The 72,089-nt window shown below is 47.0% G+C and overlaps 1 protein-coding gene across 1 annotated transcript; it reads right to left on the bottom strand.

Annotated features, from left to right (window-relative positions):
- Positions 1-34,304: 34,304 nt before the first annotated feature.
- Positions 34,305-36,885, bottom strand: LOC119271961. The gene is made up of 3 exons (XM_037553588.1): positions 36,840-36,885; positions 34,650-35,232; positions 34,305-34,484 (listed from the first exon to the last, which is right to left on the bottom strand). The coding sequence occupies exons 1-3, from the start codon at positions 36,883-36,885 to the stop codon at positions 34,376-34,378; spliced, it is 738 nt and encodes a 245-aa protein (XP_037409485.1). The 3' UTR covers positions 34,305-34,375.
- Positions 36,886-72,089: the final 35,204 nt, after the last annotated feature.

Below are 72,089 nucleotides of genomic sequence, written 5' to 3' on the forward strand. Positions count from 1 at the left end.
GACTAAGTCCTTCCGCTAGGACACTGTCGTGTCAAGTCCACGACAGCAGGTACTGACACATTGACCTTGCCAACCTCCCGTCAATGCCACCACAGTGCTAGACAATGCCACCTCCCTATGTGTGTCCATCATCATACATCCGCGCCGAGACCCTGCTGCGCCACGCTGCCGAGTCTCCACATTGTCGATGCGTGACATGAATCGCCGCTCCACTGCTAAAACCGTCTACCGGTCCCTCGGGCCAATGCACACCTCCAAGAATGACGCCCCCAAGGGGGGAACGACACAAGAGTGCCGTCATCATCCGATCAACTGATCAAGGGTTTCTCCCGGAGGTAGCGGGAGGAGTTGGGAGCTGCACCTCGATGATGCCTTCATGAAGGAAATGACGCCAAGGGCGTCACCATCACCGACTCCGGCCACCGTCTGAACATCAGGTTTTCACCCAAATCTGTCCCAAGAAAATCCAACTAACAACCTGTGCACCGTTCAGACCGCCTTCAAAGCCCCAGATCTAGCCGCTCAGATCCCGCGACCATCCACAGCAGCACTACCACTGTGGGAGCCCTGGCACACCGGCCACTGCCTGTGTGTGCTACCACTGGAGCCTGGAGGGAGGGCTGCCACCCCACCTCGCCAAATCACGAGATCCACTGAGATGGATCCCGCGTGCTCGTCTCCGTCTCTGATCTGAACCTATCCGGAGCAAAAGCCACTAGATCGCCGACACAGATCCGCCTTGGACAAGGACAGCACCACGCCATGCCACCGCAAGAGGTCCGAGCTTCACCTGCCGCCAGCTTCCAGGGCCACCGCCCCAGGATCCGGGTCGAACGTCGCCACTGCCACTGGCCACATCACGCTGCTGCTGAGCCGTCGGCCACTGTACTTGTGGCCGCGCGGACATGTCGTCGGCCAGCACCACCGCTCTTCCACGTCGCCATGCAATGCCGCCGCCTCCGCCCACCACCACGCCATCGCCTTGCGCCGTGACCCAGACCCCGGAGAAGCGCCCCGCGTCGTTGGGTTGCCCGCCTCACCCGATCCGGCGCGGGAGGAAGAGGACCTCCGCCACCACCGTCGGCTGTCCGGGGCTTTGCCTGGCGGCTTCCTCCAGTGGCGACGAAGGAGAGGAAGGGAATAGAGGTTGCCCGGTGGCTAGGTTTTTTGGGTCTCTGCCCGAGACGCCCGACGGGGGCGACGTGAGGGCCATGGTATTTGAAATCGCATCTAACAATACACCTTTTAAAATGGGAGAGATTTGATTTTCACCTCCCAGCCTCTAGACCAACTAGGGATTCATACGACCATTTTATTATGAGTACCAAGATAAACATGATTCTCAATTTTTTTTAAATGAGTATCAGGATATTTCTTCATGAGTGGTTCCACCACACACACCAAGCTTGATTCTCAATAAATGGGAGAAAACCCCCTCTCCATGACCGATCAATTCTAGAAATTGAACTCGGGTCGTTAGGCTGCATAACGCATGACCAACCACTGAGACAAGACTCTCTTTGCAAGCGTATTTCCGGTTCATCCGATCACTTGATCAACACTTTTGTCATCCCACTCTGCTAAATCAATGAATAGCCAGTGAATACTCGATCTGTCAAACAAAAAAAAAACATTGGTACAGATTAATTAGGCGCGCTAAAATCCAGTAAAACATTTTATTCGCAAGACTGATAGTCGTGGGAATACACAATCGTGCGCACACGGATTGGTATGTTAGCGTTAAGCCATTCATAGAGCGTCAAGAAGTTTTTTCTTATCTTTTTTGCGGGTGTGCAAGATAGTTTTTTTTTGGACGGGAGGTGTACAAGATAGGTTATAAAAGGGGTGGAGTTCTGCGGGTGCAAGCATTCGATGCTAACCGGTTACGCTGAGCGCGATGGGTGGTGCTCAGGGAATGGCTGGCTGGCCTAATCTCCGCCACGAAATGGCTGGCTGGCTATGCACAATTGAAGCGGCAATAGGTTCATCATCTGACTATGCAGCTCGGATGCACCCACACGCTTTAATTTACAGTACTGGAAATTAGGAATGGCCCGCCAGTAATAGGTTCTGAAACATACGCGCGTGATTCTACAGCTTTTGACGCATGATTAGATCCACAGTCTCTAAACTACATGCCCAAAAATAGTCATTTCACTACTAACGATCAAGGCTGCAACGGGTTTGGGAAGCGATAGCACACCATTATCCAGATGTTTTGTGCATTTAAGCTGCGAAAGTGAACCCTCCGATGACAACAGAGCAGATCATTGTTTAGGCCGTGATGACTCGATGCCTCGGCGAAATTGGCTCTCAAATTCCAGCACCATTTCTGCGTTGTAGCAGGGCGTAGGGCTGACGGGCGGGGAGAACAACCAAACCAAAGAGTCAACCAGTCGCGACGCACAGACAGCGACCCTGCTGCGTCTCACACGGAGCAGCGGCCATGCGCGCGGCTATATCTCGCACTAAGCGAGGGCCCCTCCTATTTGGCAAGTAGGTCCCCGAATTTCTTCCCAACCACTCTTGAGAACGTTATAGTGAACAGGGTTTTTCGTTTTTCCTTTTTCTTTTATGTTTTTCCTTGTTATTTTACACATACATATTCTTTTTTATTTTTTTCTTACTTTTACTTTTATTTTGACTTTTCATTTTGTGAACATATTTAAAATTTATCAACATTTTTCAACTCATCATAATTGTTGTGATTATGACATTTTTCGAATTCACAAATAATTTTCGAAATAATGAACATTATCCGAATTCGCAAACATTTTTTGAAACCATGCACACAGATTCACATGCATTTATAAAAATCATGAATATTTTTTGAGTTCAATTTTTTTGAAAAATTTGCAAACATAACTTATAAATTCTTCATTGTTTTCAAACAGGCAAACTTTTTGAATCGACTAACAATTTTCGAAATTTGGGAACAATTTTTTGAGTCAGCAAACTTTTTATGAAGGAATGAACTTTTTTGATTTTTCTAAAATTCAAAAACATTTGTGAACATTTTCCCAAAATACATGATTTTTTTGATTCATGATTTTTTTTTCAGATTCATGATTTTTTTTAAAAGCTAGCCTTTTCAAAATCTTGGTCATTATTTCATTTTCGATTATGTTTTGCAAAATTTTGAACATTTTTTAATAAGTGGAATTTTTAATGTCCCAAACAATATTAAAAATCATGAACAGTTTTTTAAATTCACGAAAACAATTATGGTTTCTTGAAATGTTTTCTCAAAATTCGCATTATATTTGTAGTCCCGAATTTTTTCTAGAAAAGAAATAAACGACATGGAAAAATCTCTAAGCGACCAGCCCCACACGTGGGCCGGCCTAAAAGGGGCACGGCGGAGCGGAGGCTTCCCGTTCTTCGTCATCGCAGCGCTCACTGCGCGGAATAGGAGGTCTTAAGCTAGAGCGAGAAAGCTCTCGCGTCGGACGCGCTAGTGGCCTGGCCGAGTAGCGGAATAGGAGGTCTTAAGCTAGAGCGATCCACAGTTTTTCAATCGCTGGTTCATTATTTTAAAAAAAATATTTCTAAGTATTCTAAATACATATATTTCTGAAATTAATTTACTTAGATTATCAAATGTGTTTATTTAAGAATGATTCTAAATACATGCTCCCTTCATTTCTAAATATTTATCTTTTTTGAAGCACTGACCGTAGAACAATTGTTCTACGGTATTTTCATTAATAATTTATATACAAAATACAAGAGCAAAAGTCTTACATGGACCAACACCAGTTTTATGAAACATGGAAATTAACAATGTGAAACTATCCAGTCCCTAATCCTTTGCGCCTTTGCTTGTTTAGCTCTTATTTTGCACTGTTGTGAGCCCTTCTTGGAGATAATAAATTCAACTTTGCACATGTGAAGCAGCATGTTTGAAAATTTTATCATTTCTGACAGACAAAATACCCCAACAGCCCATGATGTTAATTTCTAAGGAAATGCTGTCAGGCAGATGCTGCAGAGCCAACTGTATATCATCAATAACTGAAATGCCTCTGTTCCTATTCGGGATGATCCTGTCCCAACAAAGCAAAGCAAAAGGACAATCCCAGAATAAATGCAAGTTTGTTTCCTCAGTATGGTCTGCACAGAGCACACAGTTGTAGCTATCCAAGGCCATTGATTTTCTATGAAGAAGATTTCTGGAATTAACTCTATCATGAAGAAGTAGCCAAAAGAAAATCTGGTGCCTCAAACGACATGCTGTTTTCCAAATATCCTGGAACAAAGAGTGAACTTTAGAGGGTCTCATCATGTGTGCATACATTTGGATAGAAGAATATCCTTTGAGACAGCCATTAATAGTCCATCTATCATTTTCTTGCATGTCATTTCTTCCTTGAAGACATTCTTGCAGAGCAGTGAACTGACTAAAAGCCTGATGGGATAAAGGTGTATGAAAATGGGAAGCCAAATCTTCAGTGATCAGAATTTGCTGCAAGGAAACATTACCGTTGTTTCTGAAGGAGCTGAGTTCAGGGAATTTGTTGAGGAGTGGCTGGCCCCACCAGCAGTCTGACCAGAATAGAGTTGAGTTACCAGAATGACCTGAGGAAACAGCAGAAGCTTTGTACCGAGGCATCAGTTTGAGCAGAGTTTTCCACCAAAAGGATCCCACCAATCGATCTCCAGGCAATGAGTTATGGTAGTATGTTTCCCAAATGATATTCACCCACGGAATATTCTCTCTGTTAAGAAATTTGTGCACTTGTTTCATGAGCAGCGCCTGGTTATGCACCTCAATATTTACGATACCCAGACCCCCATTAGACTTGGGTTGGCAAACAGTGCTCCATGCAACCAAAAATGCCCCTCTGTCCTGGGAACCATATTTCCTCCGAAAGCAGTTTCTGAAATAGCTATGAAGTTGATTAACCACTGTAATTGGAATCTGAAGGGAGCACATGAAATAGATGGGCAGACTGGAGAAGACTGATTTAATGAGTGTGAGCTTATCACCAGTAGAAAGCAAAGTTGAGCAGCTCAGAAGCCTAGATTCAACTCTCTTCAGTAAAGGTAGATAGTCTTCCACCCTTGGTTTGTTGAGGCTGAGAGGAAGGCCTAAATACTGAAGTGGTAGGGTACCAATCTGACATCCCAAAAGGTCAGAGAGAAATTGCATCTTGTCCTCAGGAGTATCGATTGAAATCATGGTTGACTTGGAATAATTAACTTTGAGGCCAGTGTATGCAGCAAAGTGAAGCAAAAGGTTCTTGATGTTGTGAAGCTGTGAAGCTTCTGCATTTGCTATCAAAATGGTATCATCAGCATATTGAATAATGGGATAATCCTGGCTGTACTGATGAATCAGTGGTGCTGTGATGAGGTCATTTCTTTTGGCCTCATTCAACATTGTTTGAAGAATATCCGCAGCAATGACAAAGATGAGGGGAGACAGTGGGTCTCCTTGTCTAACACCACATTGCATAAAAATTGTTTGCCTGGAACCCCATTAAGTAGCACAGAAGAAAAGCCAGTACTGTATATCATCTTAACCCACTGAATTCATCTGCTTCCAAAACCTTTAGCTTCAAGAATTTATAAGATAGTATCATGATTGAGCATATCAAATGCCTTCTCAAAGTCCAACTTTAGGAGAATCAGTTCTTTGTTGGACTGCTTGCATTGATGAATATATTCATAAGACCAGGCTAGACAGTCCTGAATGCATCTATTGAAAAGAACACCATACTGATTTTGATGCACTAAGGAGAGGATTACTTTTTGCAGTCTATTAGCCAACAGCTTGGTGATGATCTTCAAGGTGCAATTCAAGAGAGAGATAAGTCTATAATCATTTGGCAGGAGAGCAGCATCTTTCTTGGGAATGAGTGTGGTGAAAGAGTAATTGATGCTTTGAAGGTTGACAGTCCCCTTGTGAAAAATCTTCAATTAATCTGTAGAAGTCTGGTGCAATGATATCCCAGCAAACCTTTAGAAATTTGGCATTAAAACCATCTGGTCCTGGGGACTTATCAGCTGGCATGTGCTTAATCACATCATCAATTTCCTCCTTGGAAAATGGGAGTTCCAAATCAGAGAGATCCAGTGGTTGGTGCAGCAGATTGTGCAGCAATAGAGGGTTTTCTGGTTTGGATGCAGAACCCATCCTGTTTTTAAAAGCTCTGAAAAGAATAGATGCTTTGGCTTGGTGCTCATGATGTTCAAAACCATCCTCATCCCTTAAAACAGCAATGTGGTTATTCATGTGCTTGATGGTGGCTTTAGCTTGGAAATACTTGGTGTTTGCTTCCTCCATTTTAATCTTTCTAATAGTAGCTCTCTGTTTCCAATAAATCCTTTGTTTCTCATTAATATCTCTCAGATGCTCAATTAGGATAAGTCTACCATTTGCTTCCTCGGTAGATAGGTCTCTGTACTCCTCAATCACATCATAACATAGAATCATGAAGTTGGTGTTTTCAATGGTGGCTTTCAAATTTGAAATGGTCCTAGCCCAAATTTTTAGGCCCTTCCTTAGCCTCTTGAATTTAGCAGCAATACATTTGGCACTATCCACTTCCTGAACATCTTGCTCCCAAATTTGCTTCACAACCTCCTTAAATTGTGGATGTTTAGTCCAGTAGTTTTCAAACCTGAATATGTGTGATTTAGGGATTGAAGTATCAATCTTGATAAGAACAGGAGTATGATCAGAAGTTGTTTTAGCAAGGGGAATGGCCAGAGTCGATGGGAAAGAGAGAGACCAAGATTCAGATGTAAAGCACCAATCTAGTTTCTCTAGAAATGGTGCATCCTGCATATTACTCCAAGTGAAGTTTCTACCCTTGTGAGGGATCTCAACCACTGCTTGCCTGCTTATTGCCTCATTGAACAGCAGCATGTCATTAATATTTCCTCCTTCCCTATTTCTATTTTGAGGGTACCTGATATAATTAAAGTCCCCAAGGATCATCCAATTCATCTCATCATCAATTTGGAAATTCTGAAGCCAGTCAAGAAAGGAAGTCCTCTCATCAGGATTACAAGGCCCATAGACATTGATCAAGATCCAAACAGAACCATCAAGTTTACATGTGAAATGGATTGATAAAGAGAAAGCATTTTGGTGGAAGATGTGACCAGAGAAGAGGTTGTCATTCCAAACAGTGAGGATTCCTCCAGAAGCACCAGTGGATGGAAGAAATTCAAACTTTGATAGACTTTTAGGACAAAAGTTTCTGATATATGATTGATCAAACAACTCTCTTTTTGTTTCCTGAATACATAGCACTGAGCAACCTGACTCCTCAATCTTATTGGAAATTGCATCCCATTTTTTTGGATCATTGATGCCCCTAATATTCTAATTTAAAACATTCCAATTTCTAGCCATGACGAAAAAATAGCTGAAATAGAACTGGGATGAAATTAAATATGGTAACTGAACCCTTGGGAAGAAGGTAACACATTGGTCGTACTGGCAACCATATGGCATGTTGCAACTTGGAACAGAACAGCCATTGCAGATAAACAGGGGGCAAGGAGGAATTAAACTTAAGCATAAAACATTCAAGCAAATCTGTTTCAGTCAGATAACCATGCATCTCAGAAGGACTTCTTGCAGACCTGATACTAGTGCCCCAAAAGACTAAAATAAAGACAAATAACTGGTCTATAACATGTCCCATTGGACCAACAGGATTAAGACATGGTCTTGCTGGTGCCTTTTGACACTCTGCTTCCCTCTGTTGGCTTGCTGCCACCCTTAGGAGCCATATTTCCTTCCTTAGACTTGCTAATAGTTTTTGCCTTCTTGGGGATGTTGGAGAGTTTCTCCTCTGAGGTGTTCTGAGCATTCACCTTGCAAAAAGAGGTATTCAAGTTCTTAATCACTTTGGTAGGTAAGGAAGGAGGCAGGGAATGACAAGCTAAACAATCTTTGTCCATACAAACAGATTTCTTAAATCCTTTTTGTAATTGCTGCAGTCTGCAGCTCCTTCTTACCTCAATTTCCATCAGTGGCCCCTTTTCTTTCCTTTTCCTGTTCTGATGCAGAGCGGAAGTTGAGGAAGCAGATAGTTCCTGAAAACCCCCCTTAGAGGAAGGAGTGTAATCCTGATCCTGAGGATGATTCATTAAATAGGACATGCTGTTAGAATTTGGACATGAATCTGGGATGGCAAAAGGCAGGCAGTTCTTAGTCTCCTTATCCTTTGTAATGATCTCCCAAACTTGGGACTTAATAAATTTTTGTGCCCACACAAATTTATCAGGAGTAAGAAAAGTGACAGATAGAAAGTTAACCCACTCCATAGGTACCTGAATGATGAGCTTGCTATGTTCTTTAGGAGCAAAGTGAGATTCCCATGTGATGGCTCCTTCCTTACCAAGCAGTTCATCCAGAGGAAGATCTGAGGAGTTGTGGGTAGAGGAGCTCTCAGCAGGATGCAAATTAGGAAGGTAAATGGGTTGAGAAAAACCAGGGGGTGCAGAGATGTCAGAAAGAGATTCACCTGGATTTTGTGCTTCTGGGATTGGAAGATCTTTGGAGACTTAAGTCTCAGGGTGAATGGGGTCATTGCTTTGATCTATAGCAATCTGAATGTCCTCATTAATATGCTCAACAGCAGGAACAATTCTGCTTACTTCTAAAGTACTCCCTCTATCCTCAATAATGCTCATATCAGTTTCCTTTCCATGGGGAACAACTCTGTCTTCTATGTTGTCAGACCTACCAATGGGTGATATCTGGCTAGATGTTGCAGGAGAAATGAGAATCACCTTGCTAACCAAAACCGCATTGGAAACCTCCAATTGCATTGGATCTACAGCAGAAAAGATGGGTTCAGAATGGTGTTGTAGAATTGCAGCCAGGCTGGGATCTTCATAAAGGGGCCCATTAACATGATGCTCTTGGTCCCTTAGAGGAAGTGGATCATTGTGCTCTTGAGGCCCAACCAGAACATTCAAATCAGGGAGGGCTGGCGCCAAAGGCCCATTAGCAGAAGCAGCAGTCTCAGCACTATCATTTGGGGGTTCCTGTGATAAGGTGATATTACTATTACCATTCCCACCATGTAGATCCTGAACCTCTCCCAAAGGCTCAATGATCTCATTGAGATTCAAAAATTCTCCAGCATGTAACTCCTGGTCCACAAGCTCATTCTCTACAGGCAGGGCCCAATGTCCCCATCCAGGTAAATCATGATCCACTTCTTCCTCTTCCTCCACCACAACATCATTGTTGGGAGCAAGCTGCAGATTGAGATCATGCTGAGGCTGCTGATTATTATCTTCTTGTTCATGATGCTGAAGAGGCCCCAGAAAATGATTATGCTAGTTCTGATGAAAATTAGCTTGCATGGGTACTGGGTGCGGGTTACCAAAAGGAGGGTGAGGGAGTCCTGGATTAGGGAGTGTCTGGATAGCCGGACTATACCTTCGTTCGGACTCCTGGACTATGAAGATACAAGATTGAAGACTTCGTCCGTGTCCGGAAGGGACTTTCCTTGGCGTGGAAGGCAAGCTTGGCGATACAGATATGTAGATCTCCTACCATTGTAACCGACTCTGTGTAACCCTAGCCCTCTCCGGTGTCTATATAAACCGGAGGGTTTTAGTCCGTAGGACGAACAACAATCATACCATAGGCTAGCTTCTAGGGTTTAGCCTCCTTGATCTCGTGGTAGATCTACTCTTATACTACCCATATCATCAATATTAATCAAGCAGGAGTAGGGTTTTACCTCCATCGAGAGGGCTCGAACCTGGGTAAAGACATCGTGTCCCTTGTCTCCTGTTACCATCCGCTTAGACGCACAGTTCGGGACCCCCTACCCGAGATCCGCCAGTTTTGACACCGACATTGGTGCTTGTATTGAGAGTTCCTCTGTGTCGTCATTTTTAGGCCCGATGGCTTCTCCGATCATCAACGACGGTGCAATCCAGGGTGAGACTTTTCTCCCTGGACAAATCTTCGTATTTGGCGGCTTTGCACTATGGGCCTATTCGCTTGGCCATCTGGAGCAGATCGAAAGCTATGCCCCTGGCCATCAGGTTAGATTCGGAAGTTTGAGCTACACGGCCGACCTCTGCGGACACTTGATCTTCGACGGATTCGAGCCGCAGCCGAGCGCGCCGCACTGTCACGATGGGCATGATCTAGCTCTGCCGAACAGTGCCCTGGAGGCCGCACCCGCATCAGCTCCGACCCTTAATTCGGAGCCAACTGCGCCAATCGAGGATGGGTGGTTGGACACCGCCTCGGGGGCTGCAATCTCTACGGCGATTGAGACGAACACCGGCCCTATTCTCTGCGAAGCCCGTGACTCCAAGGAGCCGGACTCCTCTCCAGATTCCAAGCCCTCCGCGCCCCTACCGATCGAACCCGATTGGGCGCCGATCATGGAGTTCACCGCCGCGGACATCTTTCAGCACTCGCCCTTCGGCGATATTCTGAATTCACTAAAGTCTCTCTCTTTATCAGGAGAGCCCTGGCCAGACTATGGTCAGCAAGGTTGGGATGCGGATGATGAAGAAATTCAAAGCCCACCCACCGTCCACTTCGTAGCCACTGTCGATGATTTAACCGACATGCTTGACTTCGACTCCAAAGACATCGACGGTATGGACACCGATGTAGGAGACGATCAAGAACCAGCGCCTATAGGGCACTGGAAAGCCACCTCGTCGTATGATATATACATGGTGGACACCCTAAAAGAAGGCAATGGCGATGGAACAGCGGAGTATGACCCCTCCAAGAAGCAGCCTAAGCGCCGGTGTCAGCGGCGCCACTCTAAATCCCGCCAAAGCAAAAACGGTGATTCCGGCACGGGAGATAATAACACCCCGGACAGTGCCGAAGACAACCACCTCCAACAAGATTCAACACAGGAGGATGGAGAAGCCAGCCCTCATGAGAGAGCGGCAGACAAAGAGGTCGAGGACGATAATTATATGCCTCCCTCCGAAGATGAGGCAAGCCTCGACGACGACGAATTTGTCGTGCCGGAGGATCCCGTCGAATAAGAGCGTTTCAAACGCAGGCTTATGGCCACGGCGAGCAGCCTCAAGAAAAAACAGCAACAGCTTAGAGCTGATCAAGATTTGCTAGCCGACAGATGGACTGAAGTCCTTGCGGCCGAAGAGTATGAACTCGAACGCCCCTCCAAGAGCTACCCAAAGCGTAGGTTGCTACCCCGATTAGAGGAGGAAGCACCTAAACCTACATCACCAGTGCATTATACGGCCGACCGGCCACCCCGTGGCCGCAACAGAGAGGCCTCTTGGCCCTCCACTCAAGCCGCACCCCGGCGCCGCTCAAAAAATACCAAGGCACGGGAAAATGCGCCAGACCTACGAGATATATTGGAGGACAAGGCAAGGCAAACAAGATCGATCTACGGATCGCGTGGGCGCCCCACGGCACGAGACGGTAATCATCACCCGGATACAGTAAATCCGGCCGGGCCGAACACAGTAGACAAAGCTCGTTTGAGCTGCGTCGTGATATAGCCCAATACAGAGGCGCCGCACACCCACTATGCTTCACATATGAAGTAATGGATCATCAAATCCCCGAGGGTTTCAAACCTGTGAACACCGAATCATACGATGGCACAACAGATCCTGCGGTATGGATCGAGGACTATCTCCTTCATATCCACATGGCCCGCGGTGATGACCTACACACCATCAAATACCTCCCACTCAAGCTTAAAGGACCAGCTCGGCATTGGCTTAACAGCTTGCCAGCAGAATCAATTGGTTGTTGGGAGGACCTGGAAATCACATTCATCGACAATTTCCAGGGCACTTATGTGTGACCACCAGACGCCGATGACCTTAGCCACATAATTCAGCAGCCAGAGGAATCAGCCAGACAATTCTGGAAACGGTTCCTAACCAAGAAAAATTAAATCATCGACTGTCCGGACGCAGAGGCCCTAGCAGCCTTCAAGCATAACATCCGCGACGAGTGCCTTGCACGGCACCTAGGACAGGAAAAGCCGAAATCTATGGCAGCCCTCACGACACTTATGACCCGCTTTTGTGCGGGAGAAGACAGCTGGCTAGCTCGCAGCAATAACATGACCAAGAGCCCTGGTAATTCGGATACCAAGGACAGCAGTGGCAGGTCGCGTCGCAACAAGCAAAAGCGTCGCATTAACGGCAACAATACTACGACAATTAATGCCGGATTCAGAGGCTCTAAACCCGGTCAGCGAAAAAACCCATTCAAAAGAAGTACTCCGGGCCCGTCCAGTTTGGACCGAATACTCGAGCGCTCATGCCAGATACATGGCACCCCCGAAAAACCAGCCAATCACACCAACAGGGATTGTTGGGTGTTCAAGCAGGCAGGCAAGTTAAATGCCGAAAGCAGAGACAAGGGGCTGCATAGCGATGACGAGGAGGAGCCCCGGCCACTGAACAACATTGGACAGAAAGGTTTTCCCCCACAAGTGCGGACAGTGAACATGATATACGCAACCCACGTCCCCAAGAGGGAGCGAAAGCGTGCGCTAAGGGACGTATACGCGATGGAGCCAGTCGCCCCAAAGATCAACCCATGGTCTTCCTACCCAATCACTTTTGATCGAAGGGACCACCCCACCAGCATCCGTCATGGCGGATTCGCCGCATTGGTTCTAGACCCAATTATTGACGGATTTCACCTCACTAGAGTCCTTATGGACGGCGGCAGCAACCTGAACCTGCTTTACCAGGATACAGTGCGGAAAATGGGCATCGATCCCTCGAGGATTAAACCCACTAAAACGAACTTTAAAGGCGTCATACCAGGTGTAGAGGCCAACTATACAGGCTCAGTCACACTTGAAATGGTCTTTGGATCTCCAGATAATTTGCGAAATGAGGAGTTAATCTTCGACATAGTCCCGTTCCGCAGTGGCTATCACGCACTGCTCGGGCGAACCGCAATTGCCAAGTTCAATGCGGTGCTGCACTAAGCATACCTCAAGCTCAAGATGCCAGGCCCTCGAGGAGTCATCACGGTCAATGGAAACACCGAACGCTCTCTCCAAACGGATGAGCATACGGCGGCTATCGCAGCGGAAGTACAAAGCAGCCTCTCAAGGCAATTCTCCAGTCCGGCCATTAAACGTCTGGACACCGTCAAGCACACCCGGAGTAACCTACAACAAGACCGACTGGCACGTTCCGAGCAAGCATAGCAATGCGGCCCCAACCCCGGCCCTAGCGAACTTGCGGAACCAGTGTTGCGCGTACATAATTACGCTCTGGAAATACCATGGGCACAGGGGGAGGGGCACCATCACGGCACGCCCGAAATGCGGCTTAAACCGCACTAGGGGCTGCTAATTTCTTAATTTTCTCTTATTTTCAGGACTCCATTCTTCGGAAGGCTTGTCCGGCAGTACAATTGCCGCACAAACGATACAACAAGGGAAGCAGAAAGCTACGCCGCACTGTGGAACTCTAAGGTGGTCTCTATAACAAGCAGTATACCTGTTTCACATACCATTCCGCAGCTCACCCCTGAAAAGGACATGTCAAATAGTCCCATCTTTTGCTTATTGCACTATTTGTATCGTTCTGCTTTGATCGCAGCTTTTTTAAATAAACAATGCATAACTTCCGTCTATTATTGCATTACTCTTTTTTACGAATATATGTTCATTAATGACATATTGCACCCATACACTTTGGTACGGCCAATACGCCAGGGGCTTAAGTACCCCACAATACGGTGTAAGAAGTCCGAACACTTCCAGAAGTGCGGCACCCCGAACTTATAGCATTATATGCATCGGCTCCGAATCATGTCTTGGGTCAATAGTTGGATTTCCCCGGCTCCTATGTTTTGGTACCTTACATTCTGTTATATCGGCTAAGGTAGCACTAGGAGAACTACTGCGATTGTGCCCCAGTTGAGCTGGGCTAAGCACCTCAGTAGAGAAAGCTAAAACTGACCGTCATGATGAGGCAAGAGCCGGTCGCTGTTTGAGAGGTTTTCGAGTCCCTAAAGACTTATGCCGCTTAGAGCGAGGAGTCGGCTTTGTCCGGCCTAGGCATGGATAGCGCCCCGAACTCAGTCTTCCGAACACTAGGGGCTTTGCCGAAATTTAAAATTATAGAATTCTATGGCTAAGTGAGAGTGTTCAAGCACTATAGTCTGATTGCCTTGTTCGTTGTGTTGAGCGCCTCCCTCGAAGGACCCAAGAATGGGAAAAAGAGCGCTCATGTTTATCCCAAACACCCCAGCACTCGTGGCATGGGGGCAGAAGCCAACGACTCGCCATCTCTCAAATTTGATAAACGGACGCACAGAAGGTAATATTTTAAATTCAAAAGCGTTGCTTAGCGCATATGAACAAGTTTTCAACGTACAGGATCACAAATGCGAGTTTACTCAAAAATTACATCTTTGGAGCATTCATCCGCTATAAGGCGGGCACCCTTCAGGACGCCCTCATAATACGCTTCTGGGAGGCGATGCTCCTTGCCCGACGGCGGCCCGTCCTTCACCAGCTTCTCCGCATCCATCTTGCCCCAGTGCACTTTAGCACGGGCAAGCGCCCTATGGGCACCTTCGATGCAGACGGAGTGCTTGATTACTTCAAGCCATGGACAGGCATCCACCAGCCGCCTCACCAACCCGAAGTAGCTCCCAGGCAGAGCCTCTCCAGGCCAAAGCCGAACTATGAGGCCCTTTATGGCCTGTTCGGCCACCTTGTGGAGCTCGACCATTTGCTTCAGCTGGTCGCTCAAAGGCACCAGGTGTCCGGCCTCAGCATACTGAGACCAGAACACCTTCTCCGTCAAGCTCCCCTCCTCGGCTCGATAGTAGGCGGCGGCATCAGACGCACTGCGGGGCAAATCTGCGAATGCTCCTGGAGAGCTCCGGACTCGGGTAAGTAACAAGCATTCACTTTCACGTGCTTGCTTTGCATAATGAATGCCTTACCCGCCGCTATCTTGTTCATCGCTTCAATTTCTTAGAGGGCTTTCTGGGCTTCGGCCTTGGCAAACTTTGCGCTTTCGAGGGCTGCCGCAAGCTCGGATGCTTGCGTCTTTGAGTCAAGCTCCAAACTCTCGTGTTTTTTCACAAGAGCCTCGAGCTCTTTCTGCACCTCCTCCACCCGCGCCTCCTGCTTCCCTCTCTCTGTGCGCTCCGCGGCCGCTCTGTTTTCGGCCTCGGACAGCGCTTTCTTAAGGGTTGCCACCTCGGTCGTGGCCCCTATAATAGCATGTTGATCCTGTCATTTTTTGCAACCACATCTTCTCTATATACTTGCGCAAGGTATTACTTACCTTCCTTCTCCTCAAGTTGCCTCTTGGCATGGCCGAGCTCATTCTCGGACCGCGCGAGGTTTTGCTTCAGCGTATCCACCTCCGCAGTTAGTGCGACGGAGGCCAGCAGCGAAGCCTGCATACGCATGTTGACTTGATTATGTTAGACTCCTGCGAATGTTATTAGATCCTCTATTCGGCTTTTCTTTCCGAACGCCGAATAGAGCATCAGGGGCTACTGTCTATGCGGTAATATTTTTACATATTCTTTACTTACCTCAAAGCCTGTTAGAAGGCTGGCACAGGCTTCAGTCAGTCCGTTCTTGGCGGACTGAACTTTCTGGATCACCGCACTCATAATAGTACGGTGCTCCTCGTCGATGGAGGCGCCGTTAAGCACCCCCAGTAAATTGTCTGGTGCCTCCGGTTGGACGGAGGTCACCGGCTCGGTAGGCTTGCTCCTCTTGGAAAGAGGCTGCCTACCAGAGTCCGGAACTATTGAAGGTTCCAGCGCGGTGTCCGGCTCAAGGCCGGACTTGGAGCCCTTGGGGGTTCTATCCCCTTTACGCCTGGAGTCCGGGAGGTCGCCTTGCGGCGCCTCCAGGACCACCTCCTCCTGGCTTGGAACCTGTTGGGACGCCACCTCGGCGTCGTCCGTAGGATGGGGGGAGGTAGCCGTCAGAAGCAAATTCACATCCGACGAATCCAGGGAGCCGCTCGACGACTCGTCAAGCCCGGCCTTGGGCGGACTGCATAGTCATATTCGGCGTAAGGAGGAGCTATGCAAGAAAGGAACACTATGAATTGCTCTGGTGTCCGAATACTTACGATTTCGCTAGGGGCTTGGCCCTGAGTGGCCACTCCTCTTCGCCATCGTCGGCATTGGTGGAGTAGTCCGGAGGAAGGGTTTTCCCCTTCTTGGACCCTTCGGCCTCCCCAGTTGGGGCGGCCTTCCTTTTCTTCCCTTCCCCCGCTAGAGGGGGAGAGGTCTCTTCTTCCTCCTCCTCGTCTTCACGGGAGGAGTGCGTCTTGGAGTCGTTGGATGATGAAACCGACACCTCCAGGCGCCAGGCACTCTTTCGAGTCCCCGTGGCCTTCTTCTTGGCCTTCTTCTCCGGCACCACATAGGGTGCCGGAACCAGCAGCTTCGCCAAGCGAGCGTCCGCTGGGCCTTCGGGCAAAGGAGCCGGACAGTTGATCTGTCCGGACGTCTCCTGCCAATCCTGTCAAAGGTAAGGGAGCTTAGATCCCGCATGGAGTCAAACTATGAAAAATTAATACCCTGTAAAAGGTAAAAACAGCTTACCGCGCTAGCGTGACGCTGCGTGCTGAATCCATGATCCTCGGTAGCGGATGCGGGGGCCTCGGCGCCCTTGAAAAGCACCTTCCAGGAATCTTCGTATGTCGTGTCGAAGAGCCTACTCAGAGTTCAGTGCTGCGCCGGGTCGAACTCCCACAGGTTGAAAGCCCGTTGTTGGCATGGGAGTATCCGGCGGATGAGCATAACCTGGACTACGTTGACAAGTTTGAGCTTCTTGTCCACCAGGGTTTGGACGCATGTTTGGAGTCTGGTCAGCTCTCCTTTTTTACCCCACGACAGGCCCGTCTCTTTCCAAGAGGTGAGCCGCGTAGGGGGTCCGGATCAGAACTCGGGGGCTGCGACCCATTCAGGGTCGCGCGGCTCGGTGATGTAAAACCACCCCGATTGCCACCCCTTTAGGGTCTCCACGAAGGAGCCCTCGAGCCATAGGACGTTGGGCATCTTGCCCACCATGGCGCCTCCGCACTCCGCCTGGGTGCCGCGCACCACCTTCGGCTTGACATTGAAAGTCCTAAGCCATAGGCCGAAATGGGGGCGGATGCAGAAGAAAGCCTCGCACATGACGATAAACGCCGAGATGTTGAGGACAAAGTTCGGGGCCAAATCGTGGAAATCCAGGCCATAGTAGAACATGAGCCCCCGGAAAAATGGGTGGAGAGGGAAACCCAGTCCGCGGAGGAAATGGGGGAGGAACACCACCCTCTCATGGGGCCCGGGGGTGGGGATGAGCTGCCCCTCTTCGGGAAGTCGGTGCGCAATGTCATTAGACAAGTATCCGACCTTCCTCGGTTTTTTGATGTGTCCCTCCGTGACGGAGGAGACCATCCACTTGCCTCCCGCTCCGGACATGGCTGGAGAAGGTTGAGGTGGGGTGTGCGGACTTGGGCGCTGGAGCTCGAGTGCGCGGAAATGGATAGGCAAAGGAGGAAGAAGGCGTGGATGAAAAGGTGGATCCTTATCCCCTTATATGGGCGGACGCGACTATGCGTCCCCACCAGCCTGGTAAAACTCGCTTATCTCCCCAGCGTCGTAATCAATGGCGTGGTTGGGTTACCCACGCCGTATTGATGAGAATCCCGGAATAAGGGGACACGATCTCTGCTTTGACAAGACGTGCCAAGGAAACCGCCTCGCTAAACGCACTGTGGTGGGACAGTAAAACAATTTGAATAAAGACTTGGCCCTGGGGTGATGTCACGCTACAGAATACATCAGCAGATTAGATTTGTGTAAATATTATTCTCTCTATGGCAATATGTGGAAACTTATTTTGCAGAGCCGGACACTACCTTTGTGTTCAAAATCTTCTATGAAGTACTTGGAGGAAGAACCCGCCTTGCAATGCTGAAGACAATCTGCGCGCCGAACTCGTCGTCATTGAAGCCTGGTTCAGGGGCTACTGAGGGAGTCCTGGATTAGGGGGTGTCCGGATAGCCGGACTATACCTTCGGTTGGACTCCTGGACTATGAAGATACAAGATTGAAGACTTCGTCTCGTGTCCGGAAGGGACTTTCCTTGGCATGGAAGGCAAGCTTGACGATACGGATATGTAGATCTCCTACCATTGTAACCGACTATGTGTAACCCTAGCCCTCTCCGGTGTCTATATAAACCGGAGGGTTTTAGTCCGTAGGACGAAGAACAATCATACCATAGGCTAGCTTCTAGGGTTTAGCCTCCTTGATCTCGTGGTAGATCTACTCTTGTACTACCCATATCATCAATATTAATCAAGCAGGAGTAGGGTTTTACCTCCATCGAGAGGGCCCGAACCTGGGTAAAAACATCGTGTCCCTTGTCTCCTATTACCATCCGCCTAGACGCACAGTTCGGGACCCCCTACCCGAGATCCGCCGGTTTTGACACCGACAGAGGGATTGGGTTCTCATCAGGAGCAACAGTGCCCAACATGGTATCTTGTAACATCACTACTGGAACAAAGAGAGTAGCAGTGTCATCTCCCTCCCCAATCACAATGCTGGCAGGGATGTCTCGGAGCTCTTCTACTTTAACTTTCACCATTTGATTTGCACGGGTACTCTTATTCCTGTCCCACATCACAAATTTGCCAAACTTATTGACAGCATTACTAATCTCATGAATACGCTTCCTATCCAAGGGGAATCCACAAAGTAAGAGCCACACTTCTCTGCTAAGCTCTAACCTCCTCCAATTCATGCCTTGGTTGTGTTTCTCAAAAATCACATGAACATCCGTGTACTGATGCGGGCTGTTTCGTACCAAATCATCTCTATCGAAAACACTGTTGACCCTAATATAGGCTTGACCGAAAGGACAAGGAGAGATCTCTGAGAAATCAATGTGCTTGACATCAGTGAGGAATTCAGATAATACCTCACGGATGGTATTGAACTGAACTTGAAGGTTGGGCATAGGAACAATCGTCGCGATAGCCCATTCCTCATGCAGAGCTGGGACTGGATCCGCCAAGATGCAAACCCTGGCCGGTCGGCCCGCCACATCAATACATTGGTGGCCTTGAGGGATGAAGGGCGTAGGATCAAATGGGAAAGTCGCCATTGTCGAATCACCCCAGCTCAAAGTGTTGCAGAGGGAGAGGTTGGTGGATGGGGAGGGTGCATTGGATTGGGATGCTGCTGCGAGAAGTCTCTGTGTGATGGAAGGGGAGGAGCCGGAGTAATGGCGGATACCAACTGAAGGAGGCAAAATCGAGGTGCCACCGCAATTTCCCTGAAAAGGTTGATGCATGACCGGCTGATTAGTCGTAATCGCGGGAACAGTGGGATTCTGTCTATGGGTGGGTGGGTTGTTGGCTTGGGCCTGGGTGGGTGGGCAGTTGGCTTGGGCCTGAATGCCAAAAGCCGTGGCGGAAGGCCCAACGGAGTAGCAATCGCGTGCGATGTGCCCCCATTTCTTACATGCACGACACTTGATACGATTCTTGCAGCTGGGCCGAAGATGACCCGATAATAAGCACCGGACGCAGAAAAGCCCAGAAACCCCATTTTGAATAGGCGGAGATCCCGCTCGGACCCCAGTGCCAGCCACATTAACTGCGCGGCAATTACGGTCCGCAGATTGAGTCTGATCATGATGAACATGATTTGTCCTAGAATTACCACTAGTACGATCATGGATCGGATATGTGGAAGGAGATCTAAGAGCTTGAAGGTAAGATTTCCTAGGATGATCACGAAAAACATGAGTCCATTCATCTTCCTTTTCTTGAAGATATTGATCAAGCTCCCAAGATGAGTTTGGCCCTCCCGAACCCCAAAGAAGGAAATTGATGTTGAGTTCAGGGAGTGCAATATTACCTCCTTTGATGATCGAGAAGCCCACCTCTTTGGAGGAGACGGAGAAACGAAAGGACCAATTTTGGAGAAGTTGGACCTTGAACAAAGATGCTCGACCTCCAAAGCATGCTAAGAGAATGGTGGCAACCGAGTCCACCGTGAGACGGATCTTGGAGCGGGTAAATTCTACCACCAGAATGAATTCCTGGAGATCTTTACCTTCTTCTTAGTTGATGGGTACACCCCACTTTCTCCATACCTCTTGAGCAAAATCTTGACCTTTGTCAAAGTTCAGATCGGATAACGCCATCAGGATTGATTAGGTGGTGTCCGCCGTGCCCGGAATGGCACACGGCGCCGGTTAGGTGAGATCGGCCACGGCCGGAGGACGGCCGGGAGGCCGTTGGGTGAGGGGGCTAGGCGAGGGGGTGTTCCCTAGGAAAATTTTTACCGGAGCTTGTTTGGTGGCCAGCGTCGTCTAAATATTTATCTTTCTAGATATTTTAACAAATTATTACGTACAGAGCAAAATGAGTGAATCTACACTTTAAAATGTGTGGAACCTTTCCAGAACCGGGAAAACCGGTGAAACGTTTCATGAACCGATGCTCGGAGCTTTCCCAAAACCGCATCACTAGGCCGGCCAACTAAGACTACACAACCGCGAGCGTAAAAGGCGAGACAGAGTTAGATCTTGCAACAAGCGATATATTGCTCCTGCATCAATGTCTTGGCCAACAACCACACTGCTCAGCCATGGCAAACACTGGGTAAAAGACCAGCCAACGCACACAGGCCCAACACAAGAGAAGAGTGAAACACAGTGGTAATAGTTGGGCACTGCTATGCCACGCATTATCACATTCATTAATTTAAGGGCAGTGATCTGCGCCGGTCGACCGGCCAAAGCGTTGCGCCGGTCGTACGAGGACCGATGGATTACTCCATCTGTGGCCGTTAGATTAGAAACCCCCATGTCATCTTTTCCCTTCCCCACCGCTTCGTCTCAGACCGGATGCAGAGAGATCGACATAGCGTTGACCAAGTTGTCTTGTCGGCGGCAACATGTCGTCTTGCCATGGCCATCGATGCCTCATCGGCACCTTCGCGGCCGTCGCCGTCGTCGACCACGCTCACTGTGTCGCCATCCGTTGTGATCTACGCATCCAACCATGTTGTTCGTAGCCCTTGCTGTCGGCGACTGCAACGTATTGTACACTCGCCGTCGCAACCCTCTGCTCCATATCCGGTGCAGCTTGGCCCTCCCAGCAAAAAGATGAGCAGCCATCACCGTCCTAGCAAACAGCTCTTGTTGTGACACTCCAAAATTTTCTTTTGGTTTTTAGCAAAAACTTTGTTGGTTTTTGAAGAGAGGCCATTTAATTTTTTTTCAGAAAACCTCTCTCTTAAAAACTTTCACCTTTGGCAAGGATTTTCATTTACATCCTTTTCAAATTGGGTGTTTGAATTATGGAAACTTTTCTTCTGAATTCTTCTCCTCTCAAATGTATTTTTTTTGAATTTGATTATTTTCATTTAAAAGGAAAACCCTAGGAGTTTTTGGGGCTTCTCTCATTTTGGAACCACCCATGATTTTATTTTGCCTCATGTGGAGAGACCTCCCAAAACCCCTCCCTCCACTTTGGAACAATCTAAATTCTCTGTCCCATCAAGTCCAAACCATTTTTGAATTTTATTTCATTTATTTTATCTCCCAAAACAATTCTGTCTTTCATTATGAGCCTAAGTAATTTTCAAAGCAAGTACCTCATTGCCTTTGAGTTTTATCTCAAACCAACTCCTCTGGATTGTCCTTAGCATCCACAACCCAGAACCATCTTGATCCACTCTCCCTCTTTTCAAATTTTTCAAATTTCAGTCTCTGCAAGGTTGGACCAGATTTGCCAAATTTGCTGAAATTCATAGCTCCTCTTCTCCAAAAATTCTACCAAAATTCAGGCAGCCTCCTGGTGCAATGAGAGGCCACCCCACCAAGTTTCAGCTCAAGGAGAAACCCCTACATACCAAAATCATTCTGTCGAACACCTGGCCGGCACTGTTTCCCTGCATTTTCAGAAAAATTCAGAGTTTCAGAGTTCAGTGTTGTTTCTCTTCGTCAGGGTTCAGTCACGCGTCGACAGTGCGCTGTGGCGCGATGCGCGCAGCCCCTCCTCGCTGTCCAGAGCGCCGCACGCGCACTTGGCTGGTTCCTGGCGTCGGAGGCGGCGAGCATCGCCGGAGCTGGCGGCTTCTGCAGTGGACACGCCACCCGTAGCGGCCAACAGTGGCAGCACCAGCATTGCAACGCCGTTTCGTGCCGCCCTTTGCTCCCTAGCCCTACGTGTGGCTCATGCATGCCAGCGCAGCCCTGCTGCACCGTCGCCGTGGCCCGACAAGCACCGGGCGTGCTCTCTGCCGCCGACGGACCCGCACCGTCCCATTCCGACAAAACCTGCCCTAAGCTTCTAGTCCTAGTCCGTTGAGCGTCGGAGTGGAGCCAGTGGACCTCCACGTTGATGGCCAACCCCCTAAACTTCCCGACCAAGCACTGCACCGCCGTAATCACTCGCCGGACTTATCCCGTTCGCGGCAACCGCCTCGGGCCGGCTATATATAGCACCCCCGAGCTCGCTCTCGACCCCGCACACCTCCACCACCTCACCAGACCCTGCTCAGTCACGAGAAGAGCCTCGAGGGGCCCTTCTTCCCCAACTCCGGCCGCCTCGTTCCGCCTCGGCCACCTACTCGATTCACTACGGTGAGGTTATTCCCGGCGCCCAAACCTCGTCCGTAGCCTCCTAGGGCATCCAGTGAGCTAACCCCCACTTCGATTTGCCCTCCGCAGCACTCTCCGGCGAGCTCGATCCACGCTCGAACCACCGTCCGCCGGAGCAAGGGCCTCTGCCGACGTGGTGTTCGCCAGCGATCACCACCACCACCAACCGACGCGGAATGACGCCCTGAACATGGAGGTACCCTCCGATCCTCCTGCCTCGCCGTGGATCGCCGCCGGCGACCACCGCGGCCCTCGGGCGCCAGAACTCTGTTTCCGTTTTCAAACCCGACGGGTGGGTCCTCCCCGTCAGCTTTTTCTCCTTTTTTGAATCATTTTCTGGAAACGCCTTCGGGCAAAATACGTCTTCCCCGCTGTGCTGACGTATTCGAGACTGAAGCATTTTCTGTTTTTATAAAGAAAACCCTGGAAAGTTTCTGTTTCATTACAGAAAGGTCCCTGGACAAAAACACTAATAACTTTTAAACAGAAGAGTATTTTCGTTTGATTCTTTTCTTGTCCTCTTTGAAATTTTGTCTAGTTTTTTATCAGATTTATTTGAAAAATATTTGGAGAAATTTTTGTGCACCTCACGGTATTCACGATAGCGCGTATATTTTCTTTATACCGTAGATACCGAAGGAGGTGACGGGACCGCGAACTTCACCGAGCTAGGCTCCGACTACTCTGAACCAGGCAAGCATGTTTGAACTTTTGATATGATGATTGTTTTGGCATGTTTGCATTAAGTAGTTTCATGGCATGTTGATGAGCATACCGACGAATGTCATGTTACATGCAACGTTGAGGCAAGTGAGTTTCGAAAATCCATAAGTGGATGGATGTGATTATGCATGGCCATGTGTTGGCATGAGGATGGGTAAGATGGCAGTGTTGTAGCATGCCAGTCTTATGCCAGACTATATGACTTCAGTGTCAACCTGTATCGGTCCAGTTCCTTCCATTTTTCCTTCCCTGTACTACCACATGTTTTCCGCAAGGAATATGGCTTAGTAAGTTGCAAACCGCTTTCTTGGTACACACCAAAAGGAGAGGCCGTGATGATGGTTCCATGGCCCTGTATTAAAGCCAGTCATCCGGTCAGGGGGCATGGGTGTTTCCGGTTGGGACCGAGAGGGGGGCACCCCTTAGAGCGCGCGTATATAAATTTGATCCCATGCTATTCGAGATTGTGATCTCCCCGTCTCAAAAGTTTTTCTTGGACGATGTCTAGGGTGATTCCTGGCATCGAGAGGTAGGATGGGTGTGTACTGGCTAGCTGTGTTTTCTTCCGAAAGACTGTAAACGGAACTAGTCCTTCGTGACTACGGAAATCCGTTGGCTGTGGAAAAAAATTCCGTACAAACTCTACAGAGTCATATATTCCTTTGAATCATCTATTCCATGTCCAAGTTCGGTATTATCTTATCCTGACAAATGTCAGTTTTGATGACAGAGACTCCGGTGAATCACATGAGTGCTAAGTCCGGTTAAATGTTTATTCCTGTGGATGGACTAACCCGTTTATTATCATGAATTGAATATTTATTCTGAGTATTATTTACTTGTGAATAAAAGCCCTTTCTGCGATGTCGCTCAGACGTCCGACTGTGGCATTGTTATTATTTACTTTCAATAAAAGCCCTTTCTGCGATGTCGCTCAGACGTCCGACTGTGGCATTGTTATTATTTACTTTCAATAAAAGCCCTTTCTGCGATGTCGCTCAGACGTCCGACTGCAGCAGTACTGTTATTTACTTTCAATATAAGCCCTTTCTGTGATGTCGCCCTGACGTCCGACCATGGCACGCATGTCTTTTATTTTCAGTTTAAGCCCTTTACGTGGTGTCGCTTAGACGCCCGACTGCGGCATGATCTTTATTTATTTGTTCACCCTTCGAGGCGTCGCTTCAGACACCCGATCGGTTTCCTATTATTTCTTTTTATTGAGTTTTCAGGCGGACTACCGCCGATTCCCTTTTTACTTACCTTGGTTGCTAAATTTTGAATGTGCATTGGTAAATTAATCATGACGCATCCATGCATGCATTTGTTATATCTTACTTCCAAACTGTCTTGCGAGTACTTTCAAAGTACTCGCCTAGCTTGTTGATTTGGCCAGATGCTGACGAAGGCGACCTCATGGATGAAGAATTTGATATCGAGTCTGACGCCTAGAGGAATCCCAGTCAGTCTCGTGCGACCCTGGATTTGGTCACTATATTATATCCGCTTCCGCTACCAAATAAATTCATCGAGCCTCACCTCGACGCTCGATGAGATGCCAGTTTTAGAGTCATGTATCTCACTCCCCACTATGATTTTCCACCACCACCCTATCCTCGAGTCAGTAGTATGCCTCCACACCACTGTGTCATATCTGCCATTATGTATAATTATTGGCGTGCTTGTAATAATTTGGTTGAGCAACCATAGCTCGATCCTGTAATATATTTTATGCTACTGGCTTATTGTATCAAGAATTTGTCTACCAGTGGAGGATTTTTCTCATACTGGACTCAAAAGATCGGTTTCTCAATAAACATTTTTATTGGAAAACCGGTCGTGACAAGCTTGGTACCAGAGCCAGGCTGACTGTAGGAAGCCACTAGATGCGATCGCTAATCGGTTATTAGCATAAGAGCTAATTCGTGTTGCTCCGCCCCAGGCACCCGCTCCATCTACTCGGCGCAACACTACACGTATGGAGCCTATTAGCGAGGAGGAAGTCGAGTCCCCAGCCTCGCTATGCCTCACCCTCGGCAGGGCAAAGGAGATCGTCAACATCTCCGACTGAGTACGCTTAGCCGCCATACAATGTACCGCTTTGTACGATATGTTTATATGTACATAGGTTGTGAGGAGTAGCTTGTTTGCGCATCATGTAGGAACTGGGAGAAGTGCACTAGCCTAAATAACATGTCAGGATTATGTGCGCATATCCTGAGTGATGTGTTGTATAATTACCGCCCGCGTGTAAGATATGCAATGAGCAGTCCTTCTCCGTGCGCAAATCAATTTGTTTTTCTTAAGTAAGCTTGGTTATTTAATTTATTTGCCAGCTTTGTGCATTTATGGAATTGTTTTTGCGACCCTTTTCGCTTTTCTTATGGGTTTTACAAAATATATCCCCAGAGTGAAAAATGTCTCGTCCTTGGACTCGCTCCATGCCAAATCCACCAGAGGAAAATTATAGCACTCGACCGGGCAACAATTTCACACAAGGGCAGTCAAGTCAAAATTATGACACTCAACCAGGCAACAATTTCGCACAAGAGCAGTCAAGTCAACTAGTCAGTGAAACGGCACTTTCCCAAATGTGCCGCCTTTATGAGCAGAGTCAGCAACAACATCGGGAAATGATGAACCGAGTCATCAACATGGGAAATCACCATGGACAGTATCAGCAGCATTCCAAGTTATCTGAGCTACAGAAGACACGTCCCCAAACATTTTCTCATACTGACAAGCCTCTTGAAGCCGAGGATTGGCTTCGAGATATGGAGAGAAAATTAATTATTGCAAAATGTTCAGACCCCAAGAAGGTACTATATGCCCCGCACTATCTCACAGGAGCAGCTGCATCATGGTGGGAGAATTTTCTACACATGCACCCTAACGAAAATGATATAACCTGGGATGATTTCAAGGAAGGTTTTCGTGGTGCACACATTCCTAAGAGTATTATGAAAATCAAGAAGAGAGAGTTCGATGACCTCAAACAAAGGAACATGACAGTGTCAGATTACAACGGTCAATTTACTCTATTGTCTCACTACGCCAATGAAGAGCGTATGACTGAAAGCAAGAAGATGGAGAAATTCCTTGACGGTCTGGCGCCCGCGCTTAAATGCCAACTGGTCGTGCACACTTTTCCAGATTTTAAGACACTAGTGGACAAAGCCATTACTCTGGAAAATGAGAGACGTAGCTTGGAGGATTTCCGCAAGCGAAAAAGAGACCAGACTACTCTTGCGCGCAACCACCGAAGCAAGACAGATTTTCAGAAAGGTGGGACACACAAACCTACGACAAATGTCTCACGCCCAACCAAGAATTTCCACGCAAGGGACAAGGAGTTCACATATCGCCCAGGCGTTACTTGCTACGCTTGTGGAGAGGAAGGGCACTATGCCAAGCAGTGCCCCAAGCCAAGGAACTCGACCCCAAAGCCGAACAACGGTGGCAATAATTCAGCACCCAAGCGAAACAATTTCAACCCCAACAACAACCACAGGAAGGGTCATCTGAACCACGTGACCAAAGAAGAAGCACAGAACACCCCGGATATCGTACTCGGTACGTTTCCTGTCAACACAATACCTGCCATGGTTTTGTTTGATTCTGGAGCTTCTCACTCATTCATCTCGAAAAGTTTTGCTTTGCAAAATAATTTTTCGATGTTTCCCTTGGAAAAATCCATGATCATCAAGTCCCCTGGGATTGAGCAAGTTACTCAGAGTTACTGTCAAGATGTGGTTATTGAGTTTGAAGGATTTAAGTTTCACGCCAATCTTATTGTATTGGAAAATAAAGGACTGGATGTCATCCTAGGGATGGACTGGTTAACCACCATCAAAGGTTTTATTGACTGTTTCAACCGGACCGTAATTCTCATACACCACCACGGGAAGACAATAAGAGTGTCAGCCAAAGAAAGAAAAATACCCCGGCAACCGAGATTGAATAAGGTGGACGTTTCTGAGCTAAACAAGGTTCCAGTAGTGTGTGAATTTCCAGATGTATTCCCCGAAGAACTACCAGGCATGCCACCAGACCGAGAGATAGAATTCAGCATTGAGCTAGCACCAGGAACCACCCCCATATACAAGAAACCATACAGAATGGCACCATCCGAGTTGATTGAGTTGAAGAAACAAATAAAGGAATTGCTGGACAAGGGATACATTCGAGCCAGCTCCTCACCTTGGGGATCACCAATTTTATTTGCAAAAAGAAGGATGGAACACTGAGATTGTGCATAGACTACCGAGCACTTAACATGGTCACAGTCAAGAACAAATACCCGATGCCCCGGATAAACGATTTGTTTGATCAACTCGCTCAGGTCAAGGTATTCTCAAAAATTGACTTAAGGTCAGGATACCATCAATTAAAAGTGCGAACAGAAGATATCCCCAAAACAGCCTTCACCTCCAGATATGGACTATATGAGTTCACAGTAATGCCATTTGGATTAACAAACGCCCCCGCATATTTTGTTCACCTCATGAACAAAGTATTTATGAAGTTTATGGACAAGTTCGTTGTGGTATTCATCGACGATATTCTGGTATACTCCAAGACACCAGAAGAGCACGCGGAACATCTCAGGATTGTGCTAGGAGAACTCAGGAAACATCAATTGTATGCCAAGTTCAGCAAGTGCGAATTTTGGCTAAGACAAGTAGGTTTTCTAGGCCACGTACTGACCCAAGACGGTATCGCAGTGGACCCGGAGAAAGTCAGGGTCGTACTTGGCTGGAAGTCACCAGCCAGCGTAACGGACATACGAAGCTTCTTGGGAATGGCAGGATATTACCGCAGATTTATTGAAGGATTCTCCACCATAGCCAAGCCAATGACGCAGTTACTCAAGAAGGACTAGAAGTTTGAATGGACAGAAGCCTGCGAGAAAAGTTTCCAAGAGCTAAAACAGAAATTAACAACAGCACCGGTATTAATTGTGCCAGACATACACAAGAATTTTGAAGTGTATTGTGATGCATCCCGAAAGGGCCTCGGGTGCGTGTTGATGCAAGAAGGCAAGGTTGTCGCATACGCTTAAAGGCAACTTCGCAAGCATGAGGAAAATTATCCCACTCATGACTTAGAAATGGCAGCAGTCATTCATGCACTCAAGGAATGGAGGCATTTCTTACTTGGAAATCGATGTGAAATATACACGGACCATAAAAGTCTCAAATATATTTTCACACAGCCAGAACTAAACTTACGGCAACGACGCTGGTTGGAATTGGTAAAGGATTATGATGTTGGTATCCACTATCATCCAGGAAAAGCAAATGTAGTGGCCGATGCTCTTAGTCGGAACCCCAGCTCCGACGAAAACAGTCTGCAAAGCTTGAGACCTGAATTCCAACAAGAATTTGCCAAACTCAACTTGTTAATGATCGCGGAAGGCACCATATCAAACTTGGAAATACAGCCCGACCTTGTGGAGAGAATTAAAGAAGCTCAGCCTGGTCACCCCAGCATCAAAGGAATTAGAAGTAAGGTGAGTATGGGCAAGGCCTCGGAGTTCGTCATAGACGATGGAGGAATATTATGGTACGGAGACAGACTCTGCGTGCCAAATATAGAGGACCTCAAACAGCAAATTCTAGCCGAAGCCCACACCGCCCCATATTCGATCCACCCTGGAGGAACCAAAATGTATAAGGATATTCAGGAAAGATTTTGGTGGCACGGTATGAAGAGGGACATAGCCACATTCGTTGCATGTTGCGATTCATGTCAACGCATAAAAGTTGAGCATCAAAGACCAGCCGGACTACTGCAACCAAACAAAATACCTGAGTGGAAATGGGATGAAATAGGGATGGATTTCATTGTCGGACTACCTCGGTCACGACACGGGAATGATGCCATATGGGTCGTCACCGATAGATTAACCAAGGTGGCACATTTCATTCCAGTGAAGACAACCAAAGGCTTGCCAGGATTTATCTCTCCCGTATAGTTTGTCTGCATGGAGTCCCGAAGACTATAATATCCGACAGAGGCACTCAGTTCGTCTCGAGATTCTGGGATCATTTACAACAGGCTCTGGGAACTCAACTGGCCTTCAGTACAGCCTACCATCCCCAGACTGATGGACAGGCTGAATGCGTAAACCAAATTCTAGAAGACATGCTGAGAGCATGTGTCCTCACCTATGGGACCAGTTGGGAAGAAAGCCTGCCATATGCCGAGTTCGCATACAACAACAGTTACCAGGCCAGCCTGCAAATGGCACCTTTTGAAGCCCTATACGGACGGAGATGTCGTACCCCGCTAAATTGGTCAGAAACCGGAGACAGCCGTATCTTCGGCCCAGACATGCTCAAAGAAGCCGAGGAAAAGGTCAAGCTAATCAGGGACCGACTCAAGACCGCTCAAAGCCGACAGAAGAGTTATTACGATCGAAAACATCGTGAGGTCAGATTCGAACCCGGTGAATTTGTATACCTACGAGTATCACCTATGAGGGGCCTGCAACGATTCAAGATTAAGGGAAAGCTAGCACCAAGATTCATCGGACCATTCTGTATAGTGGCACGAAGGGGCACTGTAGCCTACCAGCTAGACTTACCCGAAGAATTATCCGATGTCCACGACGTGTTCCACGTCTCGCAATTGAGGAAGTGCGTAAGCAACCCAGAGAAACAAGTATCCCATGAGAACATTGACGTGTAGCCAGACCTCACCTATCGGGAACGTCCAGTAAAATTATTAGAGGAGTCTGAAAGGAGGACCCGACAGAAAACCATCAAGTTTTTCAAAGTTCAGTGGAGCAATCACACCAAAAGTGAAGCAACTTGGGAAAGAGAGGATTTTCTTCGGGCAGAGCATCCACACTTATTTAAGGATCAGCTGAAATCTCGGGGACGAGATTTTTCCTAAGGGGGTAGGTGTTGTGACACTCCAAAATTTTCTTTTGGTTTTTAGCAAAAACTTTGTTGGTTTTTGAAGAGAGGCCATTTAAATTTTTTTTCCAGAAAACCTCTCTCTTAAAAACTTTCACCTTTGGCAAGGATTTTCATTTACATCCTTTTCAAATTGGGTGTTTGAATTATGGAAACTTTTCTTCTGAATTCTTCTCCTCTCAAATGTATTTTTTTTTGAATTTGATTATTTTCATTTAAAAGGAAAACCCTAGGAGTTTTTGGGGCTTCCCTCATTTTGGAACCACCCATGATTTTATTTTGCCTCATGTGGAGATACCTCCCAAAACCCCTCCCTCCACTTTGGAACAATCTAAATTCTCTATCCCATCAAGTCCAAACCATTTTTGAATTTTATTTCATTTATTTTATCTCCCAAAAAAATTCTGTCTTTCATTATGAGCCTAAGTAATTTTCAAAGCAAGTACCTCATTGCCTTTGAGTTTTATCTCAAACCAACTCCTCTGGATTGTCCTTAGCATCCACAACCCAGAACCATCTTGATCCACTCTCCCTCTTTTCAAATTTTTCAAATTTCAGTCTCTGCAAGTTTGGACCAGATTTGCCAAATTTGGTGAAATTCATATCTCCTCTTCTCCAAAAATTCTACCAAAATTCAGGCAGCCTCCTGGTGCAATGAGAGGCCACCCCACCAAGTTTCAGCTCAAGGAGAAACCCCTACATACCAAAATCATTCTGTCGAACACCTGGCCGGCACTGTTTCCCTGCATTTTCAGAAAAATTCAGAGTTTCAGAGTTCAGTGTCGTTTCTCTTCGTCAGGGTTCAGTCACGCGTCGACAGTGCGCTGTGGCGCGATGCGCGCAGCCCCTCCTCGCTGTCCAGAGCGCCGCACGTGCACTTGGCTGGTTCCTGGCGTCGGAGGCGGCGAGCATCGCCGAAGCTGGCAGCTTTTGCGGTGGCCACGCCACCCGTAGCAGCCAACAGTGGCAGCACCAGCAGTGCAACGCCGTTCCGTGCCGCCCTTTGCTCCCTAGCCCTAAGCATGGCTCATGCATGCCAGCACAGCCCCGCTGCACCGTCGCCGTGGCCCGACAAGCACAGGGCGCGCTCTCTGCCGCCGACGGACCCGCGCCGTCCCGTTCCGACAAAACCTGCCCTAAGCTTCTAATCCTAGTCCGTTGAGCGTCGGAGTGGAGCCAGTGGACCTCCACGTTGATGGCCAACCCCCTAAACTTCCCGACCAAGCACTGCACCGCCGTAATCACTCGCCGGACTTATCCCGTTCGCGGCAACCGCCTCGGGCCGGATATATATAGCACCCCCGAGCTCGCTCTCGACCCCGCACACCTCCACCACCTCACCAGACCCTGCTCAGTCACGAGAAGAGCCTCGAGGGGCCCTTCTTCCCCAACTCCGGCCGCCTCGTTCCGCCTCGGCCACCTACTCGATTCACTACAGTGAGGTTATTCCCGGCGCCCAAACCTCATCCGTAGCCTCCTAGGGCATCCAGTGAGCTAACCCCCACTTCGATTTGCCCTCCGCAGCACTCTCCGACGAGCTCCATCCACGCCCGAACCACCGTCCGCCGGAGCAAGGGCCGCCGCCGACGTGGTGTTCGCCAGCGACCACCACCACCACCAACCGACGCGGAATGACGCCCTGAACACGGAGGTACCCTCCGATCCTCCTGCCTCGCCGTGGATCGCTGCCGGCGACCACCGCGGCCCTCGGGCGCCAGAACTCTGTTTCCGTTTTCAAACCCGACGGGTGGGTCCTCCCCTTCAGCTTTTTCTCCTTTTTTGAATCGTTTTCTGGAAATGCCTTCGGGCAAAATACGTCTTCCCCGCTGTGCTGACGTATTCGAGACTGAAGCGTTTTCTGTTTTTATAAAGAAAACCCCGGAAAGTTTCTGTTTCATTATAGAAAGGTCCCTGGACAAAAACACTAATAACTTTTAAACAGAAGAGTATTTTCGTTTGATTCTTTTTCTATCCTCTTTGAAATTTTGTCTAGTTTTTTATCAGATTTATTTGAAAAATATTTGGAGAAATTTTTTTGCACCTCACGGTATTCACGATAGCGCGTATATTTTCTTTATACCCTAGATACCGAAGGAGGTGACAGGACCGCGAACTTCACCGAGCTAGGCTCCGACTACTCTGAACCAGGCAAGCATGTTTGAACTTTTGATATGATGATTGTTTTGGCATGTTTGCATTAAGTAGTTTCATGGCATGTTGATGAGCATACCGACGAATGTCATGTTACATGCAACGTTGAGGCAAGTGAGTTTCGAAAATCCATAAGTGGATGGATGTGATTATGCATGGCCATGTGTTGGCATGTAGACGGGTAAGATGGCAGTGTTGTAGCATGCCAGTCTTATGCCAGACTATATGACTTCAGTGTCAACCCGTATCGGTCCAGTTCCTTCCATTTTTCCTTCCCTGTACTACCACATGTTTTCCGCAAGGAATATGGCTTAGTAAGTTGCAAACCGCTTTCTTGGTACACACCAAAAGGAGAGGCCGTGATGATGGTTCCATGGCCCTGGATTAAAGCCAGTCATCCGGTCAGGGGCATGGGTGTTTCCGGTTGGGACCGAGAGGGGGGCACCCCTTAGAGCGCGCGTATATAAATTTGATCCCATGCTATTCGAGATTGTGATCTCCCCGTCTCAAAAGTTTTTCTTGGACGATGTCTAAGGTGATTCCTGGCATCGAGAGGTAGGATGGGTGTGTACTGGCTACCTGTGTTTTCTTCCGAAAGACCGTAAACGGAACTAGTCCTTCGTGACTACGAAAATCCGTTGGCTGTGGGAAAAATTTTCGTACAAACTCTGCAGAGTCATATATTCCTTTGAATCATCTATTCCTTGTCCAAGTTCGGTATTATCTTATCCTGACAAATGTCAGATTTGATGACAGAGACTCCGGTGAATCACATGAGTGCTAAGTCCGGTTAAATGTTTATTCCTGTGGATGGACTAACCCGTTTATTATCATGAATTGAATATTTATTATGAGTATTATTTACTTGTGAATAAAAGCCCTTTCTGCGATGTCGCTCAGACGTCCGACTGTGGCATTGTTATTATTTACTTTCAATAAAAGTCCTTTCTGCGATGTCGCTCAGACGTCCGACTGTGACATTGTTATTATTTACTTTCAATAAAAGCCCTTTCTGCGATGTCGCTCAGACGTCCGACTGTGGCATTGTTATTATTTACTTTCAATAAAAGCCCTTTCTGCGATGTCGCTTAGACGTCCGACTGCGGCAGTACTGTTATTTACTTTCAATATAAGCCCTTTCTGTGATGTCGCCCCGACGTCCGACTGTGACACGCATGTCTTTTATTTTTAGTTAAGCCCTTTACGTGGTGTCGCTTAGACGCCCGACTGCGGCATGATCTTTATTTATCTGTTCACCCTTCGAGGCGTCGCTACACCCGATCGGTTTCCTATTATTTCTTTTTGTTGGGTTTTCAGGCGGACTACCGCCGATTCCCTTTTTACTTACCTTGCTTGCTAAATTTTGAATGTGCATTGGTAAATTAATCATGACGCATCCATGCATGCATTTGTTATATCTTATGTCCAAACTGTCTTGCGAGTACTTTCAAAGTACTCGCCTGGCTTGTTGATTTGGCCAGATGCTGACGAAGGCGACCTCATGGATGAAGAATTTGATAGCGAGTTTGACGCCTAGAGGAATCCCAGTCAGTCTCGTGCGACCCTGAATTTGGTCACTGTATTATATCCGCTTCCGCTAGCAAATAAATTCATTGAGCCTCACCTCGACGCTCGATGAGATGCCAGTTTTAGAGTCATGTATCTCAGTCCCCACTGTGATTTTCCACCACCCTATCCTCGAGTCAGTAGTATGCCTCCACACCACTGTGTCATATCCGCCATTATGTATAATTATTGGCGTGCTTGTAATAATTTGGTTGAGCAACCGTAGCTCGACCCTGTAATATATTTTATGCTACTGGCTTATTGTATCAAGAATTTGTCTACCAGTAAGGAGGATTTTTCTCATACTGGACTCAAAAGATTGGTTTTTCAATAAATATTTTTATTGGAAAACCGGTCGTGACAGCTCTGCCGGTCGCAGAAAAATCACCGCTCGTCCCAAGGAAAAACAAACTCGCCGGTCGTAGCTATTTGTTCGTCGCCGGTGTTGCGTAGTAGAAAATGGCAGCGCCGTTTGTAGCAAAAATGCAACCAGCTGTAGCAAAAAAAAGGGCAGCGTTGGTGCGTGGTAGCAAAACAATTTGCGGGTTGTAGCAAAACGCCGGCGTGGTTGTAGTAAAAAATCGACGCCGGCGATGCGTCGTAGCAAAAAGTCGGCGTGGTTGTAGCAAAACGAGATGCAGATTGTAGCATCACGTACGGTGCTTGTAGCAGGGAAGTGCTGGTCGGAGTAGCGCTGCCGTCCTCGAACTGCGAATCATGATCACTGTGGTCACCATGGTCGCCCTCGAAGTGGAGAAAATTCATTCCAGCAAAACGCCACGGCTGGTTGCAGTAAAACGACGCCCTCGCGACAGCAATTCCAGCAAATTTGATTGCCGGTTCCAGCAAATCTTGACACTGGTTCCAGCAAATATGAACGCCAGTTCCAGCTTTATCACGGCATACCCGTTGCAGCTTCTGTGGCCCCGGTCGCAGCTTTTCTGCCGCCCGGTTCCAGCTTTTCCATGGCCCGTTGTAGCATGGTTTGCCGCAGCCGTTGTAGCACGCATGGCTGGTAGTCCTGCTAGTCGCTGCTTTGCTTCCAGGGGAGGAGGGCGCCCCGTGCAGCAGCAATAGCAGCTCCACCACGACGATGTGGCTTCGTGGGGAGGGAGGCGCCCCGTGCTGCAGCAGCAGCAGCAAATGGCGTAGGAGAAAAATAGATAGGCAGGAGCAGCGGCGTGGGCAGGACAGGAAGAAAAGGGATAAGGAAGCAGGGCGGTGTGCGGCCAGCAGTCGCGCTGAAGAGGATAAGGGAGCAGGGCGGTGTGCGGGGCCCTTGTGGGGATGACGTGTCCCTTCCTGCGTTAGCGCTACGCGCGGTGTGAGTGAGTCGACCGACCGAAGTTTGGACCGGTGCGCCAGGTACACGCATTTACCTTGATTTAATGCACCGCGCGATGACCTGATTCAGTATGTGCTAGCGGCCGCCGAACCAATTGCAAGGAATTGTCTTTTGGTGATGTCCGAGTCATTATCACATGCTCAACTTACTACCTTGGTTATTTCACTATGGGCTATCTAGCATGCAATATGCAAACTCATTTACGAGGGAGAGCAAAAAAGTTTACTGGGAATACATATGTTCATTAAAAGGTTCACGAAGGAGTTGAATTTGATCAAGAAGCTGCTCGCACAGCCTAGTCTGGTGAGTATAAGCAGTGCTCCAAGATGGATCCCTCCTGAGGAAGGCACAAGCAAAAATAACGTGTGATGGGGCTGTAGCCAGAGATGGCTCTTGCGGTTCTTTCAGTGCAGTTGCACGCAACTGATCACGAGTCTACTTGGGTTCTTTGGCAGTAATGATTGAAGGAGTGAATGATCCTGAAATTTTAGAGACAATGACATATCATGAAGGGTTGGCCTTGGCAATGGACCTTCAGCTGGCAAAGAATAAACTTGCAACGGACTACAAAGGAGTGGTGAGTGACCTGATGAAGGGATCTTCAGGATCGAACGCGACAACTCCATGAGATCAACCAACGAGCTTTATACTTTGTTTCTTGCTCTTTTGTTCAAGAAGGATGTCATTGAATGTGGAAGCTCATAGCTTAGCGAACCATACTCTTTCTTTACCTAAAGGTCGTCATGTGTGGTTTTTGAACCCTCATGACATTAATGTAATTCCGATACACCTTTTATTCGAGCAATAAAGTGAGTGTGTTTCCCCTAAAATAATTGCTATGCCAGGACAACAATAATCCTAATTGAGGGCATACAAAGCCTGAAAGCGACTGAGGAGCACTAACCCATTTCAACGCACATGTTGCACGTTCTTTTGAAGCAGTTTTTTTGTTCCGTTTCAAATGCCTTTTTGTTTGTTTTTTCTTCGGTCTTTTATTTTGTTTCAGGTTTTTTTGTTTTCAAAAAAGTTCCCTTTCTTAAAAATGTTTCGTATTTCAAAAACTATTCTAGATTTTTTAAACCACAAAATTAAAAAGTGTTTGGATTTTTATTTATCTTTTATTCTTCTAATACAGGGTGAAATGTTTATAATACATGGTGATTAATTCTTTAATATATGATGGACATTTTTTGAATACACACAATGCATTTTTAATATATGTTGAATTTTATTAATAGGTATTATTTTTGAAAAAAAAGAGTGAACGTTTTTATTATAGAATTAATATATTTTTGTAGACGCTGAGATTTTTAAACGCTTCTGAACATTTTTTAAACAATTAATATTTTTAAGTTTTTAAATAGTGTTTTATAAATTCACAAATACTTTTACAAATGTCATCATGTATTTGAGAAAAATCATTATGTATCTTATAAAAAGTTCAAGATGTATCTGAAAAATGTTCTGAGTCCATGCCTGAACGCTAGAGCCAATAAGACAAACATTCTCCTTCATTAGAGTCCAGGCCTGCAACACACAACTCAGCCATTGTGAATGTTGGGTAAAAGACCAACCAACCCACACGGTCCCAGCAGAAGAGAAGAGGGGAGCAACTAGTTAACGAGTGCTCATTCGGGAGCCTCACAACGATCAGCGCCATTTTACGCGCTCTCAGCCATTCGCCACGTGTCGCGCTTTGGACGCTTTCTTCGGATTTTCTTTTTTTTTCCCACGCGTTTTCGGCTTTTAAACGGTTTTTTTCCGGGTTTTTTGACATTTGGTTTTCCTTCGGTCTTTCTTAGCTTTTCAATAAAAAAATTGCATGAAAAAACGCGTTTTTTTTCTTTCACGAAAGTCATGGTTTTTTTTCGCGAGAGGCACGGTTGTGCTTTAGCGAGAGTCACGGCCGTGCCTTTCGGAAACGAAAAAAACGCGTTTTCTATTTATTTTTCTTTCGCGAGAGTCATGGTTTTGCTTCCGTGCGAGGCACGGTTGTGCTTTCGCGAGAGTCACGGCCGTGCCTCTTGAAAAGGGAAAAACAAAACGCGTTTTCTGTTTTTCTTTCTTTCACGAGAATCATGGTTTTGCTTCCGCGAGAGTCGCGGCCGTGCTTCTCAGAAAGGAAAAAAAACGCGTTTTCTATTTTTTTTTCACGAGAGTCACGGTTTTGCTTCTGCGAGAGGCACGGTTGTGCTTTCGTGAGAGTCACGGTCGTGCCTCTCGAAAACAGAAAAAAAAACTTCTGTTTTGTTTCTTCCACGAGAGTCACGGTTTTGCTTCCATGAGAGGCACGGGCGTGCCTCTTTCGGAAAGGGAAAAAGACCATGCTCCCGGTTCGGTTTTTTTGCCCGGTTTTTTTCATCCAGTTGTTTTCGTGAAAACAAAAGTTCGTCAAAACCTATCAACATGGGATCTAGTTTTGAAGATCTCGACGCGAGGAATCCAATGGTGAAAACGGTTCAAGATTTGGACGCACGATTTAAAAGATAAAATATTTTGAATAAACGGATCTACGAAAAAAGGAAAAACTCCCAGGTTGCGACAAGTGGCGCGCTGCATGTCCGTCACTTGTCACGACCTGGAAAAGTGGAGTGTTCTTTGCAAAGAGTACTCCTTAATTAGTGATGTGGAGAGAAGAGTGACACAGGGTAGTAATAGTTGGGCGCGGCCTCCCGCGCTTCTGGGCCGGCCCATCTTGGTCTCCCCTTCAGCGAGGGTTCCTACTCTCTCGCTGAAGGCGAGATGTAAGGGTACCTATAGTTGGGCGCGGCTATGCCACGCCAACAATAATCCTAGTTGAGGGTACACAAAGACTGAAAGCGACCAAGGCAGGCTGACTCAGTTCGTAGCGCACGCTGCACGATTGTTCAGATTTGGTTTCTTTTTCATTGGTTTCTTTTTTATTTGCAATAAAATCTCTTCTTAAAAATGTTTCAGATTTCAAAAACTATTCAGTTTTTGTTAAAAAAGTCACCAATTTAAGAAGTGTTTGGATTTTCCTTTTTATTTTTGTCCTTTTAATGTACGGAGAATATTCTAATACATTGTGAAAAATTATTTAATATATGATGGACATTTTGCGAATAGACACAAAGAAAATTTTATTATATATTGAACCTAATACATAATAACATTTTTAATATATAGTGAATTTTCTTTTACTATAGAATGAAAATTTGTAGACACTGACATTTTTTTAAACATGTACTGAAGAATTTTCCTGAATTAATCTTTTAAATTTTAGTAGTCTTTTAGAAATTGACAAATGTTTTTTAAAATTCTGAACATTTATTTAAAATTTGCAGACATTTTTGTAAACTCCAAAAAATTTAAAAAAAGATTTTCCAAAATTTTGAATATTTATTGACCTTCAGAAAAAATTGAGTCTTGACCATTTTTTTAATTTGAAACTTTTTTCAAAAAAGGAAACCAAAAAAAACGCGCTATAATATGGCAGGCTCATATTGGCAGTCGCTTCAAGAACGCGCCGCTGCACAGTTTTTTAGGCAAATGGGCGTGGAACAGGAACTTTGGCATGCGTTAAGCGCCGTTTCCGACCGTGGAAAATAGGTGTACTACGTGGATTCGAACACCAGCAGTCAAGGCTTAGTACATGACGCCGTAGTAACTAACCGGGACAGTGTATTTGCTGTGCCAATTTACTTCTTTTTCTCTTCTTGTGCGTATAAAATCTATACCTATATATTAATAAAGCAAGGTGCGTTTCACCAATGTTTTCATCCGTTCACCATTAAAAGATTTTTTTTCCTATCCGAGGTGGTACTAAACTTTTTTCGTCGTCTATTAGCAAAGGAAAAATGATTTCTGCAGAATTACATGCGTGGGCCGCGCGAGCTATGCCCAGTAAAGTCAGCCCAGTTTTCCCTGCCCACGCAGCAACAAAAAATAATATTTCCCGCACAGTGCGACAAATAGTTCAGTTATGCACAGGGCGTCCAAGAGTCGGCGGCCCATTTATGTTTGTGCTCTGTTTCAATTTTTCTTTTTTGTTTCTTTCTCTTTGTAGTTCATGTTTCTTTTTTACTTTTCCCTTTCTATGTCTACTTTTCAATTTTTCTCCGAAATTCAAAATTTTCAAAAAAATCTTTGCAATTTCAATTTTTATTCAAAATTTCGTAAAAAGTTACGAATTAAAAAAAATTGTTCCTATTCTAAAAAATGTATGGATTTCTTTTTTCATGCCAATAATTGTTCAAAATTTGAAAAATAATCCCATTTTTATATAAAAATGTTCTTATTTTTAAAAAAGCAAGACTTAAAAAAATCATTTGACAAATGTTCCAAATTCTAAAAATATTTTGTTTTAGTGATATGTGCGAAAATTGAAAATAATGTTTGCATTAAGAAACACATTTTTCAAAATTCTTCCGAATTTTCAAAACATATAGCCATTTTAAAAAATTGTTCACAACTTAAAAATAATCGTATTTTTTTGTAAAGGTTCGTGTTTTAAGAAATTTATGTGTTTTTCCGGAAATGTTCCGTTCAAATTTTTTGTTCTATCTTTGTCTTAAAATCTATGGAATTTGCAAAAACAATTGGTCGTAATTTGGAAGATTTTTCACGTTGCCAATTATATTCGGTAATTCATGTTATGAATTCCAAAATTGTGTTCACTATAAAAATGTTTACAATTTTACTTTTTTGTATTCCGAATTTTAAAAATTATTCCAATTTTCTGAAAAAATATTTGTGTTTTTACGAATTTTTTGAATATTTAAAAAATCTTAAAATTTTGAAAAATATTCTTCTTTTAGTGATATGGTGAGAAAGTTGAAAATGTTTTTTGCATTAAAAGACACATTTTCTAAATTTCTGCTGTATGTTCAAAATATGTTCCCATTTTCCAAAATTGTAAACAAATTAAAAAATATCATACTTTATAAAATCTTCATGCTTTTAAGAAATGTTTGTGAATTTCAACAAATGTTCCATTCAAAATTTTGTTCATGTTTTTTAAAATGTACGGAATTTTCAATAAAATATTCGTAATTTTGAAAATTGTTCATGTTGGTATATTTGGCAGTTGATAGTAATCAATGTCTGAAAAGATTAAAAAATAAATAAAGATGTTTTGAAGCTGACGTTGCATTATATTCTTTAATGTTCACGCTGACCATAGTAGGACATGTTTGTTTGAGTGGCTAGCAACATGTAGTCGGGTCTTTAAGGTCATGAGTTAGATCACTCCCATTCTGGCCAGCTCCGCATCTGTCACATCGAGCTAAGTCGGCTTGTTCAGAATAAGGGGTGCCATAAATTATTAACGGTGATAGCTTCCATATGCCAATAAAAAAAGAATATGCAGGTTAATTGTAATTCAAAGAAATTGTGGGCACGTGCCAATACAACAGAATCTACTGGTTTGACTCTAATTAAAGGGTGCCATGCCGAACTAGAGAATACGGTCGTGTGGGGGTCTTGATCCATTCTTATATTGAGCTAGAGGCATGTAATTTTATTATTCCGTTGCAACACACGGGTATGTGTGCTAGTAATCTTAAAAAATGTTGCGCCTTTCCAGTTAGGTTTTTGGGTGGTTTTTCATTGTTTTTTCTTTTCTTTTTCGTTTCTTAATTCCCAAACTTATTTCAAATTTGTGAAATTTTTAAAATTCACAAACTTTGTTCAAATTCGTGAGCTTTTGGGAATTTGTGAACTTTTTTCAAATTCATATTTTTTTTGTCAAATTCATGAACTTTTACAGATCAATGAATTTTTGTGATTTGTTTTTCAAATTTCTTGATATTATTTAAAAATTGTGAATATTATCAAATTCATGAACATTTTTTCAAATTGGCAAGCCTTTTTCAAATTTGCACAATTTTTTAAAAATTGGTTGAACTTTTCTCAAATTCATGAAAATCTGCATACATTTTTAGCTTCGGAAACATCTTTTTAAAGATTTGTGAATATTTTTTGAATTCATGTACCTTTTTCAGATTCATGATTTTTTTCAAATGCGAAAAAATAAACTCGCGTACCTTTTTTGAATAGATAAATATTTTTTCCAATTATAAATCATTAACGGGTTTTTTCATAGAACGTACACCACATCGAGTTCTTTTAGGCTAAGCACAAGCTTTATTTATTACTCAAGAATGTTTTGAGGGATACAATCAAGCAAAACTGGCGCCCAACTAAAAGGCTAAGCGCGTACTTAACGAGTCTATGTGCCTCCGTATTCAAAGTTCTACCTTAAAAAACTAAAAGTACGATGTTGGAAATCTAAAGAGATTAATTGAATATCTCTAATGATGTGACTATAATTTCTGTCATTGCCTTTAGAGATGTTTGAAACCACCTCTTTGTAGTTGGATCCCATGGTAATATGCGTGTGCACAATATCGATGGCCAGTGCCATGGCCTCTCGGTAGGCCAGTGCCTCGAGTGTGGCTGGATCAGAGACCCCTTTCAAAAACTATCATCGAGGCTCCCAAATAGGTTTTGTCGCCGCTCCTGCAAATGGTGCCAACTGATCTATGTTTAGAAGACTTGGAAACAACACCATCTACCTTGATTTTACCATGGCCCTACGACGAGGGTATCCAGGGAGGCCTGGCTCCTAGTTCAGTTTGCGTGCATGTCTGCCCAGTCGTTGGTCCGCTAGTGTTTATTTCGGTGATGAATTGATCAACAAACACACCAACAATTTACATCCGATGCATCACAATCATCTGGGGAAGCTCATGTGGTCTTTGGATTGAGAAGAAAGAGAAAACCAATGTGTTCATAGTCCAAAGGAGATGGCCACCAAGATGATTTCCCCCTCTAGCGGAGTATTGGAAAAGGCCTAAAAATTGGATTGCTTCGAAACAGAGAGGTGTGGCGATGGAAATAGAAAAACTCCTCAATGGTTAGGGTTTTAGAGGAGAAGGAAAATATAGGTGTCGGGAGGCGATGGAAATGGGTACAAAGGGCCCACGTGGGGTCAACACCATCCATGTGCCGCATGTCCTGGCTGCGTGCGCTCCATTAGACCCCCTCCTCCTCACGTCTCTCTGTAAGTTTCTTGAGGAAAAATAACTTTGGAAATTTTCAAGATTTTTGGAGCTCCACAAAATGGATTTTCTTGAAAGTCCTAAACATACAGAAAACAATGACTCGCATTGCGCATTGATTTAGCAGGTTAGTTGAGAAAAATAATAAAAATCATCCAAACTATGCCAAAGTGATATAATCACAACATGCAACAATTAGAAATTATATATGAAGGAAATATGCCCTAGAGGCAATAATAAAGTTTTTATTTATATTTCCTTAAATGATAAATGTTTATTATTCATGCTAGAATTGTATTAACCGGAAACTTAATACATGTGTGAATACATAGACAAACAGAGTGTCCCTAGTATGCATCTACTTGACTAACTCGTTAAGTTTCCTGATCATAGACATGTGTTGTCATTTGATGAAACGGGATCACATCATTAGCGAATGATATGATGGACAAGACCCATCCGTTAGCTTAGCATTATGATCGTTTAATTTTATTGCTATTGCTTTCTTCATGACTTATACATATTCCTCTGACTATGAGATTATGTAACTCCCGAATATCGGAGGAACACCTTGTGTGCTATCAAACGTCACAATGTAGTGGGGTGATTATAAAGATGCTCTACAGGTGTCTCCGATGATGTTTGTTGAGTTGGCATAGATCAAGATTAGGATTTGTCACTCTGTGTATCAGGGAGGTATCTCTGGGCCCTCTCGGTAATGCACATCATTATAAGCCTTGCAAGCAATGTGACTAATGAGTTAGTTACGGGGTGATGCATTATGGAACGAGTAAAGAGACTTGCAGGTAACGAGATTGAACTAGGTATGATGATACCGATGATCGAATATCGGGCAAGTAACATACCGATGACAAAGGGAATAACGTATGTTGTTATGCGGTTTGACCGATAAAGATCTTCATAGAATATGTAGGAGTCAATATGAGCATCCAGGTTCCGCTATTGGTTATTGACCAGAGATGTGTCTCGGTCATGTCTACATAGTTCTCGAACCCATAGGTGTCGGCGTTCTGGGAACGGGGGTCCACAGACTTGCTTGCCTGCGGCCCACGGCGTGGCTCTGCGAGCGGGCCGTACGGCCCATCTTCACCAACAAGCACTCAAGACCCTCCAAGGGGCCAAGCCTCGCGAGGCGGATGACACAAGACCTCCTCGGGAGCACCCTCATCAGGTTGGCTCGCGAGGGGCGAAGAGTTCAAGGCAAGGCAAACCTCGCGAGGTTCCAATGACGTGAGCCATGACGATCAAGATCAGGCGGGCGCCAGCGTGCACAATGTCCTTGTTTCCTCTTTGGTGCTAAGGAAGCCAGCGCAGGCGTGGAGTACGGAGGCGTCAAGCAAAGGTTTCCATATCAGTGCAACGAGACCATGACCAGCAGGACGGCAAGACGGAGGTCACCATGGAGCCCAAGGCGGTGTCACCACCAGAGCCTTTTGCAGGCGAAGACTGCTTTTGTCAGGATAAGTTATACTAGCTGTCCCCTTTCAAATTGGCCGTTGTTGGCTCCCTTCCCGCTTAATATTTGGCGAGAGGACCAGGGCCTCTATAAATAGGACTAGCCCCCACCATGGCTAGGGGATGAGATCCAAACAACCACAAGTTCACCAAGCACAAGAACACCTCACCTCAGGAGGCTATTCTTCCCCTTGTACTGTTCATCCTCGGCCCAAGAGGCAATCCACCACCACCACACTGGAGTAGGGTATTACACCACAACGGTGGCCTGAACCAGTATAAATCTTGCATCCTTTGTGTTGCGAGTTCGTCGAGTTAGCCCTTGAGATCTTAACGAAGCTAGGACGTGGATCGGTAGGGGGAGATCTTCGCTCGCACCCCAGTGTTCGAACCTTGAGGGTTTTGCCGGAACCCGAGATTCGACATTTGGCGCGCCAGGTAGGGGTGCGCCGAAGCTTCCCTTTCGTTGCTCCGCGTCTTGTTGCTTCATCGTCTCCATGGCGGACGCTCCCCGCACTCGTGCTGAGCGCCGGGCTTCCCTCGCCGCCCGCATTGCTCAGACGGCTCCCGTCGGCGGGCCACCCCGTCATTCTTCGTCCCCTACCGCCAACGCCGCCACCGGCCCGGCGGGGAACAAGCAGCAAGCATCCTCGTTGCACCCCTTGGTGCGGCGGGACGGCCGCACCGCCACTCCATCGCTAGCCCCGGCCGGTTCGTCATCCCACGCTCCCGTGGACGCGTAGTCTGCTCTGTGCATGGCGCGAGAGCTCCTGCGCTACCGCCCCGTCGACGACCTCTTCGAGGACTGGCGCGACCGCATCACCGAGCTTGTCAGCACCGTAGGGGGCTCCCTTGTGCCGTCCCTCTCGCTGCCTCGCCCTCCGCCAACCGCGGGCGGCGTGGCCCATGGAGCGCCTCCACCACCTCTGCCCCAAGACGGAGTCTAGGTGCCCAGGCGCGCGGCCCCATGGCACAACCTGCAATGTCTGGCGCCCACACAAGAAGAAAGAAGCTGCCAAGAAGTCCCTCGGCCACGAGAAAACGCCCCCGTGCTCCCTGCGCCACCATGGCAAGACCGCGTGCCGCCTGCGGCGGCGGTGCGTGGACCCCATCAAGGACAAATTCTCCACCAGCGTAGAGTCCCAATGACCACGGTAGGCAGTCGCGCCTTCACGCCTGAGCTGCGTAGCGTCGCTTGGCCAGGCAAGTTCAAGCCGGATCTGCCTCCTCGATATGACGGCACCCCCGAACCCGCGGAGTTCCTGTAGCTCTACGAGCTGAGCATTGAGGCGGCTAACGGCAACGAGAAAGTCATGCCGAACTGGTTCCCCATGGCTCTCAAGGATGGTGCCTGCTCCTGGCTCCTGAACCTACCTCCAGGCTCGATCTCCTCCTAGAACGAGATGCACGACTGTTTCGTTGCCAACTTCCAGGGCACTCACGACCACCCACCCGTTGCGGGTGACCTACGCCGCGTCAAGCAACAACCAGAAGAGACCCTCCAGAAGTACATCTAGCACTTCAACAACGTTCGCCTCAAGATCCCCAAGGTGACGGATGAGGCCATCATCTCCGCGTTCTCCGATGGCGTCCGCGACATCAAGATGAAGGAGGAGCTCGCCATCCACGAGGAGTTGTGCACATCTCTGGAGCTGTTCAACCTGGCGACCAAGTGCGCAAGAGCTGAGGAGGGGCGCCTCTCCCTCCTTGAGCTCCCGGCTGCGGACCCGGAGGAGAAGAAGGCCAAGGCCAAAGACATGAAGCACAAGGGAGCAACCGTGCTCGCGGCGGAGCCGGACACAAAGAGTGGCAGGGACCATCCCGAGTCATACAAGAGCAGCCGACCATTCTGCGCCTTCCATAACCTGCATAGCCACAACACCAGCGACTGTCAAGAGCTCAGAGCCATTCGAGAAGGACGCTTCGGTCGACGCCCCGAGCGCAACGATCGGGGCTACGGCCGAGGAGGAGGACATGGTGGCGGACGCTGGGATGACTGTGGCCCGTGCCAGGAGCGCGACCGGCCTCGTGAGGACCGCTGGCAGGATCAGTCTCGCGAGGGCGCCTGGAGGGATCAGCCTCGTGAGTATTGTCCTCAGGGCAACACCGGTCTCCCTCCACTACCGCCACCACCAAGAAGGAATGACGACCACCATCAGGACGAGGGGGCTGGGGGCTTCCAGGAGCCGCATGCCATCACCTGCATCTTGGGCGGAGCTCAAGCCCCAGCCTCACAGCGTATCTTCAAACGGTTCACTCGTGAAGTGAATGCAGTCCTCCCCAAGCTCGAGGCCATGCGCCCGCTCAGATGGTCCAAGTGCGCCATCACGTTCAGCTTGGCAGATCAGCTCAAGTGCGCGGCTACCGTCGGCGCCCTCCCGATGCTCTGTTCACCATTCATTAGCAACGTGCAAGTTACCAAGACTCTCGTCGATGGTGACGCAGGGCTCAATGTCCTGCCCGTCGACACGTTCGACAACCTCCAAGTGCCGTATGATCAGCTTCAGCCCACCAAGCCTCTCTCAGGAGTGACCGACGGCTCCACCACCCCAATCGGGCAAGTCCGCGTCCCCGTCACCTTCGAACAGCGCAACAACTACCGCACCGAGCTTATTGACTTCGACATCACCCACATCCGTCTGCCATACAATGCCATCCTCGGGTATCCAGCCCTGGCCAAGTTCATGGCCGTGACGCACCACGGCTACAACGTCCTCAAGATGCCAGAAAGTGGCGGGATCATCACAGTCCCCTGCGAAGAAAGAGATGCAGTGTGATCCCTCGAGCGCGCCTTCCAAGCAGCGTCAATTGAAGACCCCGACAACAATGTAGCTCGATACCCTCCTGAGGTCGTCCCCAAGAAGAAGAAGCAGCTACTCCATGCCAGACCTCAGGAGGGCAGCGCCGCAAGTGGCACCTCGTCGGGATCAGCGCCCGCACCTAGGGCGCCTCCCTCTGTCGCATAGGAAGGCGCGTCCGGTGCCCTCCTCGGGCAGGGTTCGGGGGCTCTCTTCTGGAGGGCCTCAGACCTTGCCAACGTCATGAGGGAGGCGCTCGGGCACTACTTGGAGGCGTGTTTCGCAGCACGTCTCCCTTAGGAGGACACTGGACAAGGACCGCCCGGTGCCCAGGAGTTCATCACCAAGGTATCTCAGGAGCTTTAGGAAGCAAGAGCAATACGCGGCGACCGCTGCCCACCTGGCGTTGCTCCCCACCTTGGCGAGGGTGGTGAGATGCGCGTCTGCATCAACATATCGGGGATCAACCGAGCCGCATCTCAGGAGCGCTTCTGGCCTTCGCGTGTTGGGCGCTGCGAAGGTCCACCTCACAGCAACGTTCGTATGCCGTTCGGCCTGCCGAGCATGGCTGCTGCCTTCCAGCGCAACCTGCGGAGCGTCATGGCGGGTCAGGAGGCCAGGCACCACGCAGTCCTGGCGGAGATGGCGACGGTCCTCAAGGAACCGCCTGGACCCCCAGAGCCTCCCGAGGCTCAGGGCCTCGGTGGCTCGTGAGGAGCGACCCCTTCGCCGGGTACCTTCAGCCGCCCCAACTCTCCTTCGTCAACGGAACCAGGTGACATTTTCCAAGTTCATTTAGCTAGGAGCGCCCTCAGGGTTGCATTATTCCCAGGCTACGTGGGTCCATCCCTGTGGCATGTATCCCTTCTTTTTTATGTCTTTAGCTTACCTTGCTGGGGGGCCCCTCGGGCTGCATCATCACCAAGCCGCTTGGGCCAGACCCAGTGGCGTGTATCGTTCATGCATTTACCTGAGCTAGTTTTCCTTCCATGCTTAATCTATCTATGATTATCACCTGCTTGATTCTCACCCGCCACGGGGGCTACTCACGTTGGCACGACGCTTGTGCTCGGGTCCGTCCCTGCAATGTCGACAAACCTGAGCGGCCGAGCTCTGGCTCGCGGCATGCCCCACGCACGTTACCTCACCAGGACCTCAGTGCCTTCATCTCCTCGCGGACCGACCAGCGGCAGACCGACAACCGTAATGGCAAACTCTGTCTCTCCTTGTGCTGGCTTGAAGGAATCTCCTGAAGGCGACGGCAGGCGAGACCCCGAGCTCCCTCTTCTCCCATGCAATCCTCTTGCGTGTTAAAAGGGGGGCTCCTAAGGATCGTGACTTAGAAGCTCTTATTGGCTCTCCAGCACTCACCCCTAGGCCTTGACCATGGCACGCGACCTGGCATACCAGCGGCGGCTAAGCTCGCTCGAGAGCCGGGACCTGAGGACACAGAGCACGAAGGAGAGCATGGAGAAGGGGGAGGCTCACATGGTCCTGGCTTAGCTATGCTTTGGACGCCAACGCACGAATCTGGCGCATCATGAGGAATCAACTCCGGACCATCAAGATAAGTCCCGAGCCCGGGTTGGCTAAACCGCTAAGGACTAAGAACCATACTAACCGTACCCTGCTGCAGCAACGTCACCCCCATTTCTTACCTCTCAATGGCTGCTTGAGCGCTAAAGGGGACCTCCTGAGCATCGCGCCTCAGGAACTCTTACTGGACCTCGGGCCGATCACCTCCTGGCCTTGACCACGGCACGTGACCTGGCATGCCAGCGACGGCTGCAGCCTGCCTGGGGACTAGGACCTGTCAGTGTAGAGCGCCAAGTCGTCGCGAGGTCGGAAAGGGAGACCGAGCTGAAGTAGGACTCGCGCTCGCGCAAGTTCATAATAAGGTCAATATTGGCAAGAGGCATTACAAAACCTTTACACATCCACGTGGCATTTCTTGATTCCTCAGAGGGAACAAAAGGCAAGAACTTAGGGGATCCTAACTACACGTGCCCCTATGGATGACGCCATCATCAACAGTGGGCCACCAGAGGCCGGCGCCAACCTCATCCAGATCAGCGGCGGTGGCCTGACGCTGCAGTCCTGCTCCGGGCTCGGCAGGAGCTTGGGGGCACGTAGCTATCGTCGCTCGTCTCCGGGGTCTCGTAGAGCTCGGGAGAATCGCTGGACTCCCAAGTGTCGCCGCTCCTACCAGAGGAGCCGTTGGCGACGCAGGCAACAGACCCTGCCCCAGCTGTGGTGCCAGCCTGATGACCCCACCTGGGGCAACACTCCAGACGGCGGCCTTCTATGTCGAAGACCTTGAAGAACAGCGTGGAGGCACCGTCGTACACGAAGTGGATCACGAGGGCTCCCTCCGCACGACACACTCGGGCGACCTCACCCTAGCCTCGGGTCATGAAGATCTTCCCCGAGGAGATGGCCTTAACCTCCGCTCCAGTCGCCGGTGTGTCGCAGTCGGCGTGTTGCAGCCAAAGCTCGAGGGGCCCCCTCGGCGGCATCTCGGCTGAGAAGAAGGAAGGGAAGTGAATCCAAGTGCTCGGGGGCATCACCGCCCACAACACGAGCTCGTGCGAGGAGTCTATGGCGTAGACTCCAAGGGAGGCGATACGTGCCACCGCGGCACGACGACCATGGCCACGGCACGGGCGCTGACGCTCGTCGCCTCTCCCTCCTGAGCCCCCGGCTTGGGCGTACAAGGGTAACGGATACCCGGGAGGAGGCCTCTCGCACCAAGGCCTCGTCACCACCTGCATCGTCGCCTCGTCGCGGTGGTGGACCGGCCTCTTCTTCGGCGGGAGCGGTACCGGCCCGTCGAGGGGAGTCTTTCCTTTCTCCGCCGCGGAAAACCTTTGAATGGGCGCCATTGGTGTCGACAATGGTGAGAGGGGGGAGAATCAAGCGAAATGGGAATAGATGGGCGACGGGGGCTCCGCCCCCTCCCATTTATAGCAGGAGAAGGCCAACCAGCGCCCCCCACGATCACAGGTAATGATGGTTTTTCCTTGCATGTCGCAGGGACTTGTCAAGTCGGGCAGTTGCCGAGGCAGCATGGGGAAGCGGAGAAGCCCACACCCAATCAACCGCCACACGTCGACCAAGGCCGCAGGCTATTAGGTCCCGTGGCGCTCCGTACTTGACCTTTGGCTTTGCCTCGAGGCCAAGCCCGAGCGCGCCTTGGGCACGGGGGCTACTGTCGGTGTTCTAGGAACGGGGGTCCCCAGAACTGCCTGCCTGCGGCCCACGGCGTGGCTCTGCGAGCGGGCCCATACGTCCCATCTTCACCAACAAGCACTCAAGACCCTCGCGAGGGGCCAAGCCTCGCGAGGCGGACGACACAAGACCTCCTCAGGAGCACCCTCACCAAGCTGGCTCGCGAGGGGCGGAGAGTTCAAGGCAAGGCAAACCTCGCGAGGTTCCAATGACGTGAGCCATGACGATCAAGATTAGGCGGGCGCCAACGCGCATAGTGTCCTTGTTTCCTCTTTGGTGCTAAGGAAGCAAGCGCAGGCGCGGAGTACCGAGGCATCAAGCAAAGGTTTCCATATCAGTGCAACGAGACCATGACAAGCAGGACGACAAGACGGAGGTCACCACGGAGCCCAAGGCGGCGTCACCACCAGAGCCTTTTGCAGGCGAAGACTGCTTTTGTCAGGATAAGTTGTACCAGCTGCCCCCTTTCAAATTGGTCGTTGTTGGCTCCCTTCCCGCTCAATATTTGGGTAGAGGACCAGGGCCTCTATAAATAAGACTAGCCACCACCATGGCTAGGGGATGAGATCTGAACAACCACAAGTTCACCAAGCACAAGAACAACTCACCTCAGGAGGCTGTTCTTCCCCTTGTACTGTTCATCCTCAGCCCAAGAGGCAATCCACCACCATCACACTGGAGTAGGGTCTTATACCACAATGGTGGCCCGAACCAGTATAAATCTTGTGTCCTTTGTGTTGCGAGTTCGTCGAGTTAGCCCTTGAGATCTTAGGTAAGCTAGGACGTTGATCGGTATGGGGAGATCTTCGTGCGCACCCCAGTGTTCGAACCTTGAGGGTTTTGCCAGAACCCGAGATCCGACAGTAGGGTCCGCACGCTTAACGTTCGATGACGATTTGTATTATGAGTTATGTGATTTGATGACCGAAGTTTGTTAGGAGTCCCGGATGAGATCACAGACATGACGAGGAGTCTCAAAATGGTTGAGAGGTAAAGATTAATATATTGGAAGGTTATATTCGGACATCGGAATGGTTCCAAGTGATTCAGATATTTTACCAGAGTACCGAGGGGTTACCAGAACCCCCCGGGGGAAGTACTGGGCCTATTGGGCCATATTGGAGGAGAGGAGAAAGGCCACATGAGGAGGGGCGCCCCCTTGCCCAAACCGAATTGGACTAGCGGAGGGGGTGGCCCCCCTCTTTCCTTCTCCCTCTCTCTTCCTTCCCCCTTTCCTCTCCGGTGGAAGGAAGGAGGGAGGGTCGAATCCTACTTGGACTAGGAGTCCAAGTAGGACTCCCCCCATGGCGCGCTCCCCTTGGTCGACCACCTCCTCCTCCCCCATTTATATACGGAGGCAGGGGGACCCAAAGACACACCAGACAATCTCTTCGCCGTGTGTGGTGCCCCTCCATAGTTTAACACGTCGGTCATATCATCGTAGTGCTTAGGTGAAGCCCTGCACCGGTAAATTCATCATTATCGTCACCACGCCGTTGTGCTGACGGAACTCTCCCTCGTCCTCAACTGGATCAAGAGCTCAAGGGACATCATCATGCTGAACGTGTGCTGAACACGGAGGTGCCGTACGTTCGGTACTTGGATCGGTTGGATCATGAAGACGTTCGACTACATAAACCGTGTTATTAAACGCTTCCGCTTTTGGTCTACGAGGGTACGTGGACACACTATGCCCTCCCGTTGCTATGCATCTCCTAGTTAGATCTTACGCTCGAAATGGTCAAGACATGAAGATTGATATATTGGAAGGTTATGTTTGGACACCAGAAAGGTTTTAGATAGGTTCGGGCATTTTCCGGAGTACCGGGGGGTTACCGGAACCCCCCGGGGGTTAATGGGCCTTCATGGGCTTTAGTGGAAGAGAGAGGAGGCGGCCAAGAGGAAGGGGCGCTCCCCCAAGCCCAATCCGAATAGGGGAGGGGGGCCGGCACCCCTTTCCTTGTTCCCCTCTTCCCTTCCTTCCCCCTCCTAGCTGGGCTAGGAAAGGGGGGAACATACTCCAAGTAGGAGTAGGATTCCCCCCCTTGGGGCGCACCCTGTGATGCCGGCCGGCCCCCTCCTCCACTCCTTTATATATGGGGGAGGGGCACTCCATAGACACACAAGTTGATCTCTTAGCCATGTGTGGTGCCCCCTCCACAGATTTCCACCTCGGTCATATTGTCGTAGTGCTTAGGTGAAGCCCTGTGTCGGTAACTTCATCATCACCGTCGCCACGCCGTCGTGCTGACGAAACTCTCCCTCAGCCTCAGCTGGATCTAGAGTTCGAAGGACGTCACTGAGCAGATCATGGAGGTGTCGTGCATTCAGTACTTGATCGGTTGGATCGCGAAGATGTTTGACTACATCAACCGCGTTACTTAATTCTTCCGCTTTCGGTCTACGAGGGTACGTAGATGCACTCTTCCCTCTCATTGTTATGCATCTCCTAGATAGATCTTGCGTGATCGTAGGAAATTTTTTGAAATACTACGTCACCCAGCAGTGGCATCCGAGCGAGGTCTATGCATAGATGTTATATGCACGACTTGAACACAAAGGAGTTGTGGGCGTAGGTATATACATATTGCTTGCCATCACTAGTTGTTTCTTGATTCGGCAATATTGTTGGATGAAGCGGCCCGGACCAACATTGCATGACTGCATTCATGAGACTGGTTCTACCGACGTGCTTTGCACACAGGTGGCTGGCAGGTGTCATTTTCTCCAACTTTAGTTGAATCATATTCAACGAACATGGTTCTTTCTAAAGATCAAAAAGCAATCACTATATCGCATTGTGGTTTTTAATGCGTAGGTAAGAATGGTTCTTGCTAAGCCCGTAGCAGCCACGTAAAACTTGCAACAACAAAGTAGAGGATGTCTAACTTGTTTTTGCAGGGCATGTTGTGATGTGATATGGTGAAGACGTGATTATATAAATTATTGTATGAGATGATCATGTTTTGTAACACAGTTATCGGCAACTGGCAGGAGCCATATGGTTGTTGCTTTATTTTATGAAATGCAATCGCCATGTAATTGCTTTACTTTATCACTAAGCAGTAGCGATAGTCGTAGAAGCAATAGTTGGAGAGACGACAACGATGCTACGATGGAGATCAATGCGTCAAGCCGGCGACGGTGGTGATCATGACGGTGCTTTGGAGATGGAGATCAAAGGCACAAGATAATGATGGCCATATCATATCACTTATATTGATTGCATGTGATGTTTATCCTTTATGCATCTTATTTTGCTTAGCACGGCAGTAGCATTATAAGATGATCTCTCACTAAATTTCAAGGTATAAGTATTCTCCCTGAGTATGCACCGTTGCTACAGTTTGTCATGTCGAGACACCACGTGATGATCGAGTGTGATAAGCTCTACGTTCACATACAACGGGTGCAAGCCAATTTTGCACAAGCAGAATACTCGGGTTAAACTTGACGAGCCTAGCATATGCAGATATGGTCTCGGATCACTAAGACTGAAAGGTAGAGCGTGAATCATATAGTAGATATGATCAACATAGTGATGTTCACCATTGAAAACTACTCCATCTCACGTGATGATCAGACACATGGTTTAGTTGATCTGGATCACGTGATCACTTAGATGATTAGAGGATGTCTATCTAAGTGGGAGTTCTTAAGTAATATGATTAATTGAACTTTAATTTATCATGAACTTAGTACCTGATAGTATTTTGCATGTCTATGTTGTTGTAGATAAATGGCCCATGTTGTTGTTCCGTTGAATTTTAATACGTTCCTAGAGAAAGCTAAGTTGAAAGATGATGGTAGCAACTACACGGACTGGGTCCGTAACTTGAGGATTATCCTCATTTCTACACAGAAGAATTACGTCCTGAAAGCACCGCTAGGTGCTAGGCCTGCTGCAGATGCTACTGATGACGTTAAGAACGTCCGGCAGAGCAAAGCTGATGACTACTTGATAGTTCAGTGTGCCATGATTTACGGATTACAACCGGGACTTCAACAACGTTTTGAACGTCATGGAGCATATGCGATGTTCCAGGGGTTGAAGTTAATATTTCAAGCAAATGCCCGGATTGGGAGATATGAAGTCTCCAATAAGTTCTATAGCTGCAAGATGGAGGAGAATAGTGAAGGAAATATGCCCTAGAGGCAATAATAAATTTATTATTTATTTCCTTATTTCATGATAAATGTTTATTATTCATGCTAGAATTGTATTAACCGGAAACATAATACATGTGTGAATACATAGACAAACAAAGTGTCACTAGTATGCCTCTACTTGACTAGCTCGTTAATCAAAGATGGTTATGTTTCCTAACCATAGACATGTGTTGTCATTTGATTAATGGGATCACATCATTAGGAGAATGATGTGATTGACATGACCCATTCTATTAGCTTAGCACCCGATCGTTTAGTATGTTGCTATTGCTTTCTTCATGACTTATACATGTTCCTATGACTATGAGATTATGCAACTCCCGTTTGCCGGAGGAACACTTTGTGTGCTACCAAACGTCACAACGTAACTGGGTGATTATAAAGGAGCTCTAGAGGTGTCTCCAAAGGTACATGTTGGGTTGGCGTATTTCGAGATTAGGATTTGTCACTCCGATTGTCGGAGAGGTATCTCTGGGCCCTCTCGGTAATGCACATCAAATAAGCCTTGCAAGCATTACAACTAATGAGTTAGTTGCAATATGATGTATTACGAAACGAGTAAAGAGACTTGCCGGTAACGAGATTGAACTAGGTATTGAGATACCGACGATCGAATCTCGGGCAAGTAACATACTGATGATAAAGGGAACAATGTATGTTGTTATGCGGTCTGACCGATAAAGATCTTCGTAGAATATGTGGGAGCCAATATGAGCATCCAGGTTCCGCTATTGGTTATTGACCGGAGACGTGTCTCGGTCATGTCTACATTGTTCTCGAACCCGTAGGGTCCGCACGCTTAAGGTTTTGATGACAGTTATATTATGAGTTTATGCATTTTATGTACTGAACTTTGTTCGGAGTCCCGAATGTGATCACAGACATGACGAGGAGTCTCTAAATGGCCGAGACATAAAGATTGATATATTGGAAGCCTATATTTGGATATCGGAAGTGTTCCGGGTGAAATCGGGATTTTACCGGAGTACCGGGAGGTTACCGGAACCCCCCACGAGGTATATGGGCCTTAGTGGGCTTTAGTGGAAGAGAGGAGAGGTGGCCAGGGCTGGGCCGCGCGCCCCTCCCCCCCTAGTCCGAATAGGACAAGGAGAGGGGGGCGACGCCCCCCTTCCTTCTCTCTCTCCTCTTTCCCCCTTCCCGAATCCTATTCCAACTAGGAAAGGGGGGGAATCCTACTCCCGGTAGGAGTAGGACTCCTCCTGGCGCGCCCTCCTCCTGGCCGGCCGCACCCCCCCCTTGATCCTTTATATACGGAGGCAGGGGGCACCCCATAGACACAAGTTGATCCACATGATCATATTCTTAGCCGTGTGCGGTGCCCCCTTCCACCATAATCCTCGATAATATTGTAGCGGTGCTTAGGCGAAGCCCTGCGACGGTAGTACATCAAGATCGTCACCACGCCGTCGTGCTGACGGAACTCTTCCCCGACACTTTGCTGGATCGGAGTCCGGGGATCGTCATCGAGCTGAACATGTGCTAGAACTCGGAGGTGCCGTAGTTTCGGTGCTTGATCGGTCGGGTCGTGAAGACGTACGACTACATCAACCGCGTTGTGCTAACGCTTCCGCCGTCGGTCTACAAGGGTACGTAGATCACACTCTCCCCTCTCGTTGCTATGCATCACCATGATCTTGCGTGTGCGTAGGAATTTTTTTGAAATTACTACGTTCCCCAACAGTGGCATCCGAGCCTAGGTTTTATGTGTTGATGTTATATGCACGAGTAGAAAACAAGTGAGTTGTGGGTGATATAAGTCATACTGCTTACCAGCATGTCATACTTTGGTTCGGCGGTATTGTTGGATGAAGCGGCCCGGACCGACATTACGCGTACGCTTACGCGAGACCGGTTCTCCCGACTTGCTTTGCACAAAGGTGGCTAGCGGGTGACAGTTTCTCCAACTTTAGTTGAACCGAGTGTGGCTACGCCCGGTCCTTGCGAAGGTTAAAACAGCACCAACTTGACAAACTATCGTTGTGGTTTTGATGCGTAGGTAAGATTGGTTCTTGCTTAAGCCCGTAGCAGCCACGTAAATCTTGCAACAACAAAGTAGAGGACGTCTAACTTGTTTTTGCAGGGCATGTTGTGATGTGATATGGTCAAGACATGATGCTAAATTTTATTGTATGAGATGATCATGTTTTATAACCAAGTTATCGGCAACTGGCGGGAGCCATATGGTTGTCACTTTATTGTATGCAATGCAATTGCACTGTAATGCTTTACTTTATCACTAAGCGGTAGCGATAGTCGTGGAAGCATAAGATTGGCGAGACGACAACGATGCTACGATGGTGATCAAGGTGTCGCGCCGGTGACGATGGAGATCACGACGGTGCTTCGAAGATGGAGATCATAAGCACAAGATGATGATGGCCATATCATATCACTTATATTGATTGCATGTGATGTTTATCTTTTATGCATCTTATCTTGCTTTGATTGACAGTAGCATTTTAAGATGATCTCTCAATAATTATCAAGAAGTGTTCTCCCTGAGTATGCACCGTTGTGAAAGTTCTTCGTGCTGAGACACCACGTGATGATCGGGTGTGATAGGCTCTACGTTCAAATACAACGGGTGCAAAACAGTTGCACACGCGGAATACTCAGGTTATACTTGAAGAGCCAAGCATATACAGATATGGCCTCGGAACACGGAGACCGAAAGGTAGAGCGTGAATCATATAGTAGATATGATCAACATAGTGATGTTCACCAATGAAACTACTCCATCTCACGTGATGATCGGACATGGTCTAGTTGATTTGGATCACGTAATCACTTAGAGGATTAGAGGGATGTCTATCTAAGTGGGAGTTCTGAAGTAATATGATTAATTGAACTTAAATTTATCATGAACTTAGTCCTGGTAGTATTTTGCAAATTATGTTGTAGATCAATAGCTCGCGTTGTTGCTTCCCTGTGTTTATTTTGATATGTTCCTAGAGAAAATTGTGTTGAAAGATGTTAGTAGCAATGATGCGGATTGGATCCGTGATCTGAGGTTTATCCTCATTGCTGCACAGAAGAATTATGTCCTTGATGCACCGCTAAGTGACAAACCTATTGCAGGAGCAGATGCAGATGTTATGAACGTTTGGCTAGCTCAATATGATGACTACTTGATAGTTTAGTGCACCATGCTTAACGGCTTAGAATCGGGACTTCAAAGACGTTTTGAACGTCATGGACCATATGAGATGTTCCAGGAGTTGAAGTTAATATTTCAAGCAAATGCCCGAGTTGAGAGATATGAAGAATCCAACAAGTTCTATAGCTAAAAGATGGAGGAGAATCGCTCAAGCAGTGAGCATGTGCTCAGATTGTCTGGGTACTACAATCGCTTGAATCAAGTGGGAGTTAATCTTCCATATAAAATAGTGATTGACAGAATTCTCTAGTCACCATCACCAAGTTAGTAGAACTTCGTGATGAACTATAATATGCAAGGGATAACGGAAACGATTCCCAAGCTCTTCATGATGAAATCGATGAAGGTAGAAATCAAGAAAGAGCATCAAGTGTTGATGGTTGACAAGATCACTAGTTTCAAGAAAAGGGCAAAGGAAAAAAGGGGAACTTCAAGAAGAACAGCAAGCAAGTTGCTGCTCAAGTGAAGAAGCCCAAGTCTGGTCCTAAGCCTGAGACTAAGTGCTTCTACTGCAAAGGGACTGGTCACTGGAAGCGGAACTACCCCAAGTGATTGGCGGATAAGAAGGATGGCAAAGTGAACATAAGTATATTTGATATACATGTTATTGATGTGTACTTTACTAGTGTTTATAGCAACCCCTCAGTATTTGATACTAGTTCAGTTGCTAAGATTAGTAACTCGAAACGGGAGTTGCAGAATAAACAGAGACTAGTTAAGGGTGAAGTGACGATGTGTGTTGGAAGTGGTTCCAAGATTGATATGATCATCATCACACACTCCCTATAATTTCGGGATTAGTGTTGAACCTAAATAAGTGTTATTTGGTGTTTGCGTTGAGCATGAATATGATTTGATCATGTTTATTGTAATACGGTTATTCGTTTAAGTAAGAGAATAAATTGTTGTTCTGTTTACATGAATAAAACCTTATATGGTTACACACCCAATGAAAATAGTTCACTGGATCTCGATCGTAGTGATACACATAATCATAATATTGAAACCAAAAGATGCAAAGTTAATAATGATAGTGCAACTTATTTGTGGCACTACCGTTTAGGTCATATCGGTGTAAAGCGCATGAAGAAACTCCATACTGATGGACTTTTGGAACCACTTGATTATGAATCACTTGGTACTTGCGAACCGTGCCTCATGGGCAAGATGACTAAAACGCCGTTCTCCAGTACTATGGAGAGAGTAACCGATTTGTTGGAAATCATACATACTGATGTATGTGATCCGATGAATATTGAGGCTCGTGGCGGGTATCATTATTTTCTAATCTTCATAGATGATTTGAGCAGATATGAGTATATCTACTTGATGAAACACAAGTCTGAAATATTTGAAAAGTTCAAAGAATTGCAGAGTGAAGTGGAGAATCATCGTAACAAAAATAAAAGTTTCTACGATATGATCGCAGAAGTAAAATATTTGAGTTACGAGTTTGGCCTTCAGTTAAAACAATGTGAAAAAGTTTCACTACTCACGCCACCTGGAACACCACAATGTAATGGTGTGTCCGAATGTCATAACCGTACTTTATTAGATATGGTGCGATCTATGATGTCTCTTACCGATCTACCACTATCGTTTTGGGGTTATGCATTAGAGATAGATGCATTCACGTTAAATAGGGCACCATCTAAATCTGTTGAGACGACACAATCTGAACTGTGGTTTGGCAAGAAACCAAAGTTGTCGTTTCTTAAAGTTTGGGGTTGTGATGCTTATATGAAAAAGTTTCATCCTGATAAGCTCAAACCCAAATCGGAGAAATATGTCTTCATAGGATACCCAAAGGAGACTGTTGGTACACCTTCTATCACAGATCCGAAGGCAAATTATTCATTGCTGAGAATGGATCCTTTCTAGAGAAGGAGTTTCTCTCGAAAGAAGTGAGTGGGAGGAAAGTAGAACTTGATGAGGTAACTATACCTACTCCCTTATTGGAAAGTAGTTCATCACAGAAATCTGTTCCTGTGACTACTAGACCGATTAGTGAGGAAGCTAATGATGATGATCATGTACTTCAGATCAAGTTACTACCGAACCTCGTAGGTAAACCAGAGTGAGATCCGCACCAGAGTGGTACGGTAATCCAGTTCTGGAGGTCATGTTACTTGACCATGATGAGCCTACGAACTATGAGGAAGCGATGATGAGCCCAGATTCCGCGAAATGGCTTGAGGCCATGAAATCTGAGATGAGATCCATGTATGAGAACAAAGTATGGACTTTGATTGACTTGCCCAATGATCGGCGAGCCATTGAGATTAAATGGATCTTCAAGAGGAAGACAGACGCTGATAGTAGTGTTACTATCTACAAAGCTAGAATTGTCGCAAAAAAAGGTTTTCGACAAGTTCAAGGTGTTGACTACGATGAGAGTTTCTCACTCGTATCTATGCTTAAATCTGTCCGAATCATGTTAGCAATTGCCGCATTTTATGAAATCTGGCAAATGGATAAACAAAACTGCATTCCTTAATGGATTTATTAAAGAAGAGTTGTATATGATACAACCAGAAGGTTTTGTCAATCCTAAAGGTGCTAACAAAATGTGCAAGCTCCAGCAATCCATCTATGGACTGGTGCAAGCATCTCGGAGTTGGAATATGCGCTTTGATGAGATGATCAAAGCATATAGTTTTATACAGACTTGCGGTGAAGCCTGTATTTACAGGAAAGTGAGTGGGAGCACTACAACATTTCTGATAAGTATATGTGAATGACATATTGTTGATCGTAAATAATGTAGAATTATTCTGCAAAGCATAAAGGAGTGTTTTCAAAGAAGTTTTTCAAAGAAAGACCTCGGTAAAGCTGCTTACATATTAAGCATCAAGATCTATAGAGATAGATCAAGACGCTTGATAAGTTTTTTCAATAAGTACATACCTTGACAATATTTTGAAGTAGTTCAAAAATGGAACAGTCAAAGAAAGAGTTCTTGGCTGTGTTACAAGGTGTGAAATTGAGTAAGACTCAAAGCCCGACCACGACAGAAGATAGAAAGAGAATGAAAGTCATTCCCTATGCCTCAGCCATAGGTTCTATAAAGTATGCCATGCTGTGTACCAGATCTATTGTATACCCTACACTGTGTTAAGCAAGGGAGTACAATAGTGATCTAAGAGTAGATCACTGGACAGCGGTCAAAACTATCCTTAGTGGAATAAGGAAATATTTCTCAATTATGGAGGTGACAAAAGGTTCGTCGTAAAAAGTTACGTCGATGCAAGTTTTGACACAGATCTGGATGACTCTAAGTCTCGATCTAAATACATATTGAAAGTGGGAGCAATTAGCTAGAGTAGCTCTGTGCAGAGCATTGTAGACACAGAATTCACAAAATACTTACGGATATGTATGTGACAGACCCGTTGACTAAAATTATCTCACAAGCAAAACATGATCACACCTTAGTACTCTTTGGGTGTTAATCACATAAACGATGTGAACTAGATTACTGACTCTAGTAAACCCTTTGGGTATAGGTCACATGACGATGTGAACTATGGGTGTTAATCACATGGTGATGTGAACTATTAGTGTTGAATCACATGGCGATGTGATCTAGATTATTGACTCTAGTGCAAGTGGGAGACTGAAGGAAATATGCCCTAGAGGCAATAATAAAGTTATTATTTATTTCCTTATTTCATGATAAATGTTTATTATTCATGCTAGAATTGTATTAACCGGAAACATAATACATGTGTGAATACATAGACAAACAAAGTGTCACTAGTATGCCTCTAATTGACTAGCTCGTTAATCAAAGATGGTTATGACATGTGTTGTCATTTGATTAATGGGATCACATCATTAGGAGAATGATGTGATTGACATGACCCATTCTATTAGCTTAGCACCCGATCGTTTAGTATGTTGCTATTGCTTTCTTCATGACTTATACATGTTCCCATGACTATGAGATTATGCAACTCCCGTTTGCCGGAGGAACACTTTGTGTGCTACCAAATGTCACAACGTAACTGGGTGATTATAAAGGAGCTCTACAGGTGTCTCCAAAGGTACATGTTGGGTTGGCGTATTTCGAGATTAGGATTTGTCACTCCGATTGTCGGAGAGGTATCTCTGGGCCCTCTCGGTAATGCACATCACATAAGCCTTGCAAGCATTACAACTAATGAGTTAGTTGCAAGATGATGTATTATGAAACGAGTAAAGAGACTTGCCGGTAACGAGATTGAACTAGGTATTGAGATACCGACGATCGAATCTCGGGCAAGTAACATACCGATGACAAAGGGAACAACGTATGTTGGTATGCGGTCTGACCGATAAAGATCTTCGTAGAATATGTGGGAGCCAATATGAGCATCCAGGTTCCGCTATTGGTTATTGACCGGAGACGTGTCTCGGTCATGTCTACATTGTTCTCGAACCCGTAGGGTCCGCACGCTTAAGGTTTTGATGATAGTTATATTATGAGTTTATGCATTTTGATGTACCGAAGTTTGTTCGGAGTCCCGGATGTGATCACGGACATGACGAGGAGTCTTTAAATGGTCGAGACATAAAGATTGATATATTGGAAGCCTATATTTGGATATCGGAAGTGTTCCGGGTGAAATCGGGATTTTACCAGAGTACCGGGAGGTTACCGGAACCCCCCGGGAGGTATATGGGCCTTAGTGGGCTTTAGTGGAAGAGAGGAGAGGTGGCCAGGGCTGGGCCACGCGCCCCTCCCCCTAGTCCGAATAGGACAAGGAGAGGGGGGCGGCGCCCCCCTTCCTTCTCTCTCTCCTCTTTCCCCCTTCTCGAATCCTATTCCAACTAGGAAAGGGGGGAATCCTACTCCCGGTGGGAGTAGGACTCCTCCTGGCGCGCCCTCCTCCTGGCTGGCCGCACCCCCCCTTGATCCTTTATATACGGAGGCAGGGGGCACCCCATAGACACAAGTTGATCCACGTGATCATATTCTTAGCCGTGTGCGGTGCCCCCTTCCACCATAATCCTCGATAATATTGTAGCGGTGCTTAGGCGAAGCCCTGCGACGGTAGTACATCAAGATCGTCACCACGCCATCGTGCTGACGGAACTCTTCCCCGACACTTTGCTGGATCGGAGTCCGGGGATCGTCATCGAGCTGAACGTGTGCTAGAACTCGGAGGTGCCGTAGTTTCGGTGCTTGATCGGTCGGGCCATGAAGACGTACGACTACATCAACCGCGTTGTGCTAACGCTTCCGCTATCGGTCTACAAGGGTACGTAGATCACACTCTCCCCTCTCGTTGCTATGCATCACCATGATCTTGCGTGTGCATAGGAATTCTTTTGAAATTACTACGTTCCCCAACAAATAGTTCTGTCAGTGAACATATACTCAGAATGTCTGGGTACCACAATCACTTGACTGAGCTGGGAGTTAATCTTCCGGTTGATAGTGTCATTGACAGAGTTCTTCAATCACTGCCACCAAGCTACAAAAGCTTCGTGATGAACTATAATATGCAAGGGATGGATAAGACAATTCCTGAGGTAGAAATCAAGAAGGAGCATCAGGTGTTGATGGTCAACAAGACCACAAGTTTCAAGAAGAAGGGCAAAGGGAAGAAGGGGAACTTCAAGAAGAACAGCAAGCAAGTTGCTGCTCAAGTGAAGAAGCCCAAGTCTGGACCTAAGCCTGAGACTGAGTGCTTCTATTGCAAAGGGACTGGTCACTGGAAGCGGAACTACCCCAAGTATTTGGCGGATAAGAAGGATGGCAAAGTGAAAGGTATATTTGATATACATGTTATTGATGTGTACCTTACTAATGCTTGCAGTAGCGCCTGGGTATTTGATACTGGTTCTGTTGCTAATATTTGCAACTCGAAACAGGGGCTATGGATTAAGTGAAGATTGGCTAAGGACGAGGTGATGATGCACATGGGAAATGGTTCCAAAGTCGATGTGATCGCCATCGGCATGCTACCTCTAATCTACCTTCGGGATTTGTTTTAGACATAAATAATTGTTATTTGGTGCCAGCGTTAAGCATGTACATCATATCTGGATCTTGTTTGATGCGAGACGGTTATTCATTTAAATCAGAGAATAATGGTTGTTCTATTTATATCAGTAATATCTTTTATGGTCATGCACCCTTGATGAGTGGTCTATTTTTACTAAATCTTGATAGTAGTGATACATATATTCATAGTATTGAAGCCAAAAGATATAAGTTTAATAATGATAGTGCAACTTATTTGTGGCACTACTGTTTAGGTCATATTGGTGTAAAGCGCATGAAGAAACTCCATGCTGATGGGCTTTTGGAATCACTTGATTATGAATCACTTGATGCTTGCGAACCATGCCTCATAGGCAAGATGACTAAAACTCCGTTCTCCGGAACAATGGAACGAGCAACAGACTTATTGGAAATAATACATACTGATGTATGCGGTCCGATGAGTGTTGATGCTCGTGGCAGGTACCGTTATTTTCTGACCTTCACAGATGATTTGAGCAGATATGGGTATGTCTACTTGATGAAACATAAGTCTGAAACATTTGAAAAGTTCAAAGAATTTTAGAGTGAAGTAGAAAATCATCGTAACAAGAAAATTAAGCTTCTACGATCTGATCGTGGAGGTGAATATTTGAGTTATGAGTTTGGTCTTCATTTGAAACAACGCGAAATAATTTCGCAACTCATGCCACCTGGAACACCACATCGTAATGGTGTGTCTGAATGTCGTAACCGCACTTTATTACATATGGTGGGATCTATGATGTCTCTTACTGATTTACCGCTATTGTTTTGGGGTTATGCTTTAGAGACGGTTGCATTCACGTTAAATAGGGCACCATCGAAATCCGTTGAGATGACACCATATCAACTGTGGTTTGGCAAGAAACCCAAGTTGTCATTTCTTAAAGTTTGGGGCTATGATGCTTATGTGAAAAAGCTTCAACCTGATAAACTCGAACCCAAGTCGAAGAAATGTGTCTTCATAGGATACCCAAAGGAGAATGTTGGGTACACCTTCTATCACAGATCTGAAGGCAAGATATTCGTTGCTAAGAATGGACCCTTTCTAGAGAAGGAGTTTATCTCGAAAGAAGTGAGTGGGAGTAAAGTAGAATTTGATGAGGTAATTGTACCTGCTCCCTTATTGGAAAATAGTTCATCACAGAAATCAGTTCCAGTGATTCCTACACCAATTAGTGAGGAAGCTAATGATGATGATCATGAAACTTTTGATCAAGTTACTACCGAACCTCGTAGGTTAACCAGAATAAGATCCGCACAGGAGTGGTACGGTAATCCTATTTTGGAAGTCATGTTACTTGACCATGACGACCTACGAACTTTGAGGAAGTGATGATGAGCCCAGATTCCGCAAAATGGCTTGAGGCCATGAAATCTGAGATGGGATCCATGTATGAGAACAAATTGTGGACTTTGGTTGACTTGCCCGATGATCGGCAAGCCATAGAGAATAAATGGATCTTCAATAAGAAGACTGACGCTGACGGTAATGTTACTGTCTACAAAGCTTGACTTGTTGCGAAAGGTTTTCGACAAGTTCAAGGAGTTGACTACGATGAAACCTTCTCACCCGTAGCGATGCTTAAGTCCATCTGAATCATGTTAGCAAATGGATGTCAAAACTGCATTCCTTAATGGATATCTTAAAGAAGAGTTGTATATGATGCAACCAGAAGGTTTTGTCGATCCAAAAGGTGCTAAGAAAGTGTGTAAGCTCCAGTGATCCATTTATGGACTGGTGCAAGCATCCCGGAGTTGGAATATACGCTTTGATAGTGTGATCAAAGCATATGGTTTTCTACAGACTTTTGGAGAAGCCTATATTTACAAGAAAGTGAGTGGGAGCTCTGTAGCATTGCTGATATTATATGTGGATGACATATTGTTGATTGGAAATGATACTGAATTTCTGAATAGCATAAAAGGATACTTGAATAAGAATTTTTCAATGAAAGACCTCGGTGAAGCTGCTTATATATTGGGCATCAAGATCTATAAAGATAGATCAAGATGCTTAATTGGACTTTCACAAAGCACATACCTTGATAAAGTTTTGAAGAAGTTCAAAATGGATCAAGCAAAAAAATGGTTCTTGCCTATGTTACAAGGTGTGAAGTTGAGTCAGACTCAATGCCTGACCACTGCAGAAGATAGAGAGAAAATGAAAGTCATTCCCTATGCTTCGGCCATAGGTTCTATCATGTATGCAATGCTGTGTACCAGACCTGATGTGTGCCTTGCTATTAGTTTAGCAGGGAGGTACCAAAGTAATCCAGGAGTGGATCACTAGACAACGGTCAAGAACATCCTAAAATACCTGAAAAGGACTAAGGATATGTTTCTTGTTTATGGAGGTGACAAAGAGCTCATCGTAAATGGTTACGTCGATGCAAGCTTTGAAACTGATCCGGATGACTCTAAGTCACAAACCGGATACATATTTTTATTAAATGGTAGAGCTGCCAGTTGGTGCAGTTCTAAGCAAAGCATCATGGCAGGATCTATGTGAGAAGCAGAGTACATAGCTGCTTCAGAAGCAGGAAATGAAGGAGTTTGGATGAAGGAGTTCATATCCGATCTAGGTGTCATACCTAGTGCATCGGGTCCAATGAAAATCTTTTGTGACAATACTGGTGCAATTGCCTTGGCAAAGGAATCCAGATTTCACAAGAGAGCCAAGCACATCAAGAGACGCTTCAATTCCATCTGTGATCAAGTCAAGGAGGGAGACATAGAAATTTGCAAGATACATACGGATCTGAATGTTGTAGACCTGTTGACTAAGCATCTCTCGCGATCAAGTCAAAGATGGTTAAGTTTCCTAACCATAGACATCTCTTGTAATTTGATGAAACAGGATCACATCATTAGAGAATGATGTGATGGACAAGACCCATCTGTTAGCTTAGCATTATGATCGTTTAGTTTTATTGCTATTGCTTTCTTCATGACTTCTACATATCCCTCTGACTATGAGATTATGCAACTCCCGAATACTAGAGGAACACCTTGTGTGTTATAAAACGTTACAACGTAACCGGGTGATTATAAAGATGCTCTACAGGTGTCTCTGATGGTGTTTGTTGAGTTGGCATAGATCAAGATTAGGATTTGTCACTCTATGTATCGAGAGGTATCTCTGGGCCCTCTCGATAATGCACATCACTATAAGCCTTGCAAGCAATGTGACTAATGACTTAGTTACGGGATGATGCATTATGGAACGAGTAAAGAGACTTGCCCGTAACGAGATTGAACTAGGTATGATGATACCGACGATCAAATCTCGGGCAAGTAACATACCGATGACAAAGGGAATAACATATGTTGTTATGTGGTTTGACCGATAAAGATCTTCGTAGAATATGTAGGAGCCAATATGAGCATCCAGGTTCCGCTATTGTTTATTGACCGGAGATATGTCTCGGTCATGTCTACATAGTTCTCTAACCCGTAGGGTCCGCACGCTTAACGTTCGATGACGATTTGTATTATGAGTTATGTGATTTGATGACCGAAGTTTGTTCGGAGTCCCGGATGAGATCATGAACATGACGAGGAGTCTCGAAATGGTCGAGAGGTAAAGATTCATATATTGGAAGGTTATATTCGGACATCGTAATGGTTCCGAGTGATTCAGATATTTTACCGGAGTATTGAGGGGTTACCCGAACCCCCCGGGGGAAGTATTGGGCCTATTGGGCCATATTGGAGGAGAGGAGAAAGGCCACGTCAGGAGGGGCGCGCCCCCCTTGCCCAAACCGAATTGGACTAGGGGAGGGGGCGGCCCCCCTCTTTCCTTCTCCCTCTCTCTTTCTCTTCCCCTTTTCCTCTTCGGTGGAAGGAAGGAGGGTGGCCGAATTCTACTTGTACTAGGAGTCCAAGTAGGACTCCCCCCCATGGTGCGCCCCCTTGGCCGGCCACCTCCTCCTCCTCCCCTTTATATACGGAGGCGGGGGCACCCCAAAGACACAACAGACAATCTCTTAGCCGTGTGCGGTGCTCCCCTCCACAGTTTAACACCTCAGTCATATCGTCGTAGTGCTTAGGTGAAGCCCTGCGCCGGTAACTTCATCATTACCGTTGCCACGCCGTCGTGCTGACGAAACTCTCCCTCGTCCTCAAATGGATCAAGAGCTCGAGGGACGTCATCATGTTGAACGCGTGCTGAACACGGAGGTGCCATACGTTCGGTACTTGGATCGTGAAGACGTTCGACTACATCAACCGTGTTATTAAACGCTTCCGCCTTCGGTCTACGGGGGTACGTGGACACACTCTCCCCTCGTTGCTATGCATCTCCTAGTTAGATATTGCGTGATCATAGGATTTTTTTTGAATTACTACGTTCCCCAACAATAGATGTGTTTGAGACATGTCATTGGCCGGCTTAGCCAGGCGGTGGTACGGGTATTGTCGACATGACACCATCCTCCTCAGACTATTGCTGCTTCGTCGGTTGGAGTTGTGGTCTCATCTCCAACCCTAGAAAGGCTTGAGCGAGCTGGCGATGGCAGGCTGGGCGTTTGGTGGTCTCTAGCCACCGCTGGGGGTGTGGTTCCTGTCGTGGTTCTAAGTCTGACAGTAAAGTAGGGGGGTAAGAACGTAGAGGCAAGATCCTAGCTACGGTGAGATTGTGCACGCATGATGTACAAGTTCAGGCCCTTCGCGGAGGAAGTAACAACCCTACGTCTCGGTGCCCGGAGGCTTGGTCGATTAGAATATGTGCGAAGTTATAGGGGGTGCGAACCCTTGTGCCATAGGAGGGGGTGGCTTATATAGAGTGCACTGGACCCCTCCCGTCCTCAATTACACAGGGTTTAAGGTACATAAAGATGGGCGTTACTGATAACACCAACAATAAAGATACATGAATGACTATTAAGTCTATGAGGTAACACCGGACCGTTGCCGTACAGAGCGACCTTAGATCTTCTAGCTGTCGAGTGATTCTTGTCGCGGTCGAGTGAGTACTCCTTGGTCGAGTGAACTTGAATATTCCGAGTGGAGTGTTTATGGTCGAATGAATGATGGTATCCCTCGAATGCTGATGAATTTAGGCCAATGTCCTTGGGGAAGGTGTCTAGGTCAGGCCTATGACCCTACCCTAGGTACATGTCATCATCATTAGCCCCCGAATGGTTCAGGGTTCGAGTGGAAAATGGAGTGGAAGTTGGCCCCATCTCTGTTACATACTGCGAAAGTATTTTCCTTAGTCTGATGAGTTATGCGACAACTTTGACTTCATTTTCAGTCGCCTTGATCCATTCTAAGTAGTCGAGTGAACTTTTGCTGATAAGCTTCGAGTGTTGGTATAAAAGAATCTTCAGTCTGACAGGTTGCTCTACAATTCTCAGATCTTGCGGGATTCGAAATTTTGGGAAGCGCGCGGGATGGAGGAGGCCGCAGTAATCGGGATGGATTAGGCAGGGGCGCCTTGATCACCGCAGCACCTTTTTTGCCACGTACCGAGCGAGCCACAATTGCGGGATTTGACGTGATTGCCCGGGCCCAGTCGTCAGTCACTCAGAAATGACTCCATATAAGACGTTGGGTTCGGGAATTTTTCACAGTGCACCTCAATTTCTCCTTCTTCCTCCTCTGCTTCTCCACCGTTACCGCTTCCGCCCTCGACGCCGCCTCCCGCCCGTGCGCCCCTTGCTGTGATGGTGAAGGACAAGACGGCAGCGTTGGAGCGCGCAAAGAAGGGAGCGGCGAAGGGGAAGGGTAAGAAGACTGGCAGGTAAGAAGACTGGCAGGAGCGGGTCGTCGTCGAGATCTGGCTTGCCACGCGGTTGGGTTCAGGGCGACTGGATCCGATCCACGATCGCGCTGGATGACTTGCAAGACCTGACCGAGAGCGGGCTGATTGGCATGATTCCTGGAGGCTCCCGAGGGATGAAACTGAGACGCATCCTCAGGAGGGTGAGTGTGTCTTGCTCGCCACTCACGTCGACCGCGGTTTTTCTTTGCCCCCACATCCCTTTTTCCATGCATTCCTGAACTTCTTCGGAGCTCAACTCCACCATTTCTCTCCCAACACAATCACGTACCTTGCGTCCTATGTCTCCTTGTGTGAGAATTTCCTGGGCTGCTAACCGCACTGGGGTCTGTTTAAGCACATCTTCACATGCCGCTCGGAGACTGTGAAAAAGGCTAACCCGAGTGACGATAAAACCCAAGTGATCCAGATGTGTGGGGGCTTAGGTGTCCAGATGAGGGGAAGAGTGCTTTTCCTGTGATGACTCTCCCTGACTCGGTTAGAGGGTGGCAGTCGACTTGGTTTTATTGCAAAGACAAGTCGACCCCTAGTCATTTGACTGGTCTCCCCCCTTTTCCTTAGCGCGAGTCCAGAAGCCTACTTCCTTGAGAGTGACTCCAGCAGAGAAGGTGGAGGTGTCCATGTTGATGGAGCGAGTAGTTCAGCTGATCCATGAGGGTGTGACTGGTATGGATCTGCTCGAGGCATTCCTCAGTCAACGTATTCAACCTCTCCAGGCTCGTGATCACTCCATGTGGATGTACTCGGGGATTGAAGATTCCACTCGGATCCACCCGGAGGATGTTGATGAGAAGACGGTGGCACAATGGGTGCAAAGCATGACAGGGAACAAGGATAACCCCAGGGGGTCCCGAAGAGTTTTGCCATTCGATACCAACAACCAACCAGACAAGGTCTGTCCTTATCTCGGAGTGTTTTACATTCTGACTTGCAGTTGTTTACTGAGTCGACCATCCTTTGGTCACTTCTTTTGCTTCGCAGGTTTATACGGAGACGTACTCAATGCCAAACAGGGAGCAAGAGCAGTACCAGGAAGGAGAAGAAAGCGGAGGTGAAAGCATGGATTGGCAATCTGATGGAGGAGAAGAGGAGGAGGAAAGCGAGGACTCGAGCAGTGGTGAGGAAGTCGAGTCACCACCTCGCAACGAAAAGCGTTCCAAACATAAGCACGACCCAGCGAGTGTCCGCGGTGAAGTAGCTAGGCCGACCGGACAGACTTCCAAGCGCACTTGGACCTCTTCCCCTGTGTTGACTGAGAAGGCTCCAAAGTAGCCAAAAGTTGTAGAACCAAAGCCTCGGAAGACCCTGCCCAAGATCAAGATCGATGTCCCCATCGCTTCTGCGTAAGTGTCTTACCCCCACTTTTCGATCGGGGACTTGTGCTATCGACTCTCTTTCTCATTTGTCCGAGCGAATCTTGAAACTTGCAGAGCTGCTACTTCTGGGACTTCTGCTTATAGGGCTGATGGTGAGGATGTGGAAGACACGGTCACTTCTAACCCGGGTATGACTTTTGCAAACTTATCTTTGCTTTCTCGGCCATTTTGTTGATCGACTGAATTTTGACGGTTAATTCTTTCTTGCAGCTCCTCCCAATGTCATAGATCTCCCAGATGACGACGAGGATGTGATGCTAAGGCCCAGGAGGAGTAAGAAGGCATCAACTGGCAAGGTGCCCCAGTCGACACTAGTGATGGAGCCGGTGATCCAGGAGACTGGCGATGCCAGCCGAACTTCTGTGAACTTTGCCGTACCATTGTCGAGTGCTCAGCCTTCAGCGTCGACTGCTCAGATCCCAACTGATACACCGTCTCCAATCTTCACTACGTATCGCGTCCCAGAGGACCAAGTGGGTGCTGCCAAGGAGGCCATACGTTAGGCAGGCATCATGATGGAGCAGATGAAGGTGGTTCGAGGGGCCAGTCAAGCTACTTATGATGCCAGCTCAGCTCTCCGGAGCAACGTCCAGGTTGGTTAACTATCGACTGAACTCTTAGCTTGTCGCTTGTTCTGTTAGGATATGCTACCCGAAAATTTTCTTTGTGCATCTTTTCGTTAGTCTGCCTTTTGCATTTGTACACCCACTGGGTGTGTAATTTATTGCTGAATAGTACTGCTGGATAGTTTTTACTTCTTGAGTCGACTAGATTGTGTCGATTGAGTCTTTGAACTAGTGGGGGCACGCTGAGTGCACCCACTGGGTGTAGTACTAGAGACCGTAGTTGACTGCGGGCAGTCGACTATTGTCTGAGAATAATAACTTTCTCACTCGGTCTGAACGGATCATGTCGAGTGTAACTTGAACTAGTGGGGGCACGCTAAGTGCACCCACTGGGTGTAGTCCCCAAGAGTACTGTTGAATGTTTGATTCGGTAGTACTCTGAGAATTCTTTTCACTCGGGAGTGAATAACCTTTAATTATGTTCACTGATGTAACATTTATTGATTCAGAAATCCTGTGAGCTCATCTCCAAATTTTCTGAATTCGAGGAGAAGCAGAGACAACTCAATCTTGACTTGGAGCTGGCTAAGCAGAACTTGCAGAAGTCCAAAGATGAGACATCCGATATGGAAGGTAACAACTGGTCGATTGTTTATCTTGGCCGACTCACAAGTCATCTCCTCGTTCTTCCGTCTGACCCGAGTACATATCTTTCAGAGAAAATGAAGCAGGCTCTGGCGAAAAAGGACCTTGATCTTGTCGCTGCTCAAAAGGAGGCTCATGAGAAGACTGCACTTGCTGACAAGAAACTGGCCTCAGTGGGTGCGCTGGAGGAAGAAAACACCAAGTTGAAGACATCCCTTAACGAGTCCAACCGAGAAGTGACTTGTCTGAAGAAAGACAAAATGGCTTTGAACGAGAAGATTGAAGGCATTTCTCGTAAGAGAAATGATCTGGAGGTTTATCTGGGGGCACTTGCCAAGAAGCTATTCCTTGTGCTCGAAGGTACTCTTCCTTGTCTGACTGTTTAGCTATCATCGATTCACCATGCAACCGTCGACTCATTATTTCTTTGTGTTTGTAGAATTCTGCCAAAACTTTGAAGAAGAAACCGGACGGACCCAGACAGGCCTGGACCCCA

This window comes from Triticum dicoccoides, chromosome 3A (assembly GCF_002162155.2).
Source record: "Triticum dicoccoides isolate Atlit2015 ecotype Zavitan chromosome 3A, WEW_v2.0, whole genome shotgun sequence".
Classification (NCBI taxonomy): domain Eukaryota; kingdom Viridiplantae; phylum Streptophyta; class Magnoliopsida; order Poales; family Poaceae; genus Triticum; species Triticum dicoccoides.

Coding starts and splice junctions, on each gene's coding strand:
- LOC119271961 (XM_037553588.1), bottom strand. CDS start 36,885: ATGGCTGAGTTGTGTGTTGCAGGCCTGGACTCTAATGAAGGAGAAT. Junction 35,233..36,839: donor GGACTCTAATGAAGGAGAAT/GTTTGTCTTATT, acceptor TATCCTCTTCAG/CGCGACTGCTGGCCGCACAC. Junction 34,485..34,649: donor ACTTCCCTGCTACAAGCACC/GTACGTGATGCT, acceptor TTTTTGCTACAG/CTGGTTGCATTTTTGCTACA.